Raw genomic sequence first — 72,089 nt, 5'->3', positions numbered from 1 at the left:
TTATACAAGAGTGCCTTTAGGAAGCCCAGTAGAAATCCGTTGCAGTATCTTCAAGGCTCCATGGTGAAGGTGGCCCAATCTCCAGTGCCACAGCTTGCCATCATCCCGGCTCACCACTCCTTCTACCTTGCATGCCATTGCTGCGCAGCCATCTACATGCAACTGATAAAGGTTCTTGACTCAAACCCCTATCTTCCAGGTTTCTCCAGTTGTCTTACTGCGTAGGAAAGCCTTTCCCTCGCTGAAAACAACATCATATCCCCTGTCTTCTAACATTGCCACAGAGATAAGATTCTTCTTCAATCCTGGAACATGCATCACTTCCTTCAATACAAAGGGTTTACCAGACTCCCTCTCAAAGGAAATGGTACCGATACTGGTCACACTGTATCTACCATCATGGCCCATCTCGATGTGCACTCCAAGATCTTTCTCATCAAGATCTGAAAACAAATCTCAATCTCCTGTCATGTGAAAAGACGCACCACTATCCAAGAACCATACCGATCCCATCACACTTGATACCAAGCATGCGATCAGTGAGAAATCAAGCTCAAATTGCGAGGCTAAGGCCTCTCCTACTGCAGATCTAGCAACTTGCTTATTTTTCTTCTTCTGCGGACAATTTGTGGCATAGTGTCTCTGCTGGTGACAGTGAAAACACTTCACCTTGGACATGTCCTACTTCTTGCCTTTCGCATCGGAATTAGAAGCTTTCTTGTTCTTCCCCTTCTTTGCTTTGGTAGCCAAAGTGCGATTTTCTTCATCAGGTGCCTTTGATGAAGATCCGTCCCTGGTATTCCGCCTTATCTCCTCTTACACAAGATCCGACCAAAGTTGCTCCCATCCTGGCAATTTCTCCCGACCATTGACAGAGTCCTAATAGGAATGCCAACTCTTCGGAAGACCAAGTAGAGCCAAGCTCACCAAGTCCTCATCATTGATAGTCACCCCCACACTTCGCAGCTCATCCCGGCATTGGGTAAACTTCGTGAGATACTTGGGTATATTGTCGCCTTTTTCACACTTTATGTTTCTGAGTTTATCCTTGAGCGCCAACTTCCTCTGGTCGCTCTTGCTTTGGAATAATTTTATCAACACCTTCCACATCAAATATGGAGAAGCCTTTCCATGCAGGCTGGACACAATGTGATCCTTCACACCCTCCAACAGAATCCTTCGACACTTTGCTGTCTTCTTTTTCCAATCCCCGACTTCAGCAGCATCAGTAGGTTTTGGTACCTCCGCATCTACGAACTCCTTCAACCCATTATCATCTAACACCGCCTCCATCCTGTCTTTCCATGCAATATAGTTCAAGCTGCCCTCAAGGGCATACTCCAATCACAATCTGTTGAAAGACATCTCAATTTTGAAACCAAGAAAACACTGCTGCAAATTAGAATTCCATCAGCTCAAAACTCAACCGCTTATGATCTAAAATTCGTGAGAACAAAGTATTTCTCGTACAGTGATTGACTATACGGGCATTCACCAGATATATCACCTTCCAAAAGAAGGATGAATCCAGAGGCTACCTGGCCCGATCACAGACTCTGCCTGAAGAAATAAAATGTAAACACTTCCTGAATAATAGATTTGATGATCAATACAACTCTGATACCATGTAGAAATTTTGAATAATATGACACTTATTCACAGATATTATCTCGATTATACACTATTTTCGGAATACATGCATAATACATAACCTCCTCTACGTTGATCATCAATTTACGGAATCAGAAACATTCACATGCACACATAAAAACATCAATCAGACATATCAAAACAGTATATATCCGGGGAAAGCATAAAGCTGAAAACCCCCTGTTATCTGTATATTATATTGATTGAGAACATGTAACAATACATAATACAATACTCCTCGCAAGTAATCAGTACTAGCTCCACCTGTTACACACAAAACTAGCTCAAATCCGAACAAGTCACAGGTTCAAATATCCTCCGCTGCTTTGCCTGCCTCTATTGCACAATCCCAAGTGAAAATCATGTGAGCATAGGCTATTTCACTGGGCATATACTGCGCAATCCTCATGGGCATACTCAATCCATGATTTGTGCAAATCTCATGCACAACTAATAGTAGCAACTCAACCCTTTCACTTACCTCTAACACATGTCTCCACTGAACTATGCATGCACTGAGTTAACTGATGTATTCTTCAGTTGCTTTATGAGTTAATAATTAGTGAATTAATATGGAGAAGCCTTTCCATGCAGGCTGGACACAATGTGATCCTTCACACCCTCCAACAGAATCCTTCGACACTTTGCTGTCTTCTTTTTCCAATCCCCGACTTCAGCAGCATCAGTAGGTTTTGGGACCTCCGCATCTACGAACTCCTTCAACCCATTATCATCTAACACCGCCTCCATCCTGTCTTTCCATGCAATATAGTTCGAGCTGCCCTCAAGGGCATACTCCAATCACAATCTGTTGAAAGACATCTCAATTTTGAAACCAAGAAAACACTGCTGCAAATTAGAATTCCATCAGCTCAAAACTCAACCGCTTATGATCTAAAATTCGTGAGAACAAAGTATTTCTCGTACAGTGATTGACTGTACGGGCATTCACCAGATATATCACCTTCCAAAAGAAGGATGAATCCAGAGGCTACCTGGCCCGATCACAGACTCTGCCTGAAGAAATAAAATGTAAACACTTCCTGAATAATAGATTTGATGATCAATACAACTCTGATACCATGTAGAAATTTTGAATAATATGACACTTATTCACAGATATTATCTTGATTATACACTATTTTCGGAATACATGCATAATACATAACCTCCTCTACGTTGATCATCAATTTACGGAATCAGAAACATTCACATGCACACATAAAAACATCAATCAGACATATCAAAACAGTATATATCCGGGGAAAGCATAAAGCTGAAAACCCCCTGTTATCTGTTTATTATATTGATTGAGAACATGTAACAATACATAATACAATACTCCTCGCAAGTAATCAGTACTAGCTCCACCTGTTACACACAAAACTAGCTCAAATCCGAACAAGTCACAGGTTCAAATATCCTCCGCTGCTTTGCCTGCCTCTATTGCACAATCCCAAGTGAAAATCATGTGAGCATAGGCTATTTCACTGGGCATATACTGCGCAATCCTCATGGGCATACTCAATCCATGATTTGTGCAAATCTCATGCACAACTAATAGTAGCAACTCAACCCTTTCACTTACCTCTAACACATGTCTCCACTGAACTGTGCATGCACTGAGTTAACTGATGTATTCTTCAGTTGATTTATGAGTTAATAATTAGTGAATTAATTAATAACTAATCCATACCACTCATCACTTAGTCTATTTGTCAGTTAGACTAAATACAACTAGTTCAACTAAGTCAAACTGAACACAACTCCATCAACTCCACTGTCAACGCCACTAAACTCAATCACTTGAGTTCCAACTGAAGTCCTGCATGCAATAGCTCAAGTAACACATAAGGAAACTTGTATTTCCTTCTGTCAGCTGCATGTGCCACATCTGTAGCTCAAATTGAAGTGATCCAAGAGAATAAGATAATGTTTATAGTCCAAATATTATTAAGGGCTAATAATATTTGACTTTTCTATTTTTGACTGGCAGTCTAAAAATAGACTGTGATCACTTTGCTGTGATCCAAAAATATAAGTCCATCTATTTTTACCAACATGACCAATCATCCATAAACAACATCCTGCAACTCATAGACCATGATTCATATGTCTAAAAATAAACATAGTCTAAAAATAGACTTTGTGCCAACATTTGCCTGCGGGCCCACTTAGTGAAGGTGACTCCTTTTCACTAAGCTCCATCATCTTGTTGCATTCTCAACACAGATGAGATCTACAGCCTATTCTTCCAACCGTGGGAACCTTTCCTTTGTTGGATCTTGAGGGATATTAATAGATTCATTAGTAATGGTTGGGGTTTTTTACTTTCTATTAAAGCGATTTGGATCCCTTACAATATCCCAAGGGCCAAAAGATACCCAAGGCACCTACTTTGATACCAATATGATTTTTAAACTGCCATGGATATTCCATTAGACATTTCATCACAACATATATACTAAAATATATTTGAAAAATCCAAAATCCACACTGTGAGGGTTAATATTTCCTTAGATTTTAGGGTTCGTTAATTATAGTGTTATGATTATGCATGCAATAGGTAAAACATGGAAAATATATAATTGCGAAATAAAAAACATAAACCATAATGAAAACAATATATGATATGGGAAACCCTCATGGGAGAAAACCCAATTGGAAGGTGAGGTTTCTTTTCTATTTATTTCCCTAAATGAAAATGGATGCAAGTACAACAGAGTGAGATCTGTGGCCCATGGGCTACTACAATACACAAACCCTCTCTATATTATCTCTTTGTATCCACTTTCAACTACTCAATTCATCTATGGAACAAAATGAACTCAAAAAGAATGAGACCATTTCCCTCCATAGTGACCTAGCTATAACACAACCAGATAGCCTACTTTTGGGTAAATTTAACTCCAACCCTCATCTATAACTAAAATATTAACTCTTCTAGTGTATCCTTCTTGATTCTCACTTGGCTAGTACCTTTTCCATGAATAACGAGGGTTGACATGGCATCCTCTTGAATTATGGTGGTCAAAACAGGAAGGTTAACTTACATGTAGCATATATTTTGCATATGGACTCTGTTTGAGGTGATTTTTATGCCATTGGAGAGGTATGTGTATGTATAATAATGGTAAGGGGTGGTATACTTATGCAACAAAGTTTGACCCCCTAAAAAATTCCATTTAATGCCTCAAATTGCTTATGGAATTTTTTAGGCCCCAATTTGTGAAACTAGGACTTGCTAGTAAAAATGGTCATGTGAATTGATTCCTCTACTTTGTCCACTCTAAAAGTGTCAATATATATGAAAAATAATATGGTGATCCAATCCAGAGCATACCTCCCCATTTTCAAATTGTTTTGGTCCCAAAAATATTCTACTGAATGAGGTGAGAAAATTTTCATCCACCTTCTCTTAGGTGTACCATTTAGCCTTTCTTGTAAGCTTTCCTTTCAACCCAATCTACCAAAGGTCATGCTCCCCATGTCTTAGAGTTCTGGGCTCTTCTACACGATTATATCCTCTGTCAACTCTACCTGAGCATCTGGCTCCAAGTCCTCTGTAAAAGAGAGGACATGTTCTCCTTCCTAATACAACATGTAAGGCTCATAGAGTTTCAATTTTTCTACATCATCATTGAGTAATAAACATGTATGGGAGTTGAATGAGTCTATAGGTGTTATGTATCACCTTCTCCAATGTTTTAGAGGAACCATATCACATAGCATCCATTTCCTTACCAAGATTGTGTATCCTCTCCCTGTTCATGTGCAACCATACTTTGTCTCACATCTTGAATAATTTATTTATTTTGTGCTAATCATGCTTGGTCTTGTATTTTTCCAGTGAATTTTGTAGTGTCTCTTGTACCTATAGGTGGATTTTTTTGATCTTACCAACAATTTTTTCTACCCTTTAAGCATCCCCTGAAAGATCCTTCCTCACTCCTTGTTTCCCATATACAATATCCAAAGGTGAAGGTGGAAAATATCCAAAACAATTTTCGAATGTAGACTTAACAGTACAAGTGTGGATTTCTTTACCATAAGAGTGTCATATATATACCAAATTTTCATCCCAATTCTTGAAATGCTTCTAATTATAACCCCTTAAAATTTGTACCAAAGTCCTATTGACTACTTCTATTTATTCATCTGTCTATGGATGGAAGGTTGTATAACTCTTCAACTTTGTGTCCATATTCCACCACAATTTAGTCCAAAATTAATTTAGAAACAATGTGTCCTTGTCTAAAATGATGCTTCTTGGCATCCCAAGGTGCACCTAAACTTATGCAAAGAACAAGTTTGTTGCTTTTTGTCTGCTAATGGTATATTATAGGGCATTACAATGCATATCTTGTTGAACCTATGAACTACTACAAATAGAGTCGTGTTCCTTATTGGTTGTTGGCAAACCTCTCTCAAATTCCATGGAAATGATTTCCCAAGGATGAGTGGGTACATACGAGGGATGATATAGGCACTATTTCCTATTACTAGGCTTACTGGTACAACAATGCATGTATCCTATTATGAACCTAGCTACATCTTCTTGCATCCTTGACTAATATGCATAACTTTGGAAGTTAGCCATTGTCTTCCCTATAGCGAAATTCCCTACAACCTTGGAAGTGTGAGCCTCTCTGATCATTTGTAATCACTCACCTTTAGGAGCACATAATTGATCTAACTTGTAGTGTAAACCAATGTGGAGATGGTACTCAACTATGTTGTCACCATCATGCACATGATTTTGGCTCTAAGACTACTAAACCACCTCCTTGAAGTCCTCATCCTCTATGTATACCTCTCTGTATGCCTGTTACAGGTCCATTTGGGCACATCACTCCCATCATTCTGATTAGTACTATCAGGGCTCTTCAAATCCTAATTCAGTTGCTACATGCCCTAGACAAGTCAACACTTTGAATGCCTCCTTGTGTTATATTCTTTCCACGACTAGCCCATGTAGTTAACGGGGGGGTTAGAAGGGGGACAAAGCCCCCCCTTCATTGCGCCGATTGCATAGCAGGGGGGAGTCACAGGGGGTTTGAGGGGTGCAGATAACCCCACTCTATGGGGTCTAGGGTAGTGCCTCAAAAAATTTTGGTTTTGGACCCTATGTTAGGTTGGGCAGACCTACCTATGGTTTTGTGCATGATTTTCACACATGGTTTTGGACACGATGGTTTTTCAGTCCATGGTTTTGGACGTGATGGTTTTCGGTCCATGGTATTGGATGCTTCGACATGTATAAATATGTATTATAACATTGAAAGGAAAATAATGAAAAATCACGCTGGTAGCCCCGGTTTCGGCATCCAAGGGAAAATCTCTGTGTATATGTGTTATGCTCTCGCATTGTTTATTTTCTGTGTTTTAGAATTCGTATGCAGGTAATTTCTGTACGGGGTTAAAATCTACATTTGGTATCAGATTTGTTTTGGCTTCAAGGGGATGCATTTGTTGCTAAGGGGTTTCACTCAGGCCTATGGTAAACCTTGTTCAGTGGGAGATTTGCAAGATCGATTCTGGTGGAGAAAGAAGATGACGAGCAGTGGAAAGATAGAGATCGAGAAATTTAATGGTCAGAGTTTTGAGTTGTGGAAACTCAATATGGAGGATCTGTTGGTGGATAAAGATCATTGGATCGTGGTAGATCTAGGTACTAAACCAACAGGAGTGTCTGATGAAGAATGGAAGAAGTTAGATCGGAAGGCAAAGAGCACAATACAATTGTGTGTCTCAGATTCAGTATTGCTGAATGTATCAAGGGAAGCTACAATGAAGGTTTTGTGGGACAAGTTAGGGACTTTGTACCAATCTAAGTCTCTGGTGAATAAACTGTTCCTGCAGAAAAATCTGTATAACCTAAGGATGAAAGATGGAGACTCGGTGACAGAGCATCTGAACGCATTTAATACTGTGGTAAGTCAATTAGCATCTATTGATGTTAAAATTTCAGATGAAGATAAGTGCATCAATTTGTTATGTTCTCTACCAAATTCGTGGGATAGTCTGGTTATTACAATAGGTAGCAATACAACTGCCTTGTAGTTTGATGATATAGTCTCATCGTTGTTGATGGAGGAGATGAGACAAAAAAATATGGAGAGCCAGAATGGTGATTCCTTGTTTGTACAAGGACGGTCCCAGAACAGAGACAAAAATAAATCATCGAGTGGGAGATCTAAATCTAGAGGGAGATCTAAATCTCCACGAAAACTTGTAAAGGTGGTGTGCTGGAAATGCGGGAAGGAAGGGCACTACAAAAGGGACTGTAAATATAAAGCTCCTGATAAAGGAAAGGGATCTGATGATGCTCCTTCTGCAGAGGCAAAAACCACCTTAGATGAAGGTGGGGATGTGTACTTGGCTTCTTCAAGTACACATGTAGATCATGAGGCATCGTTGATTGACTCAGGTGCATCCTTTCACTTCACTGCCCATAGAGAGTGGTTCTGCGAGTATGAGAAATACGATGGTGGTGATGTCTTCTTTGAGGATGATAAGAATGCTAGAATCTTTGGTCATGGAAAAGTAAAGTTGAAGTTGCAAGGTGGAAGGGTTAGAACACTTCCGGATGTTCTGCATATTCTTGCATTGGCCAGAAATCTAATTTCTGTAAGCAAGTTGGATGATCCAGGTGTAAAAACAGTGTTTGAGAAGGATACCTTCAAGATGGCTCAGGGAGCATTGGTATTGATGCAGGGAGTTTGGATTGGAACTCTATACAAGTTGCAAGGTAGCACAATTGTTGATGGGTGCAACAGTTCTGTCGTTCTTGAAAGTGGAGCAGAAAATCTAGTGGTCTCTAGAGAGAAGACCTTGTTGTGGCATCAAAGGCTTGGACATATTGGAGAGAAGGGCCTTCGAATACTTCATGGTAAAGGTATGGTAGAAGGTATGAGTAATAGCTCTCTGGATTTTGATTTATTTGAAAATTGTGTATAGGGGAAGTAGAATCGGGTGAGTTTCCCCTCTGGTGGTAGGAGGGCGAAACAAATATTAGAGCTTGTGCATAGTGATGTGTTTCAACCTGTGAAGGTTCCATCACTGGGTAAGTTTGTGTACTATGTATCATTTATAGATGACTTCTCAAGGAATTCATGGATATATTTCCTTAAGAAAAAATCTAAAGTCTTTGACAGGTTTAAAGAATTTAAGCCTCTGGTGGAAAACTAGACAAAGAAGAAGATAAAGGTGTTGAGGACAGATAATGGTGGAAAGCTTTGCAGTAAGGAATTTGAAGAATTTTGTAAGAAGTGTGGTATGGCACGACAGAAGACTACTCCATATACACCTCATTAAAATGGAGTTGTAGAAAGAATGAACAAGACGTTGATGGAAAGGGCAAGAAGCATGCTCAGTGGTGTCAGGTTAGGACATGAATTCTGGGTAGAGGCGGTGGAGACAACATGTTACCTGGTTAATAGATCACCTTCATCAGTGTTGGAGGATAAGACTCCACAAGAGGTATGGACTAGTAAGAAACCCTCTCTTTCACATTTGAAGGTATTTGGATGTGATGCATATGTACATGTTCCAAAGGAGAAAAGAACCAAGTTGGATAGTAAATCTGAAAAGTGCATCTTTATTGGGTATAAGGATGGTTTAAAGGGTTATAAGCTTTGGAACCCAATAACAAGGAAGGTTGAGTACAATCAAGATGTGGTGTTCAAAGAGGTGAAAGATGTTATTAAACATGAATTCCAACCAAAGGAACCTGAGAAGATAGTGTTTGAGCTAAAGGAGGAAGAATCGGACTCTGCAACAGAGGAGGAATCAAAAGATGAAGAGCCACAAACTCCAGGTGTGAGAAGATCAGTCCAAGAAAGAAGGCAACAAGAAAGGTATAGTCCATCTGCTTTCTGTTCAAATTTTGCTTTATCTCTTACTGATGATGATCCCAGAGCTGTGAAGGAAGCAGTAGATTTAGAGGATGGAAAACTCTGGAAAGAGGCCATGCTTGATGAAATGGCATATTTGCACAAAAATGAGGCTTAGGATCTGGTGGAGTTGCCGGTTGGAAGGAAACCCATTGGCAACAAATGGGTGTTCAAGAATAAGACAAAAGAAGAAGGAAAGGTGGATAAATACAAAGCTCGGTTGGCACCAAAAGGTTATTCCCAGGTGCCGGGAATTGATTTTGGTGATATTTTTTCTCTTGTTGTCAAGGTAACTTCTATTAGATTACTTTTATCTGTTTCTGCTGCTTTTGATTTTGAGGTAGAACAGATGGATGTGAAGACAACATTTCTTCACGGGGATCTAGAAGAGGAAATCTACATGAAGCAACCTGACGGCTTTGCGGTGAAGGGTAAGAAAGAAATGGTATGCAAGTTAAAGAAGTCTCTGTATGGATTAAAACAGTCACCAAGAATGTGGTATCAGAAATTTGATACATTTATACGGGGACTTGGCTTCACTAGAAGCAAAGTAGATCACTGTGTGTATTTTAAATTAATTGGTGACCGTGTTATTTATTTGGTCTTGTATGTGGATGATATGTTGCTAGTTGGAAATGACAAAGAATTATCCAGGATTTGAAGACCCAATTGTCCTCCAAATTCAACATGAAAGATCTTGGTGCTGCAAACTATATTTTGGGCATGGAAATTAAAAGAGATCGGGCAAAGAGGAAGCTCTGGTTAAACCAGAGGAGGTATGTCAAGACAATATTGCAATGGTTTAATATACAGGATAGTAAACCGGTGAAGGTTCCTATTCCTGTAGGTGTAAATTTATCTGTTGAACAGTGTCCTAAGACACAAGAAGAGGAAGAGAACATGTACCGAGTTCCATATGCAAGTGCAGTCGGTAACCCGATGTATGTGATGGTCTGTAAAAGACCAGACATTGCACATGCAGTGGGAGTATTGAGCAGGTTTATGTCAAAACCAGGGTAGGAGCACTGGATAACAGTGAAGTGGGTTTTCAGGAATTTGCGTGGCACTAATGATTATGGTTTGTGCTACCAAGGAAGACCACGATTGGACAGAATGTTGGATATTCATGGCTTTGTTGATGCAGACTGGGTTGGAGATCTGGCTCAGAGAAGATCTATAAGTGGGTATGTGTTTAACCTATTTGGAGGTGCAATTAGTTGGATGAGAAAGAAACAATATGTAGTGGCACTATCAACTACAGAGGCAGAATGCATGGCAGCCACTCATGCAAGCAAGGAAGCAATTTGGTTGCAAATATTGTGTTCAAATATAGGGTTAGTAAAGGGAGCTATAAGGATAGACTGTGACAGCCAAAGTGCAATTTTCTTGGCAAAGAACCCTGCATATCATTCAAAGACAAAGCATATTGATGTTCAATATGACTTTGTGAGGGATATGATAGAAGACAAAAAGGTGTTGCTGGTAAAGGTGGACACTTTGAAGAATCCTACAGATGCATTGACAAAATTTGTGAGCTCTGAGAAGTTCTCTTGGTGTAGAGAAACAATGGGCATTGCAGGGCTACATAAATGACTAAGCTCTCTTGTGGCCCCTTATGGAATGAAAACAACAAGTGGGATAATGTTGGGTTGTGTTATATTCTTTCCACCATTAGCCCATGTAGTTAACTAAGGGGTTAGAAGGGGGGTGGAGCCCCCCCTTCGTTGCGCCAATTGCGTAGCGGGGGGGAGTCACAGGGGGTTTGAGGGGTGAATATAACCCCACTCTATGGGGTCTGGGGTAGTGCCCTTGAAAATTTTGGTTTTCGACCCTATGTTAGGTTGGCGGACCTACCTATGGTTTTGTGCATGATTTTTGCACATGGTTTTGGACGCAATGGTTTTTCGGTCCATGGTTTTGGACGCGATGGTTTTTAGTCCATGGTATTGGATGCTTCGACATGTATAAATATGTATTGTAACATTGAAAGGAAAATAATGAAAAATCAAGCTGGTAGTCCTGGTTTTGGAATCTAGGGGAAAATATATGTGTATATGTGTTTTATGCGTTATGCTCTCGCATTGTTTATTTTCTGTATTTTAGAATTCGTATGCCGGTAATTTCTGTACGGGGTTAAAATCTACAAGCCATTGTCTTCCCTATAGTGAAATTCCATACAACCTTGGAAGTGTGAGCCTCTCTGCTCATTTGTAATCACTCACCTTTAGGAGCACATAACTAATCTAACTTGTAGTGTAAACCATTGTGGAGATGGTACTAAACTGTGTTGTCACCATCGTGCACGTGATTTTGGCTCTAAGACTACTAAAGCACCTCCTTGAAGTCCTCATCCTCTATGTATGCCTGTTACAAATCCATTTGGGCACATCACTCCCATCATTCAGATCAGTACTATTAGGGCTTATCAAATCCTAATTCAGTTGCTACATCCCCTAGAGAAGTCAACACTTTGAATGCCTCCTTCCCTGAGAGTTTCTTAGCCTGAAGCCCTCTAGAAATGGCTCCTTGAGGGACCAACACAACCTAGGTCAGGGGTAAGTGCACTTCAGTGCAAGTAGGCCCATGTTAGGGTGCTTTCCTGAGCACTTAGGCCCACTTTGATCTGCGCTGGGCGAGATTGAGCAAAATCATCTTAGGATTCTGAGAATATTCTTATCTTCTGGAGCCATCTAGAAGATTCCCACACTTATCATCTCCTATGAGCTCGAAATTGGACAGGGAATGAGTTAAGTAACCTCCTATCCTCTCATCCCTTCCTCCATGGAAACTAAATCTAGGTTTGGAAGGCCATTCAATACCCTCATTTATGACCAAACCACCATCATTTTCCTATAAATTGAGCACTCATCTAAGTGATCAGGGGCTAGAATTTGAGAATTTGTAAGGAGATACTGTTGGTGTGAGGTTTGAGATTGTAAGAAAGTATTGTTATGCTGCCAGAGTGTTGTGCTTTTGATGTGATGTTGGTTGGAACCCAAGCTAGAAGAGTGACAATGGATCAGACTTCATGGTTGTAATTCTTCCTTCTACTTAATAAAGTTGTTTACACCTTTTCCCATATTCTTGTCTTCATGTATGATGATTATATGTGTAAATTCTTTCGATTCCATTTGCTTATAGTAGATAGATCTCTTGCTTTGATTGGTTTTTATCCTCTGTTTATGATTGCAGGTACTTGTTGAGCATATTAAGTTCAAGAAGGAGCGATGAGAGCCAAACAAAGGAGACAAAGGGAAGCGAAAGATAACAAGTAAGTCCCTTGTCTTATTTATCTTCTATAGAAAAAGGTTAAGCACTTTAAATCTGTTGTTCTAGTTGTAGCTACCCACTTAAGGAAATTGTGTTTATCCGTAGATGCAAAATTCCACATAAGAATGCCTCATGTTTGAAAGGTTCCATGTGCATAAGATTTCCAAAATTTGTTATCATTGATGTGGGTGGCCTTGAAAACATCTCAACTAACTTGTTTGTGTTTCCTTTCTTGTACTTGATCATTAAATGAAAATGTTGTAAAATCCCCATCCACTTATAATGCCTATCCTGTTGTAGCTTATTTTGGTTCTTAAGATACTATAGTGATTGTTGATTTGTGTGGATTATTGTTTCCTTTCCCATCAGGTATTGTTTCTACTTCTTCACAATTTGCACCAAGTCTTAAAGCTCCTTAACATATTTTTTACATGGTCTTCCTCCTTGCATCTTGACCACTCCCATAACATACTATTAGGTCCCTATACTACTAGTGTAACCCCTTATTGTTATTAGTGCAACCCCCTTATTGTATTATTGTGCCCATATAGTCCCCATGTTGTTATTATTATGCCCCATATAAGCCCACTATTGTTATTGTTGTGCCCTGACAATATTATTGTTATGTAGGCTCTGATTGTATTGGGACCCCTTAGACTCCTATATATAGAAATTAGGTATTGTCATTTGTATCATCAAAGAATTGTTCATTTGTGTAATGTAAAGGAGGTTTCCCACTTGAAGAGACTGATTTTGAAGTCGTTGATCTATCTTTTCTATCTTTTTGTGAGCTGGTTTCATAACATTTGGTATCAGAGCTTTGGATTTTAGGTTTTTACTGCTCCAAATAGGTCATTGTGGAAATTTCGCTATAACTTTTTCTCGACACAATCTCAGAAGCTCACAGAAAAACCCATTTGAGGCGAAATATTTCTGAACCTTGGGTCCAAATTTAAGATCTTGTCTCTTTATATTTTCTGAGATATGATCTGAGGAAGTTAGGGTTTTGCAAGCTCCAAAATTCCATCTCAAATAGGTCATCATGGAATTTTCGCTATAATTTTTTTCTACAAAGTTTTAGACTCTGAATTTAAAAACCATTTGAGCTGAAATCGTGATGAAGCGAGCCCGAATTTCAGATCTTGTTTCCTTATATTTTCGGAGATACGGTCCAAGACATTTAGGGTTTCGACAAGCTCCCGAATTACATTCCAAACAAGTGACCTTGGGAAAATCATCATAACATTCTCTCTGAGCATCAGATTGAAATTTCGTAAGAGGATACAAAAAGAGGAAAAATTGTAATTTTCTTTGTGTCATTTTTCAATTCCGAAGGTCGAAACAGTGACAAGTTCGTTCTACTGAAAAAGTATATAATCAGGTCATCTTTGGAGATTAAGCATAACTCTTTCTTGGAGAATCCAATTTCGATCAGACTGGTGGCGTTGGAAAGAGGACGCTAAGGGTTACTCCAGGTCGCAATTTCAGACCTTGGAGATATGAAATTTCAAAGATATAATAGATTAAATATTGAGTTGCTAAAAGCAAGAAAAAGAATGACTCGAATCAAGAAAATAGAAACACCTAGTAAGGGAAATTAGATGGATGATTTGAAGAATGTGATCGAAGCTAAGATAAATAGTTTTATGGGAAAATAATATCGATGGTATGAAAGAAAATTTGAAGAAAGGCTTAAGAAAGACATGGAAGGTTTGAAGGAAGGTGGGACAAAGATGCTACAAGAAAGGCCTCCTAATGACGAAAAGGTAGTAGAGGAAATTCATGATGAGAAAAAAATAAATGTTAATCATGATTTCATAGAATCTAACATTGGATTGAATACCCATCATGCTCCAAAGATCGATATGAGGAATTTCGATGGCAAGGATCCCATAACATGGATACTACAAATGGAGAAATATTTTGATCTACATGATGTGCAATTGTTACAAAAGGTACGTATTGCATCTTTATATTTAGAACCAAATAAATTTTTATGGTATAAGGGATTTGTTCTTGTAAACCACTTGTCACCTTGTCAATTTTCATGGAGGAAATGATAGCATATTATGATGATATAAAGAGAAACACCTTCTTTAGCCAATTGATAAATCTCAAACAAAAGGGTTCAATGGAAGAGCACATTGAGGACTTCCAAAAATTGAATATAAGGATAACTAATATTCTAGAGAAGTAGAGGGTTGATGTCTTCATAGGGACTTTAAAGGATAACATTCAGCATGAGGTTCGTCTTTCGGAACCTGATTCATTAGAGAAGGCATTTAGGTTGGAAAGAAAAATTGAAAGCAAAATTATGGCAACAAGAAATCCTATCAATCACAATTATAAAGATGGAAGTGTTGTTTCTCCTAGCCTTCCACAACTTACAAGGTTGACACCACAAGAATTCGAATAAAAAGGAGAAAATGACCTTTGTTACCATTGTGATAGCAAATACACTAAAGGTCATAAACGTGTTGAGAAGAAATTATTTTACATTGGTTGTGAAGAGGAGGAAGAAAAGGATCAAGAAACATCAAAAGAAGATGATATACACCAGGAACCAACCCCAGAGAAAGAAGAAATGAATATGACCATATCTTGTAATCCATTGGCAGGAATTACCACTCCTCAAACTCTCAAGATAGAAGGACATATCAAGAAGAAAAAGGATAACATGACTTTCGTGCAAAATCAAATGAAACAACAGGAAGATCAACATCGCAACGAAAGAAGTTTTGACATAGGAACCTCGGTATTTTTATGACTACAACCATACAAACAAACGTCCCTCAAGCAAGCTAAGAAGGATAGTAAATTATCACTAAAGTATCATGGTTCGTACAAAGCATTACAAAAGATTAGTACTATGGAATACAAATTGGATCTTCCTGCATCTTCTCAAGTGCACCTAGTTTTCCATTTTTCATGCTTAAACAAGGTTATAGGTGAGAAGGTCCCAGTTCAAACAATATTGCTAGAACTTGACGAGGAAGGAAAAATCATATTGGAACTGGAAGCAGTCACAAAAACATGAAATCGACAGCTACGAAATCGATCAATTTTAGAGTATCTCATCAAGTGGAAGAACTTACTCGTTGAATATTCCACATGGGAGGATGAAAATTTTATACAGAAGCATCCAAAACTACTCAAGCATTGATGACAACACTTCTTGAAGGAGAGGGGCATGTTAGGTCCCTATACTACTAGTGTAACCCCTTATTGTTATTAGTGCAACCCCCTTATTGTATTATTGTGCCCAAATAGTCCCCATGTTGTTATGATTATGCCCCATAGAAACCCACTATTCTTATTGTTGTGCCCCTACAACATTATTTTTATGTAGGTTCTGATTGTAATGGAACCCGTTAGACTCCTATATATAGAAATGAAGTCTTGTCATTTGTATCATCCAAGAATTATTCATTTGTGTAACGTAAAGGAGGTTGCCCCCTTGAAGAAGTTGATTTTGAGGTCGTTGATCTATCTTTACTTCTATTTTGTGAGCTGGTTACATAACACATACACACTCACATCTATCTCCATTTCAAAGGGCTACTACAAGTTCACAATGCTAGAATTGATGCTTGATTACTCTTCTTCTTTAATTCTTTAAGGACCCTATTCTGAGTCTCTTCCCACTGGAAACTCTTACCACTCACTCTTATGGAATGGAGTGGTGTTACTACTTCTAAAAATGAGGCTATAGATTTCCTCAAGTATTTTTCTACCACAATGTAACTCCTCCTCTTAGAAACATTAGTAGGCATCGACCCTTTCATGATGGCCTTGATATTGGTAGGATCTTAAGTGTTATTAAAATGTTCGTCGACCTTAGTTGGGGTTTTATGAATTTCGGCTTAAATAATCTAGATACCTTGCAAATTCCATAAAATACTTAAAGGTACCCGCTTTGATACCAATATGACTCGTAAACTATCATGGATATTCCACTGGACAATTCGTCACAGTAGATCTACTAAAAAAATAATGAAAATCTAAAATATATACTATAAGTATTAATTTTTCCTAAATTTATGGATTTCCTAATTACCATGTCACGCTTATGCATGAAATATATGAAATATGGAAAATATAGAACATATACAAATACGTTAACTCACAACCATAATAACAGAAAATATGATATGGGAAACCCTTACGAGAGAAAACTCAACTGGAAGGTGAGGTTGATTTGCTATCTATTTCTCTGAATGGTGGATGCAAGTACAAAGGAGTGAGACCTATGGAGGATGGATTGCTACAATGCATAAACCCTCTCTGGTGTCTCTCTCTGTTTCCACTCTTAGCTACTCTACTCATCTATGGAACAAAATGCACTCAAATATAATGGAACCCCTTTTCCTACTAGTGGCTCGGTTATATCACAACTTAGTAGCCAATTAGGGGTTAAATTTGACTCATTCAACCTTCAATATGATTTACGACTTGACCCTTCTAGAGTCTTCTTCATAGTTCCCTTAATCATCCTCTCAAATTACGGTGGTCAATTTTGATAAGTCAACTTTTAGGAGGCATAACTTTCTCATACGAGCTTCAGTTGAGGTTATTATTGTGCCTTTACGAAGGTATCAATTGTATATTATGGAATGTAGGTCCATATTAAGGTCGATACCACAAAAGTGGCCATTTAAGGTGTTGAAATGTCTCTTGGAGTTTTTCACCTAAAATTTTCCAAACCAAGACTACCAATAAAAATGACCTCCAAAATTTACACTCTAGATGCATTGATAGGGATGAGAACAATATAATGATCCAATTCAAATCAAAAAATGAGAAAACTAAGCTCAAGATGGGGATTATTTGGAAAATGGGGTTACAAAACATTATGCTATACCTTGATCCTTATTTGTTAATGGTCATGGAGACATGTTACTGATGAGCCCCAAAAATGTACAATTATTTGGGCTCATTCAACCTCCTAATTTGGCTTAGTCCACCATTCTCATTTGTTTATTGCATGTTTTTGATTATTTTTATGTTAATAGAGTGAATTTGGTTATTCATTATGCCAACAAGTCTAATGGGTGCTTTGTGTAGCCTTGTTGGTCAACTTGGAGACAAAATTGAAGGTCTTAATGAGCACTTGGCAGCCAAATTCGTGGGAGAACAAGCTAGAGGATTTGTAGGAAGGTGTCCCCCTCATTTATGGACCCTTACCTCGAATTCTCCACCATCAGCTCAGAGTTCAAAGGCCACCAAATCAATGAGCACAAGGGCAGCCAAGCAAGTCAAGTTGGACTGCTGTTAACTCCAAGTCTTGGGCAGCCAAGTCCCTAACTTTTAGGAGGACTGTTCAGGGTCCTCAAATTGTATAAATAAGAAGGCTTGGGGCCTCATTTGGGTTAGCTAGTGGTTGGTCATTTTTGTTAGCTAGTTGGTAGTCATTTTTGGTAGCTAGTAGTTAGTCATTTCGTAGCAGCTAGTTAGTCAATGTGGTTTTAGCTCTTTGTAAGCCAGTTTTGGCATGACATTAGACTTTTGATTATGAATAAAAGCAAGCAGTTTTGGATCAGATTTGGAGTTTTTAAAGGAGCCTAAAGCTCTCGGGGTTGGGCCCAACCTGAGAGCTCAGGCCTCCTTCCTTTGTATCAATATTGTTCCTTTAGCATTTCGTTTCCATTTTCCTTTACATGCATTTGAGTATAGCTGCTGATTTAGATTTCCTGTAGAAGTCAAACGGATTGGTTTTATTAGTTAGAACTGTTGTAGTTGTTTGGAAGTAGGCTGAGGCATTACTTAGATCCACTCATGCACTTTCATATTTAGCATTGCTTCTTCATTCCACTGCCATGCATGAGTTTCCTTCACAATTTATATTGCTGTTCATTGATTTTATGTCACAGGTAGCTCAGGTTGAAGCATTCTCGTTTTGGTGACACTCACAAGCATTGTTTCATCTACACTACTTTCTCTTGTTCCATCACTTCGTCCTCCACCTTGATCACACCTGCAAACACATCTTTGATCCCTGCTCCACTCGGTCATCTCCCAAAGTCTTTCACTCCTCACGTACTTCCATTCTCTAGCCCTTTCGTTGACATAGCCCTTTACCTTCCATCCTCCTCCTTACACCTGCTTCCCATCCTGTTCTTCCACTTCTAAAGCCATCACCAGCCTTATTCCTACCTTACACATCTCCCCCTACCATTCCATTACTCCTCCATCACTCCAAACACTCACGGTAGGTCATCCTGTAGCCATTTTTAGACATCCTGTAGAAAACAGAGTATCCTGTAGGATCCTCCACAGCCATCCTGTAGGAGGCCACTCTCTCGGTTGCTGAGCATCTGAATGCGAGGAACCTCTGTGGATGGATGCTAAGGATCCCTAGGGACCTATCTTAGCCTCACCAACCTATCCCACGCTTCCCTTCCTTCTCCATCCCATCTGCACCACCAAACCCTAGTTAGCACAAGATCACAATCATTCCATTCACTTAAAGGAAAAATACAAAAACATAACTTTCATGATGCAAGTAGTTTAGATCCATGCATCTTCACTTATTAGAGGTAATGACAACATTGGTAGAAGTTGCATTTACATTCTTTGCATTATAGAGGTTAGACTAGTTAAATTAGGGTTTCCTAGGTTTACATGCTTTGATTTGCTTTCAGTTCATTTTTGTCAAGTAAAGTAGCTTTCCTTTGAGATTACCTTTCGTCCATCAATTAGCAAGCTTCTTCTGAGAGCCTATAGAAGTTGGCTTGAGCCCTAGCGGACTTGTGCCAGCTGACCAAGTGACAGCTGCGACAAGAGCTAGTACTTGTGCATATAGCACCGCCGCTTCCAAGTTTGTACGAACTACCGGGTTGATAAAATTAAGAGACAGGAAGCCCCAGGAGTTGTAGCATTATTGCTACAATACTGGAGCTCACCATCTTTTTGGCGCCGTTGCCGGGGAAGCGGCAGAGTATTGGTGATTGTTGCTATTCTTCTATTTTCTACTACAACCTTCTTCTAAGTAGTTTATTTCATTTCCATTATGCAATTTCATTTATGCAAAAGTAGATTAGCATTTCTTGCTTTCATAGATTAGCATTTCCTGCTTTCATAGATTAGCATTTCCTGCTTTCATAGATTAGTATTTCCTGCTTTCCTAGAATAGCCTTTCAATTCCGCATTTCAATTCTGCAAGCGTAGATTAGCATTTCATTCTTGCAATTTCATTTGAGCAAAATAGATTAGTCCTTTCAATTTCGCAAGATAGTTAGTTGCAGTTCAATCTATTTCATGCTTTGTAGGAGTAGAGATAAGTTAGAAAAATGATTGCACAACACCCCCACTGCTTCACACAGCCAACGTTCTTCTTCGATGGCTGTGATGAAAGAACCCCTGGGTGGACATCAAGACATATCTGAAGAACCTCTAGGGGAGAAGAAGAAGAAAACATTCCTCTGGAGCAAATGGCTACAAGCAGAAATGTTGGGAGCAGTCCCTTATCCAAAGATGAATTTGCAAATCAGATCGAAGATTTCAAGAGTGACATGAGGCAGTTTCTTGCCATGCAACTGGATACCTTGTGGATCCAAAAGAAGCAAGAAGAAGCCAAGAGGGCTTTGGTCATTTTTTGTCCTAGGTGCCTTAAAAAGCATCCTAGGAACGAATGTCCAATGCACTCCCTAGAAGTGTGTTTCATCTGTGAAGAATACCATGCTACAGATCAGTGCCCTTCCTTGCCCAGAATCAAAGCTACATATCAAAGAGCCAAGGGAGCCACTGAATCACTCTATTATATGAACCAAAGGAGGCCACATGGACCCAGATCTTACCAGCAGGAGCTGCAAGGGATACCCGAGACCTATTTTGACCCTTATCAAGCCACTTTCATGCCTTCTTGGGATCCCCCTGCTCATCCTTCCTGGTTTACACCTCCTCCTTGGTCATATCCTCCTTGTTCCTTCACAGATCCATATTATGCCCAACCAGTTGCTCATTCATTTCACTCTTATGCTCAGCCACAGCCTCAGTGGAATGCACCTTATCAGGAGTGGAGGCCCCAGTACAACTCTCATCCCACTCATTTTCCTCCACCACCTGCTCATCCACAACCATCGCCTCCTCCTCCACCAAGGCAACCCCAAATGCCTAACCAACCACAATGTCATCCATCTCCATCTCAGTTTCACACCTCCACTCAGCTACCCGTACCTCCATTTCCAAAACCATGCAATGGAGCAGCTCAACCCAATTGCAAATATGAGACACAACATGTGCAAATGATTCCTCGTGAGCTCAATGATGTTCACCAAAGCTCAGGAAAAGTAATGCAAAAAAGAGATCATCTTGAAAGCATTGAAGGACCAAAAGCAAAGGAAGATTCAAAAGAGGAGATCAAAGAACCATGGGCTGCACTTGATGAAGAAAAGAGATCAGAATCAGAGATCGAGAAAGCTTCCTCATGGTCACCATCAAATCCTCCATGTATTCAAGAGAAAGATCAACAAAAAGAGGAAGATCAGAAGGTCATGATAGAAGGTGACATGAAGAATGATCCAAATCAGCAAGATGACCAAGGATATCAAAGCTATATTGAGATATGGTTTCAGAAGGTCATTAAGTTGCAGCAGCACTCTCCTCCTCAGCTATGTTTTGTACTTTCAAAGTCAGATCATGTTGTCTCTGAAAGTTGGATAGTTGTCAAAGCATGCATTCCGAGCCTTTACATCATCTTGTCTCTAATCTCGATGTGCACATGGCTCCATTGGAAGTATTCTTATACTTGAAAATGATTTTGTTTTTCAAGTAGGGTAGGGTAGAAAAAAAAAAAAAAAAGGAAAAAAAAAAGAGAAAAGAAAAAGAAAAAAAATGAAAAAAAGAAAAAGAAAAATCTAAGGTGAAAACCCCCTCGGAGGCGCCTTAGATTGGCTCATTGATTGAAAACCTCCATGAGGCGGTCAATGGGTTGGAAAGAAAAGAAAATAAAAGAGAAAAAGATCTTTGGGTGAAAACCTCCCTTGGAGGCGCCCAAGGCAGGCAATTAGGGTGAAAACCTCCATGAGGCGCCCTAGTTGTTTTTCAAAAAAAAAAGAGAAAAAAGAAAAAGAAAAATGAAGCTAATCTCCCTTGAATGATTTCAGGTTGCAGCAATGACATTGCAGGTTGCAAGAAGGACGTTTCATGACAGGAGGAGCACTCAAATCAAAGGCAAAGGAGTTTTTGTGCCTTCTACAGGAAGTTTCGTATCTTCTACAGGAAGCTTACAAAAAAGCCAAATTGATCTCCAAAGAGCACCTGAAGGCCTGGAATATGTCCATGAGGCCTACACTCATCTATGTTTCCACTCCTCACCCCTTTTCCATCATTCTTTTCATGTCATTATGCTTCTTTCCTCAAAACTGTGTTTTCTACAGGATGCTCTATATTTCTACAGGAAACATCCTGTAGAACCTTTGGACGAGCCAAATTCCATCTCAAAAATGAATCTAATGGTGGGAGTCTATTGGTTAGGCCTACAAGCACTTGTGTGTCCATCCCTTGCCTTCATCCATCATTTTTTCCACCTCCTTGTGCCTCTCATTGTGCTTCTACAGGATCTTCCTGTAGAAATTGTGGGAAACTAGGCATGCATTTCAAAAAGTGGTTTGGTGAGCATGCTAGCTTCCTCAAAGGTTCAAGAGTCCTCCTGCAGTCTTCCAACTCATCCTCCATCATCTCCATACCTGCATCACAGCAAAAATTCATTTTGTCATACCATGCAAACACATGCAAAATGCCTTGAAGCCAAAAACACATAGAGCAGAATTTGTTTTTGCCATAACTTGAGAACCATGCATCCATTTGACAAACCATTTTATGGGGGATTGTACAAGGTCGATGAAAACATGCCTGAGCAGTTTCATGCAATTCCGGTGCACGGTTTCCAAGGAATCAGCCTCCATCACCATCAGCCATTTTTGCATTTTCTCCATAACCGTGCATCCGTTTCAAAACCTGTTTCATGGGGAGATGAAAATGGATGATAGTAGCCTACCCAAGCAGTTTCAGCCAATTCCGATGCACGGTTTCCGAGAAATCGAGCTCTGAAATATTCAGCCATTTTCCAATTTTCTCGAAATCCGTGCATCCATTGATCACGAATTTGCTATGGGAGATGCATCATGATGGTAGGAACATGCCCACCAAGTTTCAGCTCAATCCGGTTTTCCGTTTGGGAGAAATGGCAAAAAGAAGTTCTGGTTTGGTGAAGATGCAGCAACAGCAGCTTGAATGTGCAAATCTGAACGTGGAAATGAACTTTTGTTGCATGCATCCGTCCAGAGGGCACCTGCACAAGAGAAAACAACCATAAATCATCAATCAAGCTACCATACATGCAACAAATGAAGATCAACACATGCATGCAGCAAGACGCTTCACAAAGCAACCACGCACGACTTGCAGGTACGTGACTTAACCTTGTTCCTCTGTTGCATGAATGTAATTCGAAGCATTGCATGAACGAATGAGATGGTTGTGGTTAAGAGAATCGGTGGCCAGCCAACTGGACACCCTCATCTAGTTCAACAGCGCTCGGTGGGTGGCTGAGCACACGTGTCTCAAGAAGAAGATTGAAATCAGGTAGTGGCGACCGTTTAAACTGCAGCATGATTGATGGATGTAATTTCAAGCAGAGAACAATCAGTGACCACTGCAGTTCATGAACAGTTGCATGGTCCAGCACGTCTTTTCCACCTCACTCCACCAACAATCACGCAGAAATTAATGAGCGCATGAAATTTCAAAAATGTCTGCCGCATTCAATTCAGGTTATTCAAAGAGACTAAACATTGAAACAGAAAATTCTGATAGTTCATCAGAGGGTTTTATGAACCATGGATATGGCAGAAGCAGTGCCTCTCACGTAGAGGAAGGTCAAAAAAAAATGGAAGGAAAGGGCCTGGTTTCAAGCTGCTTGAGAAATGATCATCGTAAGTTATCAAGGACGACTTCCTTGAGCAGTGATTCATCGGAGTCAGATGATGCTATTCCTACTATTGAGCTACATAGTGATTTGAAACTTCTATTGCAATGCACGTTGCCTTTGTTATGGATCCAAAACAGTGGGGTCGTTGTTGCTGCTGTTGGAGTCCATTGGCTTATGGCTCCAGTTAAGGATGTGAGAAGAATTGTGAAGCTGCTTTTGTTCCTTCTCAGGTCCTCTTACGACTCATAGTATGTGGTACTATCAAATCTGGCATTTGTTGCAGCAATTCCCTCCTTATTCGAGCCATTCTTTGAAGATTTATTCGTGCAATCTTTTGATACATGCCATATGCAAGCAATCAAGCTGGAGATCTTGTCTCTCATTGCAACAAAATCATTTATTCATACAATATTGCTAGAGTTTCAGGACTATATTAGGGATCTAGATAGAAAGTTTGCCGCAGATGCAGTCTCTGCAATTGAACGATGTGCTAAAAGACTTCCATTTGTGGCTTTGACTTGTTTGAAAGGTCTCCTGGCGTTGGTTAGACAGAGCTCTATAGCATTGCGGGGAAGCAACTGTGCTGGTAATGAAGAAACTGACAATTCTGAAGGAACTGCTGACCCCAGAAAAAGGAATTTTCCTGGAATTAAGGCAGATCTGGTTTTCCGAGCTGACTGTATGATCACTGGGGATGAGAATTGAGCTCTGTACCTTTTCTATGGAAACCTAAGTCTTCCTTTTATACAAGAACAGCCGAGTATTTGGGCAGCAAAAGTCTTGAAGCCAAGGAATTGTTGTTCATTAATATCACACAGCCCAGGAATTCTTCCTTGAGTCCAAGGGGAAACCATCAACAACATTTCCTTTTCTAACCAAAGCATAAGGAAAGGAAGCACTCTCACCATGCCAAGGGAATTCATAACTCATCATTATCCATGGTTATCATTTTAGGTTGCTGTGTGCATGTAGACATGGAGTTGATTCACCTCCATAAAAGAAGTTAAGCATTTCCTATTTTCTTCTACAGTCATTAAGTAAATGTGCCACAAAAATAAATGAAGAATTTTGGCCAAAGATATCAGTCCTTCTAACAGTGAGGAAGAAGAGTAGGAAGGAGGAGAAGAGGAAGGCTGCCACAACCCAGCTGAAAGGAGAATCGCCCACAACCAAGCAGGATACAGTGGTGCTGTCTGTTTCTACAGGAAGACAGAGATTGTTCTACAGGAAGACAGAGGACTGTTTCTACAGGAAGCCAGTGAACAGTTTCTACAGGAAAGTTTGAGAAGAGGGAAGCCAAAGGAGAAATTGGCCGAGATGCTAGCCAAGAAAGTCACCAAGGCCATCAAAGACAAAGGGAGAGATTTGGTTTCTCAGAGGATGAGCAACACTTTCAGTAGGGGGGTGATGATGAGCCCCAAAAATGTACAATTATTTGGGCTCATTCAACCTCCTAATTTGGCTTAGTCCACCATTCTCATTTGTTTATTGCATGTTTTTGATTATTTTTATGTTAATAGAGTGAATTTGGTTAGTCATTATGCCAACAAGTCTAATGGGTGCTTTGTGTAGCCTTGTTGGTCAACTTGGAGACAAAATTGAAGGTCTTAATGAGCACTTGACAGCCAAATTCGTGGGAGAACAAGCTAGAGGATTTGTAGGAAGGTGTCCCCCTCATTTATGGACCCTTACCTCGAATTCTCCACCATCAGCTCAGAGTTCAAAGGCCACCAAATCAATGAGCACAAGGGCAGCCAAGCAAGTCAAGTTGGACTGCTGTTAACTCCAAGTCTTGGGCAACCAAGTCCCTAACTTTTAGGAGGACTGTTGGGTCCTCAAATTGTATAAATAAGAAGGCTTGGGGCCTCATTTGGGTTAGCTAGTGGTTGGTCATTTTTGTTAGCTAGTTGGTAGTCATTTTTGGTAGCTAGTAGTTAGTCATTTCGTAGCAGCTAGTTAGTCAATGTGGTTTTAGCTCTTTGTAAGCCAGTTTTGGCATGACATTAGACTTTTGATTATGAATAAAAGCAAGCAGTTTTGGATCAGATTTGGAGTTTTTAAAGGAGCCTAAAGCTCTCGGGGTTGGGCCCAACCTGAGAGCTCAGGCCTCCTTCCTTTGTATCAATATTGTTCCTTTAGCATTTCGTTTCCATTTTCCTTTACATGCATTTGAGTATAGCTGCTGATTTAGATTTCCTGTAGAAGTCAAACAGATTGGTTTTATTAGTTAGAACTGTTGTAGTTGTTTGGAAGTAGGCTGAGGCATTACTTAGATCCATTCATGCACTTTCATATTTAGCATTGCTTCTTCATTCCACTGCCATGCATGAGTTTCCTTCACAATTTATATTGCTGTTCATTGATTTTATGTCACAGGTAGCTCAGGTTGAAGCATTCTCGTTTTGGTGACACTCACAAGCATTTGTTTCATCTACACTACTTTCTCTTGTTCCATCACTTCGTCCTCCACCTTGATCACACCTGCAAACACATCTTTGATCCCTGCTCCACTCTGTCATCTCCCAAAGTCTTTCACTCCTCACGTACTTCCATTCTCTAGCCCTTTCGTTGACATAGCCCTTTACCTTCCATCCTCCTCCCTACACCTGCTTCCCATCCTATTCTTCCACTTCTAAAGCCATCACCAGCCTTATTCCTACCTTACACATCTCCCCCTACCATTCCATTACTCCTCCATCACTCCAAACACTCACGGTAGGTCATCCTGTAGCCATTTTTAGACATCCTGTAGAAAACAGAGTATCCTGTAGGATCCTCCACAGCCATCCTGTAGGAGGCCACTCTCTCGGTTGCTGAGCATCTGAATGCGAGGAACCTCTGTGGATGGATGCTAAGGATCCCTAGGGACCTCTCTTAGCCTCCCCAACCTATCCCACGCTTCCCTTCCTTCTCCATCCCATCTGCACCACCAAACCCTAGTTAGCACAAGATCACAATCATTCCATTCACTTAAAGGAAAAATACAAAAACATAACTTTCATGATGCAAGTAGTTTAGATCCATGCATCTTCACTTATTAGAGGTAATGACAGCATTGGTAGAAGTTGCATTTACATTCTTTGCATTATAGAGGTTAGACTAGTTAAATTAGGGTTTCCTAGGTTTACATGCTTTGATTTGCTTTCAGTTCATTTTTGTCAAGTAAAGTAGCTTTCCTTTGAGATTAGCTTTCGTCCATCAATTAGCAAGCTTCTTCTGAGAGCCAATAGAAGTTGGCTTGAGCCCTAGCGGACTTGTGCCAGCTGACCAAGTGACAGCTGCGATAAGAGTTAGTACTTGTGCATATAGCACCGCCGCTTCCAAGTTTGTACGAACTACCGGGTTGATAAAATTAAGAGACAGGAAGCCCCAAGAGTTGTAGCATTATTGCTACAATACTGGAGCTCACCAGTTACATCATCATTAATCACCATATGTCATGGCACCACCATCATTTGATTTCAAGTCAAGGTTTGAGATATGAAAGGACTTGTCCCCCCCTCCATATATGGTTGAGTTAATTCATGATCAACATCTCTAACCATTTTGTGTAGTTTATCAAGGGAAAGGTGGGATAATTGAGGCTTGAGTGAATGGATCAAGCGATATAGCTTGGTGGAGGACTACTTAAAGTTGGAGATTTTACATGGTAAGGACATCACTCTAGCTTTAGTTTGTGTTATGGAGTTCCTATATAACAAATAAAATCTTAGTGGATGTTTAGCATATTGTCATCTCTTTATTCTCACATTGTAAAATTTGATTGGCGTTTAGTTTATTGATTTTTATGGATCATTGATTACTACTTTGTGACTATTATTCTAGAGTTAATGGTTACGAGGTTCATGGGTTGTGGATATTTGGTGTTAGTCTCCTTGCAACTAAAGGGTGATTTTTGGCATAGTGGGTTAGACTCTTTCATATTATGGAAATTGGATTTCTCTCCCTTTCGCAAGCCAGTTTTCTTTAAGTGACAATGTTTGTCCATAAAAAAAACTCGGGCATTTGTTGGGGACTAGCATCATGGTATTAGTTCATGGGATTTTGATTCTTCATCATTGGACCATTGAGGAGCTTAATAATTTTGTCGGATCCTGAGAAGGCTAGAGGAATTCGTTCAATTTGAAAAAACCTCACTCTTTTATGTAACCATTAAATTCCACGAGAATGAGCATAATGGAACTCTTTGAATTAAATGATCATGAATACTCTGGTTCAACATAAGCAACAAATTAATGTTTTTGAGGAAGAATTCTCCACATTAAGAAATATGGCCCACAAACTCGGTAAAGGATCCAAATTTGCTACCTTCAACCACGAGATGTTAACGAATTTAGACCAAGAAGATCTTAGGAAGGAAGATTTTCTCTATCAAAATGATGGAAAACATGGATTTGGGGAATTCATACTCTCATTTCTCCATTATTGGACATGAAGAAGCCAATAGCGATCATGTTTTTCATAATCTTTATGCATTGTTAAATTTATAAGAATTTTAGGTGTCTTCTTACCTATGAAATTTTGGAATGTTATAATTGCATTTGCATGTAAATCTTTATTCTTAGAATAATTTTCCTCCCTAGTATACTGGATAAATCATGCCAACAATCTCTATTCACTCTTTGTTGTTCAACTTTGTTGCATCCTTTTATGATACAAAATTCTTTAGTTTCGATTAAAGAAAAACATTTTATTCTAGTTAACAAAGTCATGCTAGTTATATTAGATGTAGAAAAAACACATGTAAAATTACAAAACTTGGTGATCTTTTTAGTTTAGCCACACATTCAAGCAATCAAAACATGGAAAAATCAACCTAGTTCTACTACATTGTGATTGCCACTAACAAAGTGATAACATAATTAAAAAACTAGTGCCAATTCAACTTGGTACAATTATGTAAACAATCATAAATCAAACTTTTACTAGTTCTCAAACATACCATGCAAGAGTGTCAACATAGTTACCGATCAAACAAGAACTATTACCTCAAAATGGATACTCTAGCTAAGAAACTTAAAAAAACATGAAAATGAAAAGTGTTGATGTTGGAATAACCTTTTTTTTTTCTCCTTTGAGGGTAAATTTTCAACAATTTTTTTTAAAATGGAAGTAAAAGCCATTTTTTGTGTGTGCAAAAAACACCATGAAAACGAAAAGTGTTGATGTTGGAATAACATTTTTATTTTTATTTTGGGGTAAATTGTCAACATCTTTTAACAATGAAGTTAAAGATAAAATATCATGAATCTGAAAAACCTTAAAATTCCAACGATAGAAATGACTTTAAAGATAAAATATCAGAAGTCTTAGAATTCCAAGGATGACATTAAAGATAAAATATTACCTTTATAAAAACCTTTAAATTTCCAACAATTTTCAGCCATGGTGTTAATATATATATATATATATATATATATATATATATATATATATATATCCAAAGAAAAAATCAACAACTTTCTATTAATGAAAACGGAGAGTGAAGTAGATGCATTGAAGCATTTTGGAGGTTGTCTCGAACGACCCGTGTGCATGACAAACACATAGTAGCAAAGTTACCTAGTAAAATCAAAGGAAAAAAAAAAAGAAAAAATTAAAATTAAAATTACACATTGCCAGCAAAACTAGACTTGTCTTTTTTGCCTTTTTTCTTTTGAACTTTTTGCCAGGCCCCCAGAGGAGGAGAGGTAGTGACAATTGCTAGCTGATTATTGCTTGTAAGATTTGAGGTTTCTTTGTCTGAATCAGAGCTTTTGGAAAAATGTGGTCGCTTATTTCCACCAGTGCATTGGTTGTTGTTATTTTCCTCTACTTGGCTTTCAAGTATCAGATTAACTACTAAGTTATTTGGATTCTCTGGTTGTTTCTTCTGATCTTCCTCCTTTTCATCTCCCATCTCATGTGAGCCTTGTTGTTTTTCTGTCTCCTGTTGTTGCTGGGTTTCATCCTGTTCTTCTTCATCATCATCTGATGAAGAGGGTTCTGGAAATTGCCATCATTTTTTGCTTTTGCATTCTCTTCTTTGTTTTTTTCTTTGCTTGTTTGCATGTATTTTGTAGATGCCTTGTTTGGTGGCAGACCCTGCATCTAAAGGCTGTATTTTCAAAATCTAGCCACTGTATCCACTTAAAATCTTTATGTGTCAGATTTATACAATCAGGGAGGCCTTTACTCAAATCCATCTCCACACAGATGCATGCAAAGGTGAAGATCCCTTTGTCCATTCTTTCTTTATCTGTCTTTAGGTACCTTCCGAGGGAGTTCCCTATGCCTTCTAGAACCTGATGGTGCCAAAAAGGGAGTGGAAGGTTATGTAGCCTCACCCATACCGACATTTTTGTGACCACCATTGTATTTGCGTCAAAACCAGAGAACCATGGGGTAACAAAGAGACCAACCCTTCCCCAGAACCATGGCCCATCATTTATGACGTAGTTGTAGTCTTTTTGGGTATCAAACTGAACCACAAAAAAACCTTTTGCGCACAGGTAAATATCACATTCTCTGGTCCAGTTTTGGTAGATCCATTCATTAAGCTCTTCAGATTTTGGCCAGAATCCATTAAAACGACAAATGATGGCGTTTGTGTGTAAAATAGTGAAGAGATCACTTACTTCTAGTAAATCAATGGTCTAGTAAATCAATGGACATATCTGGTGTTTTTTTCCATCTTTTCTACAATGCATGGTCCTGGAATTGTTAGATTTGGAACTTATTTGTCCTGTGTTGCAGATTTCCCTCTTAATGCATCTTTGAATGAGGCTTGACCCTTGTTGATCGAATTTGTGCTTATTGCTATGCTTGCTCATGTGGCTCGACCTTGTAATCTTAGATTCAGGATAATGGTGTAGTCACGTTTAATCCCATAATATTTCAACTGGATCTCTTCCTGCAATACTTTCCCAGAGAAAATCAAACTTTGTGATAAAATAGGAATACCTGTAGCTTCTTGGGCTTTTTGCTTCAGATCAATCACCAGATCCATTCCCCCAACCCATATCATTATCGATTTCCCAGATATGGTTTTGATGAAGATCTGATATGAGTCCCTTGGATGATCTGAGGTTAATTCTTTGCTTTCCTCCCTTGGTGGCTGATCCCGTATACCTATTCTACATAAATCCCACCTCTTCTCCTCTTCTGTTTTTTCTTTCAATCTGTGCCTGACCCTGGTGAAAAGGGCAGATTGGCTTGCATGCAACACTAGTCCTTTGTTGGGGAAATGGTGAGGCCCATCCACCCTCGGCACATCCTTATGGATTTTATTTTGGGAGAGGTGTACTAAAACGAGAGTGCTGATTTTGCAAAACCCCTCGGGAAAAAGATGGAGCCTCCTCCCCTTCAACTCCACTCTGTGAATGGGTTTCTAAGAAGATCCTTACAATATTCACATGATTTCCTTATCCATCTCATCATCAGCCTCATCAGTCTAATCCACGATCTCGAACTCGCTTTCGACTGCCCAATATATCTTCACAAGCCGCTCTTCAGCCTTCTGTGACAGATCCCCATACACCACATGCATATCATACAACTTGCCATAAGCAGAGACAAAGGCCACCAAAGTGGAAGCCCCATACACAACAACTGATTCTGACTTGCATGTAGGAGTAAAAGCCCTGGGAACGCCGAAGATAACAACTTTGTTTTTGACGGCCAAAGAATGGACTGAAATGCTCTAGATCTCGTTCTCTTCATCGATATTCTTGTCTAGGGTCTTGGTGAACTGACTTAAAGCTGAAGAAACCTTCAAACGTTGCTTCAATACCCTTTGCTGCCTCTGGATGCGTACGACCTTCGGCCATTTCACGAGTCTGTGTACATCCTTCTTTTGTGGCAGGGCTCCCCTCTAAGAGCCATTGTTGGAATCGATCCTCGCTATTTTAAATAATTATTACCATTAATTTATTTTTATTTTATCATATTAATAACTATTATTAAATATACTATATTTTTTATCTACTGTGTTGAAGTCACAACTCTCTGCATTAAAACATTTATTTTTTTAGAAATTTGTGTCAGCATTTTATTTTAAATAAATTTAAGATTCTGAAATTTACAAATTGTTTTTTAAAAACTATATTTCATTATTGAGAAACTAATAAACATATTAAAGATTATAAAAAAAAAATTGAAAAAAAAAACATAAAATAAAAATGAAGAAATAAAAAAACAAGTTTAAAATTTCTTTATTCAAGTCTCTGTGATCGATAATGAATTAAGCAAAGTCTTTCAGTAGAAATCACATAAAAGAAATTTTTGGTCAATGCCTTTTGAACCAACAAGTGTGGTTCATCATCAAGACTAGATGATGAACCACACTTGTTGGTTCGAAACGCGTCCGCTAAAAATTTCTCTTAAATGATTTCTACCGAAAAACTTTGCTTAAGTTCAAAATTATTTCAAGAAACATGAAAAACATAAAAAATAATAATTAAAAATATTGAAAACAATAATTAAAATCATTACAAATAATAATTAAACACATTGAGAAAAAATAAAAATAAAAAAGAAAATCATTTATATATATATTAATTTATTAAAAAAATAAAAACATAAAAAAAATTAACAACTAAAAATAAATAAAATAAATAAATAAATTTAAATAATAATAATAAAGTGAAATTAGCTTGCACCACAGCTGGTCACCACATGAAAACCAATTCTAAAAATAATAATGAATAATAATCAATCCAGTGGACCCAAAATCTACAGTTGAAGAAAAATAGGGACTAAACCTTGAAGTTATAAATGATTCATCTCATGATGTTGCACTATTATATGTTGTCTAATATGATAGTATATGCTTACTATTGCACCCGTTTGACCTTGCCCCATGTGAACTTACTATTTATGATTATTAAATACTTGTACTTACCTTTGCCATTTAAAAGTAGAAAGAAGCCTCTCACATGTGGAGGAGAAAAATGATAAATAAGAATTGATCACAGTGGATCAAGGGACAACCCTTAACAATAACGATAATTCCACTCTAAATGTTACACTGAAATATAATATTCAGTATTAGTAAAAAATCATGTGGGTTTATTTTTTTTTCACTTTATTGGTGTCTTTCATAAAATTGAAAGTTTTTTTTTTCGCTCCATAGTTATATGAAAATGTTTATTAGAAAATTGTATCAGCCACCATTGTTGATAAAATTAAACTTATTAATGTGTGGTTTGAATTCAAGGGATTACTATTAAAATGTGTTGTTTCAACTCAAGGTGTCACATTGTTCCTTGTCTTTCCAACTAACCTAACATATTGGTACGTTAATTGTATATACCTTTTGTATATTGATATATTAATTGTATATACCTTTTGTTCAACGCCCCCTCCAATGTAAATTGAGAAACGTCATCTATGTTATAATATGTCTTCCAAATTTGTTTAACCTTCTTTCCTTAAGGTGCTGGCCTCCACAAAGTTCTCATAACACTTTATTGTTGAATTAATTGTCATTCAACTACGTGTAAATATAAGAGAGAATAAATACCAAAAAGACGACATGGTTGTTGAGAAAATGTTACCACATACGTCACTGGTTGCGTTATGTTATATGTCCTTGACGTGAGACCCCTTTAACCATAAGGTTTGGAATTTACATTCAAAATTTAAGTACGATTATTATAATAATAAAACATAAAATTAGACATATAGATATTTAAATTGTATTTATAATAACAAAACACAAAATTAATTGTAAATATAAATTAATTAATGGTGTGGGGATATTATGAAATATGGTCGATTTTAAATAATTTTATTTATAAGGATAGAAAAAGGTAATAATATAAATATGTATTAAAAGTAATTATTTTATTTTATTTTTGGAAAGAGTGTATTAGTAATATACACGTAAGAGATGTCGTAATGTCTTGTTTTTGTAAACATTACATAAGAAAAAAAATGTATTAGCTTTTTTAACCAATAATCCGTATAATTTATACTAAAAAATGTCGTGGCCAAATTACATAGCTTTGTAATAAAAATATAGAAAAATGGCCATGGATAGATGTCCAAAACTCAAATATATCTATCTAGGTTTCCCCTAAGTCTACTTTCCTTATTGCATCCTCTCATGTTTAAAAAAAGGGTAAAATATCTTATGTATTGATTAAGCAAAAATATTATATGACAAAATGTTTTATTTTTCTTTTTGCAAAATAATATTGTTTTCCATACACATGGCATGTGTCAACTTGCATATTTTCCTATGGCCTTACTTCAACCATGTCTAAGTGTTCTCTTTCACAATTTTAGCTATAAGATTAATTTCTCTTTAGCCATATTCCATTTTAGAGCATATTATGACATTGTTGTTCTATGATGGGGCTAAGAAAATCCCACAGAGTGAAGGGCATGAAGATAAGTTAGAGATATTTGGAAGAAGAGAAGTAACAACTTCCAAGAGGTAGTCAAGTTGTGTCACTATTCTACCAACCAATAAATGCAACTTTACTCCAACCATGTCTAAGTACTTTTCTTTCACAATTTTAGCTATAAAATTAATTTCGCCTTAGCGATATTCCATTTTAGAACATCACAATTTTAATTATAAAATTAATTTCACCTTAGGCATATTCCATATTCCATTTCAGAACATATTATGACACTATTATTCTATGAAAGTCCCTAAGATAAACTAAAAATACTAGGAAAAATAAAAATAACATCTTTCAAAAAACAACCAAGTTATGTCATTATTCTACCGTGCAACAATTTTAACAAATAATACATCCACCTCCTTCTCCCATTCTCTAATTAACATAATATATTTTGTTATTCATAATATGCAATTGTCCTTAATATTATTTTCCCATTGTATCTATTATCCAAATGCATCTTTCCACTTATTCCATATGATGAACTAGCTCATTATGCTATAATACGCTTCACTAATGCCCGTTTCACAATAATTTGAACATCATTTCATAGCATTGAGCTCCCACAACACAAAACAACCATTCCTATAGTGAGAATGTGTCATCATAGCCTACTTATCATTTAAAATACAAGAGTTTTTATTAATTCTTACTTGTACTTGTGACATAACATTAGTCTCACCTTTTTATATGGATAACAATATACAATTGGTTTACAATATAAGAAGCGTGATAAGGTACAAAAGGGAGCAGCCTGTGAGGCCTCAAAAAAACCAACAGACATAATTTTACAGATATGCAGGAGATCACCAGACACATGAGACATATAACAAAATGACTGAGAGGAGCCAAGCACAGATTCAAGGCAAAATACACATAATAGCAAAAACTAGAAGAGACCTGTTGCAAGCTAAAAATGAGCCTGATAAAGCCCAGGCGACAGATAAGCCGAGAGCAGAAAAAACACAACGTCCATAAAACATTCCAAATACTTATTTGGGCATCTTTCTTGGGATCGAATCATAGAATGCAGAAATATTATGCAGGATAGACTTGTAAGGGATCTTTGAGTCTTTGAAGATCTTGAAATTCCTCCATTTCCACGCACTCCATAACATAATGACCAGGAGGATACACGTAGACTCCTCTTGCCTGCCCCACCACTCGAACGCTGCATGGATAGAATTAAAAACAGTGTGAGGAAAACCAAAAGAGATGGCTAAGTCATACCAAATTTGTTGGGAGGCCTTGCAATGAAATAACATACGAAGATTTGTCTCCTCATCAGCTTCACACATCGAGCACCTACTTGGGCCATGCCAACTCCTCTTCCTCAAGTTATCCCATGTCAAGTTTTTATTGTTATAGACTAACCATGAGAAGAGAATCATTTTAAGAGGGCAGCCCACTTTCCAGAAAGCCATCGGGAATTTTGATCTTGAAGACGAGGCCTTTGCAGATACAAGATCAGAGTAAATATCTTTAACTTGTGCTGTCATATGAGAATTTGATAGAGACCATGTTAAGTGATCTTTTAGCCCTGCACGTTTAATCCCGCTTACTGCTAAGGCGACTTTGACATTATTCCAAGATGAACACAAATCAGCTGGCAGCCCAATATCAGAGGCATCCTTCCATAAGGGCGAAAGGCCTCTCCAATCAGAAATGAGCTTGTTCCATGTAAAATAACCCATTCTGTAAAAGATAAAGATGAGATTGTCTAAAATAGATATACTTCCCTGAGAGCAAGCAATAGGATCCAAACCTATAAAACAATATACAATTGGTTGATATTAATAGTCAAATGAAATTTTAATTTAAAAAATACCTAATCTCCAAAATATAATATTTAGGTTCCCTACCAAAAATTACTTTATAAATTAAAAATAAAAAATAAAATATTAATATAAAATACATTTTAACCATAAAAAATATTATTATAAATATAATTTGTAGTATCTTAAAACCATCTAGAAGTAAAATACAAAACGTAGGACCTAAAAGAATCAACGTTATTAACTATATATTCAAAATATACAATGAGAAAAAAACATATAAACTATATATTCAAAATATACAATGAGAAAAAAACATATAAAATTATTAGATTAGATTTATATTTTATTAAATATTAAAAAGTAAAAATAAATTCTATAGGAGCTAAAAAATTCAACGTTATTAACTATATATTCCAAATATACAATAAGAAAAAACATATAAAATTATTAGATTAGATTTATATTTAGGCCGATAGGCCTTCCCTTTGAAAGAGAATTTCGTCGTCCCTTTCAATCTCAGGTTGACACCTGGGATCCATATTCGGCGGGCTCTGTTTTTTCTCCGTGCCGAGAACTTCCGGGTTTTCGTTTATTCGGCGGGTTTCTGTTTATTCGCGCCGAGAACTTCCTGCTTTCTCTGAGGTTCGTTGCGCGGGGCTCATATTACTCCCTTACATTTAGTGCTGCGCGAACCTGCGGACAGTCTGAGAGGTTGAATGTTTCCGTTCCTCCATTCTCGGGAAACATATCCATCCAGACAGTTTACAGTATCAACGGCTGGGATGCCTATGCTTGGGCATTCAGGGCTCCTTCTGATTTAGTCGATGTCATTCTTCACAACCCTGGCGTCGAAGAAGATCCGGCTTGTGGACCTGTCTTGGACGCAGTGGCCATCAAGGAGATGGTTCCCCCGAAGTTCACAGGATGTAATCTAGCTTGGCTTCTTGATTTCTTGCATTGCTGGTTTCTTGATTTAGTGCTTTCTTGGTTTCTTGATTTTTATTTTGGAGATGGTTCCAACTTCCCCCTAAGTTCACAGGATGTAATCTAGCCTCGCTTCTTGATTTCTTGCTTTGCTGGTTTCTTGATTTAGTGCTTTCTTGGTTTTTATTTTGGAGATGGTTCCCCCGAAGTTCACACACGCTCGACTTCTTGATTTCTTCTATTAATTCGCTCCATGACCGGGTTTCCTGGTATCTTATTAGGCTTAATTCATGAATTGGAATTCTTCTTGCAGGTTGCGCTCTCCAGATAGCAGAAGGCGTACTCTTCAATACCCAGTTCCAGATAATCGGAACCCTTGCCGTAGGTAAGATTAATGCACCCATTTTTTGCTTTACGGTTCATTATCATTGATACACATGATTATTTTAGGGTTTTCACCTCACGCCGTGCACTTCTCAGGTATGCTTCCACTAGGGTTCGGGAGTCTGGCAGCTTCTCAACACTGATATCCTTGGCTTCACAGGTGCTCTTTACTGACTTACTTGCAGCCTTACGGCGGGTTAAAGAATTATAGGAAGAGGGTTTACATTCTTATGTTATACCGAACTGAATAGTTTGCTTATCGAGAGGTCTCCTGGCCAGTATTAACCCTGTGGGGTTCATAATTTATAACTGTGCATTTTGCAACTTTGAGTTTTGGACAGCTCGTGTAAAAATTTGGGGTTTCCATTTAAAGAAAATGTTTTGACTTCTTCTGTGTATAGTGTATAACTGTAATTGCTAGACAGAACTCTTCTGCGGGGTGATATAATTTTTTTAAAGGAGCATGGATGCAGATTGATATTTAATGTTTGTTTTCCGATTGTGGCTGTCGTGTTTAGTTAAATGGTTTGGTAATTTTATAAAATTGGGAATAAGCAAATGCTACAGGTTCTTTATCGGTTTCCTGTTGACTTCAAATAATTTTTCCTTTCCTTTGAAAAGGTTTCTCTGTCGCACTGGTTATAACATACCAGAGCCAAATATTACGATTTCTCTCTCTCTCTCTACAGAGATATAAATTAGAGTTGTGTTTCTTTTTCAGTTTATTGTTCCCTGTTCTTTAAATGTGAACAGAAGAATAAATTCATGCACCCCTAACTTCAATTGGTTTATTCACCATGAGAATCTTTTGTGGGGTTCTGGACGGGGTCGGTATCAGATTAGCAGCCTAGTCCTAACCCCCTCGACTGTTGAATAATTAGTTTAACCCATATTAATCAGAACGATTCCATCACTCTCTTTGTTCTACCGCTTAATTTACTTTTCTTTATAAAAGCAGGGAACGGTTATATACTCTTTTCTTAATTTTCCGGGTCTTTCCTTTCGGATTTAGTATATAGGTTGATTCACAACCCAAAATCCTCTTTGTCCTCCAAAGTTCGATACTCTGCCTTCTAAGGGAAATAATAGTTTTATCTGTAACACACCTAAAAGTCATCAAATTCATTCAGAGTTCTTCCTTTTTAAAATAAAATGTTGGGTCTACTGTTCCCACTACATGTTTATTTATATATCTACTGCACATCATTAATAGGACTTATACAGTTTCGATTACAACAGAATGTATATATTGGAACCATATTTCAATACTGTTAACAGTAAATTGTAAATAATTTCAATCATGCATTTAACTACAGATTTCAAGTCATTTTTGTGTACTTATCTGCCTTATGTTAAATCCATGAATTCAACAGGGTAACTTTCTCCACCCAACCTTGAGAAGGGCAATGTCGTCCTCTTCTCCCCCCAAATGAGGTTATCCACTGGCTCAAGTCCAGCTCAAGTTATCCCTCTTTTGACAACGTCCTGTCAATTTCAGAGACCCCCAAATGAGGTTATCCACTGGCTCAAGTGCAGCTCAAGTTATCCCTCTTTTGACAGTGTCCTGTCAATTTCACAGACCTTTAGGTTATCCACTGGCTCAAGTCCAGCTCAAGTTATCCCTCTTTTGACAGCGTCCTGTCAATTTCATAGACCTTTCTCATCCTTTTTCCATAACAAAGACTGAACCCCTTTCTTTCCACTCAATTTCACATACCTTTGTTATCCTTTTTCCATAACAAAGACTGAACCCCTTTCTTTCCACCGAGACTTCCTTTTATCTCCGAGAAAGAAAGGTACAACTGTCTCTAACTGTTTCTAACTGCGTGGAGGTTTCCCTCTTGAATTATGGAACTCCGTAAACATATTAAAAAATATCATTAGGCTTATTTACCAGTCTCAAGTAGGTAAAGTAATTCAAATGTATGTTATTCAATATTTAATTATTATAAAAAATATCATTAGGCTTCCAGGAGCCTTATTTATCAGTCTCAAGTAGGTAAAGTAATTCAAATGTCATCCTCGAGTGTTACTCCCGATCCCATGTAATGCGAGATTGAGTTTTTGTTGGTTCAGGGGTTACTGCAACTTGTGCCCATTTTTGTTATGCGTTTGGTTAGATTCATACCAGCAGGTGCTCATTAGAATCCTCAAGTAGTCAACTTTACTGAAAATGCTAGAAGCATCCTTGAGATTTTCTGCAATTAATATGCTGGTTTGTGCGTGAAGGATAAAATAATGGGGGAGCTGCATGACCAGGGAAAGACGATAAGCGATATTGAAGAGAGTTTGAAGACCATTCCTCTGTACCCAGAAACTATAAGTGCAATCAAATTTGCCTTCTCCATGGGGTGGGTTATGATATCATGGCTCTTTCTCCTCCTTTTTAGTTTATTAGATTTCACTGAAGAAGTCTGCATTGATTGTAATCAAGTATTCTTTGGTTGTTGTGGTGTTGCAGGTGTGAACTTCGAATTGTGAGCGATGCTAATATGTTCTTCATAAAGACCATTCTTCAAGCCCATGACCTGCTCCAATACTTCACTGAGATTAAGACAAATCGAGCATTTGTTGATGAGAAGGGGAGATTGAGGATTCAGCCTTTACATCCCTTTACTGAAGGCCCTCCTCATGGCTGCGGCCTCTGCCCTCCTAATATGTGCAAGGTATTCATTATTCTCAACTGTTACACATTAGCAAACACCCATCTAAACTGGGGTCTCATATGCTTATTGCTATAGAATATCACATGTTCTGATATGTATATTTGGACCTATAACTTATAATTTACAGGTCCGATATGCAAATATGGAGTTATGATATTTATTCTATAGGACATTTGTCTGAATCTGAGATAATCAGGGTTTAAATGTATTTCTGCTTCTGTTGTCTGTACCCAATGGACAATGCATCCAATGAATACACCCAAAGAGTTGATGGATCCTTCCATCCCTTTTCTGACTCTGGAATTCATCTCACTTTTCTTCTCTGAGTGCAAATAGTTATTAGAGAAATATTGCATGCTGATAGTTTTCTGCGTTGCAGGGAGCAATAATAGATGAGATTATGCGAAAGTCCTTGGAAGGGGAATCAGGAGAACCAGCTGATAAAAAACAATTTATTTATCTTGGGGATGGAAGTGGAGATTTCTGCCCTTCCTTGAAGTTGAGAGATGGAGATCATGTTTTGCCCAGAAAAGAGTAAGTGATACCATTAAACCAAAACTTTGTTTCCCAGGATTCTTTCTGTGATATTAATGTTAGCCAGTTCTCATAAAACATTGATTAATCTTTTGGCAGATACCCGCTGTGGAAGCTTATTCAAAAGAACCGTGATCTTGTCAAGGCTGAAGTGCATGAATGGTCTAATGCAAAAGATGTTGAAGATTTGTTTGTCAAGTTACTCGAGCCTTAATTATTCTAATCTCTGTCACACACAACATATATGCTAACCCCCTTTTCCTGCTCTGCATGATTACATTGATGATATGTATTAATGGCTCATATTGGTGTCTGGATGCATTGTCCATATATTTTTATAAAATTCTATTCAGAAGTTTCGCTGAAAGCTCACTTCAAAGTGTGCCCCTCCAAGAGATGTACATAGATTTATTTGACTTTGAATGTCATCTCTGTGATAACAGTACATCATATACGACAAAATCGAAATTCTGCTTAAAGCAATTGTTACATGAGCAGCTATATTGAATATTCAAAATTTGAAAGCTTTTTTGCTTTAATTTTGGAAGTTCTATGGAGAACATGGATGTTTAATAAGTATGTGCTAAATTCTTGACTCAAAGGTTGATAGCAAAAAGCTAGGAAGGCTGTAAGTTAGGGAGTCGAAGAGTAAGATAAAAATAAAAAATGAATTTGTATAAAATTATAGTTAATGAAAGATGAAATATTTAAAATATTTTTATTGAAATTTGATAAATTGAGATAAATAGTTTAAATTTATTTTTGGATATCAAAATTCTGAATTTATTAGGATGGCTTTAGAGGAGTAAAATGAAATTGTATAAAATTATAGTCAAGTGAAAAATGAAATATTTAAGAAAGATGAAATATTTGAGATATTTTTATTGAAATTTGATAAATTGAAATAAATAGTTTAAATTTATTTTTGGATATCAAAATTTTGATTTTATTATTATGGTTTTAGAGGATTAAATTTTTGGGGTGAATTTTTTTTTTTTGAAGAATTGGTAATATTACAACTTCAAATCTATAATTGTTCAATTTTTCTCATACAAATTCGGATAATTGTTCAATTTTCCTCATACAAATTCTTGGGAGGAAGATTCCCGGCTTTTTCGCTATAAATTCCAACATACATCCCATAGATACAGTGCTTCAAGGCTCTGCAGAAAAGTTGATGTGTGTTCTTTGTATTCATCAACAAGCAGGACTTTGCTTCATGGTAATCACCACAATTTTTACTCGTATTTTTTTTTGGGTTAGTTTGATCTACGGGGATTTGAACCATGGTTTACATAATATTTTGTTAGAAGGGCACGGGGATTTTAATTCACTTTACTGTAGGGTTGCAAACACTAGGTGTGTGCATTTTGTGGTGACAAGGAGAATTTAAAATGCTCTTTATGCGGGAAGGAAAATCAAAGCATTGAGTAGTTACACAACAAGGAGAAGCTTATCATTTGTGGAACTGCTTCCAGGATGTTTGAATATGAGAATACTCGTTAGAAGTTAGTGAAGTAAGTACTCCGAGGCATTGTTTAGTGATGATGATTGATCCTTAATCTCAATTTCACTATTAGATTTCCCCACTAAAATGTTTATAGATTGTGTGAAGAAAGATCACATGCTATGAGAAAAATGTTAAATTTTGTAGGAATTTTGAGTTGGCATATGAAGAGAAATTTCTTCAGCTTCAACACCAATGTAAAACGTTAAGGGCAACAATTGTTTATAAATTGAGTGCTCCTTAACTTCATTTGAATTTTTTCTTGATCTCTGTTCACCTCATTTGAATTATGTTTGTTCAACTATGATAGTGTTATTATATAAGCATAATTGTTATCAGTTTGCATTTCTGTTAAAGTTAATTTCTTCATTTCATTAAACTAAAATAGTCATCTTATATTACAAAATCTATTTATATAGAATTATTCAAATAACTTTATATGATAATTATTTACAATAAATTAAATGTTCTCATATTGATAATAATAAAAAAATAATTTACATTATATGTAGACATTCCCGCATTGTGATTATATTATGACCTTAAACTTAAAACAAAATTTATTCGAATATATTTAACATAATTATTTTTAAAATAAATTAAAAAGAGTTTAATTTTAGAGTTGTGGTTTATTTTAATAATTAAAATAGAGGGAGTGGGATATTTTATTTTCAAGGAGAAAGAACCTTACACTCAAGCTTTTTGCCACTATCTTTCAGTGAACTTGTAAGTCTCCTTGTTCACAAGGACTCTAGAGAAGAGCAGAGGTTGAGTAGCTCCTCAAAATAATCAATGGTGGTTACAATGTATCCTACCTCTTACTTGACTATTATTTCATATATGAATGTTGGAAGTTGTTAACCCAATGAAATCGACTTCCTCCTATCAAGTATAATTATTAGTTTTTATGAACTTTGTTGTTTCCATTTATAGGGTAGGAGGGAGGAAAGGCTAGGTCATTCTGGTACTAATTCCTCACAAGGGAATAACAACTTTCAACAACAACAACCTTATGTATATAAATTAAAATATGTCAATACATATGGCATATGGCATACATATCTACAAATACCTCCTTTATACAATTTTTTCCAATTTAAAAAAACTATCGGCCTCTCTTTGCACCTTTTGGGGCAATTGCTAGTTATTAAATATTAAAAAGTAAAAATAAAGAGTTTGTAGAAAAAAGAAACGGCAAGAATTCGTTTATATATATAATTTAAATGGTTTTTTCTTAATTAAAAGTTTATTTATTTTATTTTGAACATAACATAAATTGCTTTTGTTTAATTAAAAATTTATTTACTTCGAATATAACAAAATACTTAAATCACCCTAGAAACATAAATATATGATATAAGTAAAAGTTTATTTCTTTACATATTATTTTAAATGGGAGAGTTTTTAATGATGAGTTAATCTATATTTACTTATAGCAATTAATGATTAACTTTATTATTTATTAGACATATAAATTAATAAGCTTTAATTATATATATATATATATAAGAAGAATGCCATATTTGATAGCTAAGATATTGTATAATATGTGTAATTATAAATTGTACATGTAATAACATTAATTTTATATAGGGAATATATCGTCTAGGGCTCTGTTATAGGGTTTTTTCTACATAGTTGTTTATGGCTAGTTTTGTGGGAGTAGGCTTAGCCCCTTCTTTGAGTCAGATTGTCTCAGGAGTTCATAGGAATGCTAGTTTGACTGATAATCCCTCACAAACTCCTCATCATTTGCATCCTTTTTAAGATCAACTAGAGGAAATGGAGATATACTCACTTAGAGAAATCATTGCTTGTAGCATTTTCGAAAAATAAAATTCTAGGGTGTTTCCTGCCAAAAGTAATGTAAGATCCAAAGTATGAGGTCAGATCCAATAAGATTGCAGAATATGTCCAATATATGCAGGACCATGCTTCGAACTACAAGTTGATCAGATTATGACCTTTTGAAAAGTCCCTGATTGGTTGGATCCAAAATAATTAAACCTCAAGGGACAAATAGATATGGAGCTAGGAGAAAAAAGGATATTCACAATATTTTTTTTCTAGCTTGGTGGATAGAGTGTTTTTTAAAGAGGGTCTTACTTTATTAATAATTTCGGTCTCTTCATGCGGTTAAGGAAAGAGCGATACAATCCTAAGAAGGAATACTTCCTTGCTGCCCATGTATGGGTTCAACTCTTTTCTCTCCGAACGAAATATTGGGAGGAATAAATCCTTGAAGGCATTGGAAATACCATTGGTAGTTTTATCAAGGTTTCTAAGGAAACTGAGAGAGGGAGATATACATCCTATGCGAGGATATATTTCTATATAAATATTTCGCAACCACTCCAGCTTCAATAGACATTTATTATTAGAATAATTTTTGGAAACAAAAACTAGATTATGAAAATGTCTCATTTAGATGCAAGAGTTGTTGTGAATATGGACATCTTTTTAGAGACTATCCTATGATTGCAAAGGATTTACTAACAAATCAATCAAATTATAAATATCAAGAGGGTTTTGAAAAATTCTCCTAAAGGAAAAGGAATTTGAGACTCACGGAGCCACAAATTTTGGTCAAAACCTTAGATCTAGAAATAATTTTGCATCTCTCTCCTCTCTAGACAAGACCCCAATGCAAGAACATAATTAATCAATCCCTCAAACAACTTCTAGAAGTACTCCCAAATATGCGATACCCCCAACAAAGCCGAAGAAAAAGAATCCAGAAGGTAATCGACAAAATTCTTTGCCAAATGAGTCAACTAGCTTAGTAATGGAAGAGCACGAGACTGAAGACCTCCCAAACAACATGGATTTGGATGATCCATGCCCGTTGATTACTTTTGCATAGGCCTATCTTTTTTTGTTTCTATGATGTAATATTAAACTACATAGTGTTTTCATATGTTTTAAACAATAAAAAATTTATAATTTTTTTTCCTTTAACTACACTATTCTCATAACTATATATTTTTTCAAAACAATATAATAAGTTGAGAAAATCTAATATATTTTTAAAAATCAACTATGGTTATTGAAAATGTTCATGAAAATTGATTTTTATACTTCATGTTGTGTGAGGGACTATTAAGACATTATTATTGTTGTTAGATAGGTTTGGATTCTCCACTGCCACAATGCATAATTACAATTAACAAAATATCTTAATTTACTAATCAGTAAAACCTAAATTGTCAAGATTCTAAACCTTAACACTAACTTGAATTCAATATTTTTACTTTAATTTAGTTATATTTAAACTAAGCGACATGGACTAACTATGTAGCACTTGTTTCTATTTTATTAAGATAGCTTTGGTGTTAATGTTGAAGCTTCCACAAAGAGAACTTGAACCCTTTTTGGGTCAAGGAGGGAGATGAATATTATTTAGTCCATGAATGATATGTAGATTTAAGGGAGTACGGCCAAAGTTGAAAGCTCTACATGCTTGGGTTTCAAACCCTAGGGCATTTTCTTAAGGGATATAGAGGTGACTAACCCACATGCAAAGTGATGTTTTTCAAGAAGTTCATCTATTTAATTGAGACACGAGTGGTGGTAAGCAAGGTTCCATGGTTTGTGAGCAAAGTTGTCCTTTTATGAGGCTTAAAAATCCATGTTCGACTCTATATATTGAATTGTTTTCATTAGTCTTGATTTGGACAACACTGCCTCATCTTCCTCTTGGATATCAAAACATTAGATTTGACATAGTTAAATTGATAATATTTTTGTGAGTTAAAGCTTGACTCGGTGAAATAGTCAAAGTTGCTTAGTTAAACAATGGTGGTTTTGGGCACATGGTTTTGATTGCCCATGGTCTCTATATATTGAATTGTTTTCATTAGTCTTGATTTGGACAACACTGCCTCATCTTCCTCTTGGATATCAAAACATTAGATTTGACATAGTTAAATTGAGAATATTTTTGTGAGGTAAAGCTTGAATCGGTGAACTAGTCAAAGTTGCTCAGTTAAACAATGGTGGTTTTGGGCACATGGTTTTGATTTCCCATGGTTTTGTGCTCATGGATTGGATGTAGTGAAGCATTTAAAAAGCTTGAATAATTCATTGTAATATTCTAGGGAGGTGAGTGGTGAAGGCTCACTTGGCTAGTTTGGCCTAATTTTGGCTAAGGACACTAATAGGATTTTGTTAGATGGGTTTTCCCCATATTGAGGTTTTTTAAGATAAAACATTGTGTTTATGATTTATGATTTGTTGTTGTTTGTTTTAATCTTCTCCCATTAAAATTATATTTATTTTCAGTAATTTTAACATGATATCATAAAAGAGACTAACACCTGCGGTATTTGGTTTAACGACAATCATGAATTGTATCTGAGGAAAGGGATCGTGGCCGGAAGAAGGATATGGTGGTTGCAAATGCCAATATTGAGGTCAAAGTTGTGTTGGGATCTGAATATGCCATATCATTCACTATATAAAGTCTCCATTCATAAGTGGTATTCCCACATTTATGATACTTTTCATAACAATTATACCACCAACTTTTGCTAAATGTACCTCTTTTACCTTATGGTTAATTATGATGGATTTCTTATATTTTTAATGGTTAAACATGTCTTTCATATGGTTTTATCAATGATGGTTTACTAATGACGGTTTATATGGCCAAGAAACATGTTCAACAGTTCGGTACTCAATTCTGCACCTGCACGAATGGAGAAAAAAGTAAAAAATATAAAATATGCTTTTCTTTCTCAAAGCATGACATATTAGGTGTCACATGGGCTTAATATGCTGGTGAAATATTTGGAATATACCTAGCTCACACGTGTGGGATTCTAGCACATGATTTAAGCTAGAGCCAAAAATAGGTAACATATTTGAAACTGCCATGTTATGCCTCGATTTCCGTGCATATGGTGGTGAATCTAAAGAATATGGAAAATGATTTTTTTCAAAACACAACATTTTACTTGGATCTCAAATCGTTTCTGAAAATTCGATACAGTTTAAAAGTATCAACTAGTTCTTCGAAGCAGATTTGTACAAAATTTAAGAAAAACCCACATTGGCAAAAGTACCTAAGCAATCATATTTGGGCGCAATTTTTGAGGCCATGGAATTGAATCAGGAAATTCCAAGAGAAGTTTTTGTTGATAATATGACAAATTATTTCCCATAGAAAAAAATCCTCAAAGTACATCTTGGTCGAGAATATATCACTGTTTCTTTAACACCAATTTGTATAAAATTACACAAAAATCATAATTTTGAGATTTTCCTCTAAAGTTGTAAATTCGTTTTCTAAGTTTAGGGGATTGCATCTTATCCTTCCTCAATAAATTTTATGTATAAAAAAGCCTCAAAGGGTAGAGAGAGGGAGGAGAGAACACAAGGAGGAATTTGTCATTATTATACCTACCACAGGCAATGTATAACACATTCAGTTTTTCATTGACTAGCTATTAGTTGTGTTTGACGAAAATAAATTTGCATGTCCTCCATAGTTTAACATTAATAGTTGAATTTTATTAATTTTTCATAATATTTAAATTTATCTATTTAAAATGTGATTGGTTCAGTTCTTATAACTCTTATTTTGTCATCATTACTTGTGTACATATGTAATTAATAAAAAAAACAATGACTACTGCACATCTCACCCTCCACTTTGTAATAAAAGCACTGGTGTCACATCATTCTATATCTATTTGTAATAAAAGTATTGGTGTCACATCATTCTATATCTATCAAGAATGCTAATGAATTCATTTATTCTAAGAACTTGAGCGTTGCTATTAATTTAATAGAAGTTTTATTAGGTAGCTTTAATCTTTTCCCACACACTTACATCTCACCCTCCACTTTGTAATAAAAACACTGGTGTCACATCATTCTATATCTATTTGTAATAAAAGTATTGGTGTCATGTCATTCTATATCTATCAAGAATTCCAATGAATTCATTTATTCTAAGAACTCGAGCGTTGCTATTAATTTAATAAAAGTTTTATTAGGTAGCTTTAATCTTTTCACACACACTCCTCCAATCCAACCCACACCAACCCCTAAGAAGCGTTGTAAAATTATGGGAACAATTTATTTTTTGGAAAGATAAATCAATAAGATTAAATGAATTGTTATATACACCATCTCACAAATATAACAAGATCTACGCAATTAAATGAAATTTTAAATCTTATTATTATACAAAAATATTTTGAATTTAAATAATATAGACCTATCACTATCACTATAATAATATCTAGACAATTAACATCTAAACAATTAACACTAATTTTGAATTTTATTTAAATATATATATATATATATTTTTCTGAATGCGACTAATTCTATTATCATACAAAACAGAGATACATATAGAGTACAGTGGGCAAGGCTAAGAAGTTTTGCCAATCAGCCCTTTCCTTGCCCTGATTCCAGTTCCAAAATTGAGCAGATTCAAAATTGGAATTTGATGCTTGACCACTGAAGACACATTGACATGACACATAGAATATGAACAGACACCAGGGCCATAGACTGACCCGGACAAAGACAGACAGACACCTGAACAATTACATCCGACACATGAATAATTACATCCGACACATTGACAAAGATGTAGATGCTGCTTGGCAGAGTCATACACAGAAAACCCAAGAAAAAAGCTGAGGTTACCGGGAGCGAGTTCATTCGTCATCGGTAGTCTGGGGCGCCTCTTCGACTCGGCACCTGAAACGGAGAGAATCTTCGGAGTCTGAGAGCTGGATGACTGCGTCAGGGCTCCCTTCCTGTGCTGGCCTGCTTGGACCAGCAAGCGCTGAAGGGCCGACAGCATAGACGCAATTGGTAGCTGGGCTCGCGAGGTCAGATCCGAGCTCACGTCCAGGGGCCAAACAACTGGTTCCTACCCCAACCGGAAGGCACGTAATGGGGGATTCCTCTCTGCTAGAGCGCTGCCCATCCGGTAAACGCTCTGCCTCCGTGTTTTGAGAAACGCCAGGCTCAATCGTAATGGAGACAACCAGAGTAGAATTAGCTTGAGGGCAGGGGAGCCGATACCTGAGTGTGGGGAGCTCCATCTGACCCTCCTCTGAACGTGGGCTTCTGCTATCATAACCACCATCCTCCTCATTGCTGCCTTGGTACCTCTGAGGCATTGACGTTACTTCAATGGAGGAGGAGGGCGAATTGTGGTCTTGCCGCTGCGTGAAGGCCCTGCCTCTGGTTCCTCCTCGTCTGCTGCCCATACGCGGCCTCTCCCTCGGCATTTCTGAATTTTCCAGTTGCAGCCTTACACAAGCACCCGGAGCTCCTCCCGCTATGAAGACAAACTCAATCTCAGCACAGTTGCAGGGTGTGCTCGTTCCTTGCCCTGAAACCGGCGGAGCGCACTTCAAATCCTCACTCTCGTTCCCCTCTGAGCGGAGCAGGGCCTCAACACATTGCTCTCCCATGTTCCTCTGCAAACCGAGCACTCTCCCATTTAATCGCTCCACTGCATCGATCGCCATGCCCCTCGCGCGAGCTGAGAAGACAGGCATTAATGCCTTCGGCTGTCGAATTTCATGCGGGTTAATATCCCGCCTCGCATGGTACCCCTTGACAACGCGGGCCTGCCACCTGCCCACGTGATGGCTAACGCCATCAACACGTAGCCGCTGCACCCGCATCCGGGAGAATTTTATTTAAATATTAAAAAGCAATGTGAATCTAATTAATATAGACATCTATTTATTATAGTAAATACATAATTATTTTATTTATTTATTTCTAGTTATTTTCAATATGTTATTAATTATTGTTAAGGTATGATTCTACCCATTTATTTATTTTTAGATTATTATTAGTTTAGATTTCACTCATGCAAGTTATAATATTTAACATTGAGAACTAATATTTATTTTTCAACATTATTGAGAAATTTATTTTTCAAACATTTAATTCAACCAGAATTGGAAGGATTTATCGTAGTTTTTGCGCAATATAATGTCATGTAGATAACTGCCTCATACTCACATAAATAATATATTTACAATTAGTTATAGGGACAATATATAAATAAAAATATACTTTTTTTTTGCTAAAGCAAGGGTCGGTCCTTCTATTATCTTATCACTAAAAAATATATTACATAAAATACATCGCACCAAAGAGGAAGAGGGCTAAAGCCTTAGCAAATACTTCTAGCTTTGGGAGAAGAGTCAACTGCTTGAGAACTGGGCCTAGTGCCCAAGAAAAAACAAAACTCACTGCCTCCACCGCCCGCACTAAGAACTGAGGTCAAGCGGTCAAGGGGCAGAACGGAACTAAAACATAAAAACCCAAAAAAACTTTGAGCGGACCCGAAGAGGTGAATAGAGACCACATAATAAAGATTTCAGGTCCACTAGGGATCACCCTGACCCACTAACCTGCTCGTCGAACCTAAGCCCTTGATCTACTATTGCATGATTCAATGGCTGAGGGAAATATCGGGCGGAGAAGAAGTTGGAGGAATACCTGCCCGATGGAGGCGATATTATCTCTCCTTCGAAAGCCACATGTTGAACGATGAGTGGCATCAGAGACATTTCCAATAAACCACTTCGGGCTTTGAGGATGCCCAATGTTGGGTCCCTATAATACTAGTGATTACCCCATTACTATTATAGTTGCATCCCTTATTAATATTGTTGTGCCCCTATTATCCCCATATTGTTATTACTGTGCCCCATAGAATCCCTCTATTGTTATTTTTGTGGCTTTATATTATTATTGTTAGGTTGGCTGGGTTATATTGTGACTCCTTAAACTCCTATATATAGAAAGGAGGTTTTTTCAATTGAATCATCCAAGAATTGTTCATTTATGTAATGTAAAGGAGGTTGCCCCCTCGAAGAGGCTGAATTCTAAGGTGTTGATCTATCTTTTCTATCTTTTCTTGAGCTGGTTTCATAACATTTGGTATCAAAGCTTTGGATTCTAGGGTTTCGCTACTCCAAATAGGTCATCGTAGCATTTTCGCTAGAACTTTTTTTTTGCAATGTTTCAAAAGCTAAAAAAAAAATCATTTGAGAAGAAATCATGCAGAACCTCGGGTCTGAATTTCAGATCTTTTCGTGCTATATTTGCAGAGATATGATTTGAGGAAGTTGGTCTTTTTGCAGACTCCTGAATTACATTCCAAACAGGTGACCTGGGGAAAATCGTCATAACTTTCTCTCTGAGAATCAGATTTAAATTTCATAAGAAGGTACAGAAAGAGGACGAAATGTAGTTTCTTGTGTATATTTTTAGAGCCAAAGGTTGAAACAATGACTTGTGGCACGTCGTACAAGTTCGCTCTACTGAACTAGTCTATAATCAGGTCACTGTGGGAGATTTCGCATAACTCTTCCTTGGAGAATCCAATTTGGATCAGACTGGTGGCATTGGAAAGAGGATATAGAGGGCTACTGCAGATTGCAATTTCAGAGCTAGATGATCCGAAAGTACAGAGGTACATCAGAGGCAATATCGAGCTCCTACAAAGTGAAAAAAGGTGTGTAGATTCTTTTAAATTTTTGCTTAAGATTGGTTTATTTTGAAGGAATTCAAAGGGCATAGTAGAGAATTATTATCGGTAACTGATGCCCCGAGGAAAGAAAATGTAAACACCTAGTAAGCAACCTGAAAGCTCTAGCATGAATCATGAAGAAGAGGAAGAAATGCTACATGATATATCAAAATTACAAGAAGAAGTGCAACAAATGTCACTCTCACAAAAGCTAAGATAAATGGCATGGAAGCTAAGAGGGACGATTTGAAGATAGATTTGAAGACAGATTTGAAGAGAGACTGGCATATTTGAATACAAACATGGCAGATTTGAAGACAAATTTGACAAATTTTCTACAAGAAATACTTAATAATGGTGAAAAGGTAGTAAAGGAAACTCATGATGTGAACAAAAGAAATGTTAATCATGATTTCATAGACTCTAATGTGGGATCGAAGACCCACCATATTCCAAAAATCGATATGAGGAAGTTTGATGGCAAGGATCCTGCAACATGGATATTACAGATGGAGCAATTTTTCGATCTCAATAATGTGCAAAACACAAAAAAGGTACGTATTACAACTTTATATTTGGAACCAAATCGGTTTGTATGGTATCAATGGCTTTGCTCTCGTAACAAATTATCACTTGGGAAATTTTTACGGAAGAATTGATAGCACATTATGAGGATACAAAAAGCAACACTTTTTTTAGCCAATTGATAAGTCTCAAACAAAAGGGTTCAATAATGGAGCACATTGAGGAGTTCCAAAAATTGAACATAACGGTAAAAAATATTCCAGAGGAGCATAGGATTGATGTGTTCATAGGGACTTTAAAGGATAATATCCAGCATAATGTTCGCCTTTGGGAACCTGATTCATTAGAGAAGGCATTCAGGTTAGCAAGAAAAATGGAAAGCAAAATTATGGCAACCAGGAAGCATACCACTCACAACTATAAAGATGGAAGTGTTGTTGCCCCTAGTCTTCCACAACCTATAAGGTTTTCACCACAAAAATTGGAAGAAAAAAGAGCAGAAGGGCTTTGTTACAGTTGTGATAGAAAATACACTAAAGGTCATAAGTGTGCCGAGAAGAAATTATTCTACATAGATTGCGAAGAGGAAGAAGAAAAGGAGCAAGAAAGGTCAAAAGAAGAGGATATACTCCAGGAACAAAGCCTAGATAAAGAAGAAATGAATCCGACCATATCTTGTAATGCATTGGCGAGAATTACCACTCCTCAAACCATCAATATAGAAGGATAAATCAAGAAGAAAAAGGTAATAGTGTTGATTGATTCAAGAAGTACCCACAATTTTATTCATTGTAAGGTAGCAAAAGAATTGAATTTCTTCTTATATCCAGCACCAGAGTGTCAAGTGATGGTTGCAAATGGAGGAACAATAAATTGCTCTGGAAAGTGCCATAATATCAAGCTATCGATGGGAGAATATGTATTGACTAGCCCAATGCGTTCCATTCCAATGGGAGGTGCTGATGTTGTACTAGGAGTCCAATGGCTACAATAGCTTTTAATTTTCAAGAACTTCTGATGAAATTTTCTGTGGAAGGAAAGGAAGTTGAATTAAGGGGTATTGCAGGGAAACCAGGAAAGATAATCAGCTCTAATGGTATGACAAAGCTTCTAAAAAAGGAACAAAGGGGTGTAATTGCACAATTATGTTCGCTAGATGTTTCCACATTGGAATCATCTATTTCTCCAGATCTCCAAAAAGTCTTGGACAATCATTCCAAGGTATTTGAGACTCCCAAAGGTCTCCCACCTATTTGTGATCATGATCATGCTATTCATCTGATTCCAGGAAGTGTTCCTCCAAACATCAGGCCGTACAGATATCCCTATGCCCAAAAGAGTGAAATTGAACGTATGGTTGCAGAAATGCTAGAGGCTGGTATAACTCAACCGAGTCATTCTTTCTCTGCTCCAGTAGTATTAGTGCACAAGAAGGATGGATCATGGCGCATGTGTCTGGATTATAGGGAACTCAACAAGCTCACTATTAAAGATAAGTTTCCCATTCCTGTCATTGATGAATTACTGGATGAATTGCATGGATCAATTTACTTCACCAAGTTGGATCTTCGTTCATGATATCATCAAATCAAAATGAAGACTGAAGACATTCCGAAAATAGCATTTAGAACTCATGAGGGTCATTATGAATTTTTGGTCATGCCTTTTGGCCTTACCAATGCACCTTCAACATTTCAAGGTTTGATGAATTGCATTTTCAAACCATTCCTTAGAAAATTTGTGTTAGTATTTTTTGATGATATACTAATCTACAGCAAGTCTTGGAAGGATCATGTTGAACATGTTGACAGGGTGCTACAACTATTGGAGGAGAAACAATTATATGCAAAAAGATCCAAATTTTCTTTGGAGTACAAGAGGTGGAATATCTGGGTCATATTGTATCTCATGAAGGAGTTAAGGTAGACCCTAGCAAAATTAAAGCCATTAAGGAATGGAAAATCCCCACATCCATAAAGCATTTGCGAGGATTTCTCGGGTTGACAGGGTATTATCGCAAGTTTGTTAAGAATTATGGGAGAATAGCAGCACCTCTAACAACATTATTGAAGAAAGATGCATTTTCATGGACTCCAGAAGCAACAAAGGCCTTCGAACATCTTAAAGAGGCAATGTTTCAAGCACCGGTCTTAGCTACACCAAACTTCACAAAAACCTTTATTGTGGAATGTGATGCTTCAGGAAATGGAATTGGTGCTGTTTTAATGCAAGATGAAAGACCCATTGCTTTTGAAAGTCGTCCAATCAAGGGAGAGTTTTTACAAAAAGCTATTTATGAGAAGGAAATGTTGGCAATACTTCATGCACTCAAGAAATGGCGACCCTACCTAATGGGAAGACACTTCAAGGTAAAAACGGATCATGATAGCCTTAAATACATTTTAGAACAAAGATTATCCTCTGAAGAGCAACAAAAGTGGGTCACAAAGATGTTGGGTTATGACTTTGAAATCATCTACAAAAAAGGGAAGCAAAATGTAGTGGTAGATGCACTCTCAAGAAAGGATGAGGATGTGGAAGCATTGTTGTGTGCCATTTCTATTATCCAACCAGATTGGATAAACGAAGCAAGGGAGGAATGGAAGAATGACGAAGAAGTGTGGGCACTTATTCGAAAGTTACAACAAGATTCTAGTACGTTTGATACATTTAGCTGGCAAAATGATTCTTTATGGTACAAAGATCGCTTATACCTCTGTAAGAATTCTCAACTAAAACAAAAGATTCTTATGGAATTGCACACTTCTCCCTTAGGAGGGCACTCAGGATTTTTAAAAACTTACCACAGGGTTAAGAAGGAATTTTTTTGGGATGGCCTTAAATCGGATATTCAAATTTTTTTGGCGGAATGTTTGGTTTACCAACAAAATAAAGTTGAAACAATTAAGACATTGGGTCTATTACAACCTTTATCCATTCCAAGCCAACGTTGGGAGGAGGTTTCAATGGATTTTATCACAGGTTTACCCAAGTCTGAGGGAAAGGGTGTCATCATGGTGGTAGTTGACAGAATTACCAAGTATGCACACTTTTGTGCATTATCACATCCATTTAAAGCTAGTACAATTTCTACTGCATTTATGGAAACAATTCAAAAGCTACATGGAAACCTAAAGATTATTGTAAGTGACAGAGATCCCATTTTCACTGGAAATTTTTGGACAAAATTATTTTCTTGTCTTGGTACTCAGTTAGCTCATAGCTTACCTTATCATCCTCAATCTGATGGGCAAACTGAGATAGTAAACAAATGTTTGGAAAGATATCTTCGTTGCTTTGTATCTGATAAACAGACACAATGGGTCAAATGGTTGCCTCTGGCTGAATGGTGGTATAACACTTCCTTCCATACAACAAAAAAAATGACCCCATTTATGGCACTTTATGGATATCAACCACCATCCATCACATCATATTTAAGAGAAAATTCTAAGGTTCAAGCAGTGGAACATCACATCGAACATCAACAACAAGTCCTCCAACTCTTAAAGGATAACCTCGTGTTGGCACAAAATAGAATGAAACAACAGGCATATCAACATCACAACAAAAGAAGTTTTGATGTAGGTGATTGGGTATTCCTACGGCTACAACCATATAAGCAAATTTCCCTCAAGTAAGCTAAGAAGGATAATAAATTATCACCAAAGTATTGGTCCGTACAAGGTGTTGCAAAAGATTAGTACTATGGCAGACAAATTGGAGCTTCCTGCAGCTTCTCGATTGCACCCAATTTTCCATGTTTCATGTTTAAAGAAGGTTATAGGTGACAAGCTCCCAGTTCAAACAATATTGCCAGAACTTGATGAGGAAGGAAAAATTATATTGGAACCGGAAGCAGTCACAGAAACAAGAACTCGACAACTACAAAATCGATCAATTTCGGAGTATCTTATCAAGTGGAAGAACTTATCTGCTGAAGATTCCACATGGGAGGATGAGAATTTTATACAGAATCATCCAGAACTACTCAAACATTGAGGACAACACTTTTTTGAAGGAGAGGGGCATGTTGGGCCCCTATAATACTAGTGATTACCCCATTACTATTGTAGTTGCATCCCTTATTAATATTGTTGTGCCCCTATTATCCCCATATTGTTATTACTGTGCCCCACAAAATCCCTCTATTGTTATTTTTGTGGCTTTATATTATTATTGTTAGGTCAGCTGGGTTATATTGTGACTCCTTAGACTCCTATATATAGAAAGGAGGTTTTTTCATTTGAATCATCCAAGAATTGTTCATTTATGTAATGTAAAGGAGGTTGCCCCCTCGAAGAGGCTGAATTCTAAGGCATTGATCTATCTTTTCTATCTTTTCTTGAGCTGGTTTCATAACACCCGAAAACCCAGAAACCACTTTGACGCCCGATAACTCGGAAACCACGGATACGCTGCACTACTGCCATCCATTCGACTGCGCCACCTATTTGAACAGATGCCTTGCAGATTAGAGTAGATTATCACAATTCTTCTGACTGCCCGCTCGCCTACAGAACCAATGAGAAGGTGACCTGTGGTATTCCACTGCGAGACCCGAATATGCCAAATCTCAGGTTGACTTTCAATTGAACCCCTATCGTCCATTTGATTAAAGGTCATCTAGTGGATTCCCCTTCATGTGCTGATAATGCTCCTTGTCTGTGAGGGCCAGAGTGTGGCAGCCCTCACGCATTTGTCCTGTGGGTACCGACTCCCACAAGCAACACTTGTTGTCTTTTGTGCATCTCACCCCTTCATTAGCAAGCCAGTCTGCTACTCTGTTGGAATCTCTACGCACATGAACAAAACTAAGAGTTCTTAGAATTCTTAGGTGTGATTGAATCCAATAATAGACCTGCAAAAGTCTCCAGTGTCTCGAGACTTTGTCTGGTGCAGTGCTCGTGCCTAGCCGCTTGACCGAATTAATTATTAATTCTAAGTCAGCCTTGATGATTGTATTATGTAAATTGAACTCTATCATAATTTCTAAGCATTGCTCAATGGCCACGAGTTCAGCCATATTGTTAGTGGCCCTCCCCAGATGAATGTGAAAGATGATTTTTATGCTGCTCTCTTCATCTCTTATGACTCCTCCATAACCAACGTCCCCAGGGTTACCTTTTGAGGCTTTGTCTATATTGAATTTTAAAAAGCCATGGGGAGGGGGTTGCCAGAAAGCCTTTCCTACTGATATTTTTTTTGTTGTCTTATTTGTTCCTTGAGGGACATGAGACTGGAGTCCCAACAGTTCTAGAATGTGAATGTCCCGATGACCCGAGGGTTTCTCAGGAGGTTGCTTCCGAAGGGCATTGATAGTTTCTTTGAGCTGTTTTAGGATTTGAGCTATGATACTTTGAGCTGAGCTAGATTTATCTTTGAAGATCCCATTGTTACGTTCTTTCCAAAAATCTCAGATCAAGAATCCTGGGATTAGAGCCCAGGCTGTGTTGACTGTCTCGTTGTCCAAGAAGTCCTTCCTCCAGTTCTTTAAAGTATCAGTGATGTCATTTTCGTTCTTGTCTATCTACTTGAAGATATAGGCTGCCCAATTCCATAAGGTGGAGGTGAAAGAGCAGAGGTTGAGAAGATGATCCACAGTTTCTTCCTGCAGGCCACATAGTTAGCATCTTGATTGCCCAACAAAACCTTTCTTTCTGAGATTTTCCCAAGTTAGAATCTTTTTGTGCTGAACCAGCCACTTGAACAGTTTGATCTTCATCCAGTGTAGGTTGTTGCATAGGTCTTTCCATGTCTTATCAGGGCTTGGGTAGTTTAGTCTCGTGGCTATTCTTTTAGCTTCTTTGAGGTTGAAGATGCCCCTGTTGTTTCTACCCCATCTTGGTATATCATTCGAGGTAGAGGTCAAAATTTGTCTCTTTTCTAGAATAGCTTCCAAAACTTTAGCTGGGGTCTTCAACGTTGGTCTCTTCACTACAGTCCGGTACCTTCCAAATTCTCCATTTACTAGTGTCCCTTGATTGATCCCAGTAGTCACTTACTTTTTTCAGTCCTTTGTTAATGGTGTCATTTTTTATGATGTCCAATCCTTCTCTACAAAGGTTATGTTCCTGCTGCCAGTTGTCCTCCCAGAACCATGCAAGCTTCCCATTTCTGATCTCCCAGAAACTGTGTTTCTGAACTAAGGCTCTGTTCTCCCACGCCTTGTTCCAAATATGGGAACCTCTAATGTGTCCTGTCATTCTAATGTGGTCTGTTTCTTGCCAATCCATTGCATATTTTTGTTTCCAGAGTTTAGCCCAGGGGTTTCTTATTTCCTTAAGCCATCTCCACCAAAGTTTTGCCCCCAAAACTTTGCTTAGGATGTCCGGGTCATGGAGACCCAAACCGCCATGGGTTTTGGGTTTACAGAGTTTGTCCCAAGCTACCAGAGCCCATTTCTTTTTCTCTTCCCCTTTACCCCAAAGAAAATCCCTTTGAATATTCCTGATTTGTTGTAAGACTCCTGTTGGTGCCGGAAGGGCTGATAACATGTAGATTGGAATGGTTTGTAGCACTGCCTTTGTGAGAACTAACCTCCCTGCTAAATTCAAGGATCTGATTGTCCATTTGCTGACTTTGTCCTTCAATTTATTAATTACAGACTCCCAGACTTCCTTGCTCAGAGGTTTGTCAGTGAGGGGTATTCCCAAATATTTCGAGGGAAGATGATCTCTTTGAAAGCCTAGAATTCTGGAGAGATTTCTTTGTATTGAAATATCAGTGTTGAAAAAGAAAACTTTAGATTTTGTGAGGCTTACCTCAGTACCCGCAGCCATTGCGAACTCAAACAAGATTTGTTTGAAAGCTTTGGCTTCCTTGACTGTGGGTGTGCCCTACAGCATAGTGTCGTCCACAAATTTTTGATGGGTCAATGTGTCCCCATTTAGAGTGAGTCTAAGTCCCTGGATTCTTCCTTCCTCCTTGGCTGAAATGATCGCTCTGCCCAATCCTTCCATCATGAGAATGAAGAGGAAGGGGGAGAGAGGATCTCCTTGTCTGAGGCCTCTCGATGGCCTGAAGGTTCTGGATGGAGAGCCATTAAGAAGAATTGAACAGCTATAACAAGAGCCATGACCCATCTTATCCAGTTGTGGTTAAATCCATATGCTTTAAGAACTTCCCTGATATAAGACCATCTTAGCTTATCATAAGCTTTCGCTATGTCCAGCTGTATTATCATACCTACTTGCTTATTGGTCTTGAGGGAATGCACCACTTCATGAGCTTGAATGATATTATTGAGAATTTGTCTACCTTCCACATATCGAGTCTGCTCCTCTAACACAAGTGTTAGAAGAAGGGGTTTGAGTCTGTTAGCAATTACTTTGGAAATGATCTTGTACACCACATTGCATAAAGCTATGGGCCTGAATCTATCTAGAGTCATGGCTTTTTCCTGTTTGGGGATTGAGGCTATGAATGATTCATTAAGTGATCTCAAAACTGATTTTGATTTTCTCAAGTCCTCCACCACCTCCAAAATGTCATGTTTGACTGTTTCCTAACATGTTTTGAAGAAGTCAACATTGAAACCATCTAGGCCTGGAACTTTCCAATTGTTCATTTCTTTGATTGCTTCATTGAACTCTTCCTTTGTTACTAGCCTGTTGAGATTATAATTGTCTTCTCTGATTACCAGTTTTGGAATATGCTGAGTAAAATTTTTAATGAATTGAGATCTGTCTTCCATGGTCTCCTCTGCTATATTTTGAAAATGTTGAACCAGTACAACTTCCATTTCCTTGTGAGTATTTTGCTATGTTCCTTGAGGATCTATAAGTTTTGTGATCCTATTATGTGCCCTATGTTCCATGGTAGACTTGTGAAAGAACTTGGTATTTCTCTCCCCTTCCTTAATCCATTGCACTCTGGATTTCTGTCTCCAGAAGATTTCCTCCTGCTAACATCTGTTGTCCCATTCTCGTTGAAGTGAGTCCGCTTGCATTTTTCTTTCCTCTGTGAAGCCTTCTATGATGAGAATTTGATTAATTTCCTATAATTTTTTTTTTCACTTCTCCTTTGGCTTTGAATATGTTGCCAAACTCATTTTTATTCCATTCTTTGAGCTTTCTCTTGATGTGTTTGAGTCTCTGATGTAGGAGGAACATTTTTGTGCCTTGGGTGGGTATTTCTTCAGCCCACAAATTTCCAATGTTAGTGATGAAATCAGGGTGAGTAAGCCAGACATTTTCGAACCTGAAAGGTCTGTTCCTTGGGGTTCCAATAAAGGAAGATTCCAGTTGGATGGGCCAGTGGTCCGAGCCTTCGAAAGGGAGTATGAAAGTTTTCATGATATGGTCGGTGAGAAGGAGATCCTCTGAGATTATGAATTTGTCTAATCTCGAGGCTACTTGGGAAGTTCCTCCTCTCTTATTGTTCCACGTGAAGATGCCATTTATTGTGTCCATATCCACCAGTCTCATATTGTTAAGGAAGTTTTGGAAGGCTATTGAGTCTCTACCAAGTGTTCTGGTTCCCCCTTTTTTCTCTGTGAGAGATTTGATCATATTGAAGTCCCCTCCAAGAATCCAGGGCAGTGCTGGATGTCTCTCTCAGCTCCTCCAGAGAGGTGAGGAGCCTGAGTTTGTCTTCTAGTAGTTGAGGACCATAGACATTTGTGATCAAGTAACAATCCTTGTCCTCCAAAGGTTGGATAACCATTGAAAGGTGGTTTCTAGATGCCTCAGCATCCAGGATTCCAAATTTTTGAGGATTCCATAGAGTGAGAATTCCTCCAGCTGAATTATTTGCTTTGACTTCTAGGTACTCATACTTAATAAGCCATTTGCTGTGCATTTCTCTGATTTTGTCTACTGAGCATTTTGTTTCCTGTATAAACACCATATCTGGTTTTTCTTCTTTTATTATGTTACTGAGATTTATTTGTTTCCTTTTACTCCCTAGTCCTCTAATGTTCCAGGTTGTAAGCTTCATAATGATGGGTTTGTAAAAGAGTAACTGGTGAGATCTTTCATCTTACCTGAATTAATCATGAGTTTTCCACACTCTGTCAGTAGTTCATTCTGTCTCTTTCTTCCTCTTTTCTTGCCTGGGTTCTTGGTGGAGTGTCTTGTTATTATCTCCATTGATTTTACCCCTCTGTTCTCTTGGCTATCGTGGTTCCTTTTGACTCCTATGACTGTTGTATGAGACCTTCGGAGGAATAGATGTTGTACACTGTCAAACTCCTCTTGTGGTAGAGAGTCAATTCCTTTGTTGATTCCTGCTCTAGAAACTTTTCTAGTTCAAGGTTCTCCCTCTCGAGGATCTCTTGTAGGTCTTGGTCCTTCGTACCTCCTTTGCTTGGGGTCATCTCATGGTCCCTTCTAGGTTCCATGATGCTCGGTGGGTCCTCCTTTTGTCCATTATATTCCTGTATGATTTCCATGCTGTCCTCTTTTTCCTTCTCTATATGATAGTCCTCTGGTTCCTTGTGCATTCCATTTTCTCCTCCTTCTTCTTCTAAAATTTCGAAACTGTTATGACTTGGTATCTTGATTTCGCTAGGTTTCTTTTGGGACTCCCCCCCCCCTTTTCCTCTGCCTCCCACTTTGGTAAAACCTTCAGGGTATTTTCCTTTGTTGTGTTTCAGGTATTCATCCCTTTTGTTAAGTGGGCAGACTTTGAAGAGGTTCCCATGTTCATGACATTTACGACATCTAAATGGGATGTGTTCATAGTCGACTGCCTGGATCCATTCCTTGTCATAAACTTCTAGGATGACTTCATCCGGGAGTGCTCCCGATAAGTCCATCTCTACACATATGCGGACAAAGGAGGTATATTTCCCTCGCAGGGTCGCCTCTAATATCTTTATGAAATGCCCTAATTTGTTACTTGTAGCTTTTAAAGATTCAGGCAGCCAGTAATATAAAGGTAAGGAGTATAATCTAATCCATACTGGGACCGATGTGAACGTTTCTCGCTCTGGGACAAAGTTCATCACCCAAGGTCGCATGTAAAGTCCTGCAGCAACATAGAAATAGAGTTCTCCTTCGAAAACTCTGTCTTTGTCCTATAGGTTAGTGAAAACCACTGTGAAGAAACCCTTGGAGCCAAGATGAAGATTTATTTCTCCCTTCGGTTTCTAGTTGTTTCTTATCCATGTATACAGTGCTTTCTCTGTGGGCCATATGCCCATGAACTTGCAAATGACCGCATAAGTCGCCATATGGTCTCTGTGCACCTATAGTGCAGGATCATTTAAGACCACCCGGGGTTTAATGTTAGCCTTGGGCTTGCAGGGTCCTGTCGCAAACATTTTCTCAGTTCTCTAACTGTTGTCGCCAGGATTCATTTCCTGCCTAGCTTCCTTGTGGGTCCCTTCCTTTTCATGGGAATTGCTGCTTCCCGGCTTGTGAGTGCTAGTTGTCTTTGTCTCTGCCTCTGGTGGTTTCCGGAAATTGTTCAGACTCGCCTCTTTGCTTCTGTTTGAAACCACATTACTGTAGGAGGGAGTGGAGCTCCCTCCTCCAAGCTCCTCCATCGTTACCCGCTCGCTCCTGTCGCCCCCTGTTCAAAACCCTAGTACCTCAGAGCTCAAGCTATCAACAAGCCACATCAAAAAAAAAAAATACTTACCAAGAGTTATTTCCCACCATTATTTATGCATTTTCCAACCCTTTAACAAGTAGGAGTAACAATGTAAATACACAAACTTCCTAATGGTTACTACCTACCAGAATTTATGCAAGGGAATTGATTTTTCCATTTCATATTCAATTTGGAATTAATTTTTCCATTTCATATTCAATTTGCAAATTTTTTGAAAGCATAATTTCCACATGAATGACACAAACCACACGCTTGTTGTATAGAGTTGAGAGGAATAGTTCAATTGAAAACACAAACCAAAGTTAAACAAATATTACAAATACAAACCAAAAATAAAATTTACAACATTTAAGAGATTAAACACTTAATACTTTCAAGTGAGTAAACAAAATTTCAATAATTAAAAATCATAATTGTAATTTAATTCTTACATGAAATAATTACTAGTCATAAGGTTTTTTTTTTTTATATTATTTTTGGCTATAAAAGTAAAGAAATGTAAAAATATAGCATTTAAGATTACATTAATCATATTAACGTCTTAATTTAAATAGAGGTATATAATATATTATAGAAAAAACATATTGTTTAATATAAAGACACTAATATTTTTAACGTGATTTTTAATAATAATAATTTTTTTTAATAAAGATTTTGATATATGGTTGATTATTATTATTTAGCTTTAATAAATTAAATATTCGTAATAAAAAAGCTTTTTGTTTAGCAAATTTAACTCTCTTGCTCTTAATTATGCATTAAGTAAATCCATATAGTCTTTCTAGAAGCTTAAGAGAAAAATTATCTCATGAAACCATTATGTTATGAACCATTTTGAAGGTAATTATTAACTTTACAATAATTATTTAGTATAAAGATATATTTTAACTTAACTTAATTGAAAAATATCTAATCAAATTTTGGGCAAAATTAATTAGAAAACAACTAACTAATTTTTGAAAACTAATTAGAAAATAAAATCATAAAAAAATTCAAAAATTCAAATATTCAAACTACTCATATAATTTATACATTATATTTCAAGAAATAAAGAGTAAAGAGTTTTCTACTTTTTAAAAATAATTTATTTTTCATAAAGGTTAAAAAATGAATGTTTAAATTACTCATATAATTTGCACATATATTTGAAGAAATAAAGACCAACCTAGATCCATTTAAATCTGAATCTATCTAGGGTCGAGAGAGATCAAGCTCCTATTATTTTTATTTTTAAATTTTACGTAATTCGTTAAATATAACATTGAGCATGTATTATATATATAATGATTAAATATTTTATATCTTAATTTTTTAAATATTTATAAAAATACTTTTTCAAATTTAATAATTTAAATTATTATTTTTATATCAATCATTTTAGTCTGCATGGGGTAGCTCAATTAGCAATGGTTGTGGAAATGAAGTTTCATCGAACCAGAAGTCTTGGGTTCAAATTTTGTGCTATCCCCTTGATCGGGGTGAGAAGTTGGACATGATGAAGATGTAGTCCTACCAAGGTTACATTTTTTTTTAATCATTTTAATCATTTCAAATTAAATTTAAATAAGCCCACTTCGGGTAGCTCAATTGACAATGGTCGTGGAAATGAAGTCTCACCGAACCAAAAATCAACGGCTATATTTGACCAGACAACGACTGTATTGAACTGGTAAGCTAGAATGGCTAATAGCTATATTTGACTGGGAAAAGTCTAACCGGACAGGACCAAGGGATATGGACAAGAGAACATAATGGTTAAAAAGTTAGTAATTCAGTTAAATGCCTATTACCATATTTAAATATAAATTAATTAATGAGAAATAATTAGTTATTGAAATGACCTATATTTAAGTAATATAAATAAATCTTTAGTTAGTTAGTTTAAAACCAAATATAAACTAGATAATGTATTTATTCAATATGAACTAAAAATATTAAAATTATATATATAAGTTATATAATTAAACTTACATAATTAACTAATTAGTAAACTAATGGATCACAGAAGCTTAAATTCAACAATTGAATCCCTATATATATATATATATATATATATATATATATTCAAAAATCCATCACCCATCTATCAAATTGAAACATTACTATATTTAGACTAAGTAGCAGGTACTAGCTACTATGTAGCACTTGTTTTGAGTTGATATTTTGTAATAAATCTCTGTTTGTAAGAAGAAGAGAAATTGTTGCAATGAAGACAAATTATTGAAGTTTGAGCATCTTGTTGATTTGAATTAGTTTTTTGGCACGTTACTAAGTCGGGAAGGGCCCTTCTATTCAAGAAACACGCTCATTCTTATTCATAGAGTAGAATACTATTTAGTTTTTATTGATTGTAGATTTTACTTGATGTTTCTTTTCATTTGATTTGTATTTCACATTGTATGAAATTTATTGCTCTATTTTCATATCTGTTAAGTAGAATACATTATGATCAAGTTTGAATTGATTTTCTAAGGCTTAAGAGTCATGCAACTTAAAATTTGGTTTCTTAATACATTTTGGTACCCAGAATTCTAATTTACAGAATTTCGGTACTTAATTCAGTACTTAATTCGATACTAGTGTTCATAATTTTAATTTATAGAATTTTGGTACTTCATTCGGTGCCAAAACTAGAACTGTAATTTTGGTATTTAATTTGGTACAAGAAACCAAATTCTACATTTGAATAATGAATAATTTGTGGTTTATAGTTTAGGATTCTTTAATTGATTAAGAGCTTTGAAGTCACTTGGTAAAAGAGTCCTACAACAAATAAGAACCTACAATATATCATTATGACTCTAAGTTTGCTTAGCATTTATTTTTGATATTTTATTAATGCATTTCTTGTAGTTTATTGCCTTGTTTTCTTTATTTGCCTCGCACACTTTTGCTTATAGTTGTCGACATTTACTTTTCTACAACATGTTTAATGAATTTTTGTATGCAACACTATAGGATTAGAACCACTGAAGTATCAAGACCTAATAAGCTACATAAATAAAACCACATGAACATTGTTTGTCGGTAATTATGAAAATTTGTGGTTTGGAACTCGATAAGCATTAGAGTCCCACAATCCAGTTACAAGTTATAATCCTTAGTGATTAATTCTTTCTAGTATTAGTTGTTAACATAGGTTAGAATAAGCTATAATCCTACATTTCCTGTGCTTGCATCTCCAAGTCTTACGATCCTGGATTCGATAATTAAATGTTGGAATTAGAATACATATAATTTTTCCAACATTTTTGGCGCCGTTGCTGGGGAGATGCCAAAGGGGTTAGAGCAGAGTTGCTTTCACAAGTTTTTTGCATGATCTTAGCTACAGGGACAACTAGAGCGCGAAGAAAGTACGGTAAGACATGAGTGAAGAGTCACACATCCACTATGGTGAGGTTGCTCCAAAGTCTGGTTGTCTCTAATTGATTTTCTAGTTTTTTTTTTTCATATGCGTAGAATTAAAGGTAGGATCCAAAGCTTCATTTTCCTTATTTTTATTTGCAAGTGTGTTTTCCTTTAGATTGATTCATGGAAAGAAGAGAAGCTTAACTTGTGTGAAGAGAAGCTTAACTTGTTTTCCTTATTTTTATTTTTAAGTGTGTTTCCTTTATATTTCTTTAGGATATTTAAAGAAAGTTTCTTGTGCTTTAAGAACTCCATACTTTAATATATGTGTAGGATAGGGATCAGAAACCGACAAAGCAATACACAAGGATGATCACGATTTTGGGAGAACTCTCTGAAATCCTAGTAGCAGCTGGAATCTTTGCTTCTCAGAAAGAACAAATCTTGACAATAGTCAAGAACTTATCTGCCTCTCCAAAAGTGATAGAAGAACAATATATCCATGAACCACATCCGTAGGAAGATCTTCACCCTTGCAATCTTGTTGAAGAAACTAAAGAATCATGAACCACATCCGATGGAGAGAAAACATTAGAACCTGAGATTGAAGATTTTTTGACATGTCTATTTGTGGATCCTCTAAGCACACAAGAGGATAGTCATCTCATAATAGAAGATCTGCATGCCATATTAAAGGAAGATACACTAAATGAGCCAAATAAAGAGGTAAACCAAGAGTATTTTGATTTTTTTGAAAATTGGTTTCAAGCAACTATAAGACCATATCACTCCTTCATTTTTCCTTACTTCTTGACATCATCATTAAAACACATGATTCTTCATACTCATGTATGCATTGAAGATTATATTTTAAACTTGAGTATGAATACATTTTTATACATGTTACACACATGGTTACATTGGAAATACTCCTATACTTGAGGAGAGGAATTTATTTTTCTCAAGTAAAGTAGGATAATAAATAAATAAATAAATGCTTCATATAATAGTTAGTTTAGTTGTAAAATATAGTGCAACATCTTTCTCATTTGTTTTGTATAAGTGGGAATGTCAGTAGTTAAAAAAAAACTAGTTGAAAATGGGAGATCTATGTTCCTATTACATATTTTTGTTGGGGTCTCTTTCAGCTGCATATTGTTTTAATGAAGATTGCCACTCAGTTTTATTTATAACTACAACATGGTTCAACTATTACTTTGCTTTCCCACTTATTATTTTTAGTTAGATTTGTTTCTAGTTGTTATTTTCAATGAAGTATGTTATGACCATTATGTTTGGAATCTTATGTGAAGTTCGAAATGATTGCATTGCAACATTGTCTAGTATTGCATACCAACTATCTGGTACCTTATTTCAACTAATCAATACCCATAATTTTGGTCGCAATTTTCTATTTTGAAAGACAAAATTGGATTCAAGGATCTTGTTCATTTGGGATGTATAAATACTAGAATAATATTGGTACTCAAAAGCGGAAAATACGTTTTCATCAACGGAATGGAACACTTAGGGGAGTATTTGATGATATCTTACCTTCTTCCTTAAGTTGTTAAAAATTATGCATTCATGTTTTATCATTACTTATATTTTTTATGACCACTATTTCAAAAAGACAACTGAATAAGCAATCCTTTTCAAAAAAGTTTAATTGAATGATAATTCCAAACTCTTCATAGATGATATACCTTTTTTGCTATGGAATTTCTTTTTTCTTATTCATATAGATTTTTGATTATCAATACAAAACAATTTCTCAAAATATAGTTACCAAAACATATTATGGGGATTAAAACAAAATTAAAAGGTCCATACAGTGATATCAACGAGAAAATAAACTTGAATACTATAACCAAAACACCAAATCTTGATATCCGAGTATCTTTATTAAGTCTTGCATAAGAGTTGATGAAGTCTCTGTTCATAGTGGAACACTTCTTTAAAATCGAAAGAATACATGAAAACTATGATTAGTAGGAATTTAGGTGTCTTTTGGTTATTCTTTGGCAACTTCATCCATCTCACATTAAAATGGCTCATTCATGCTATGTCCTTTGTGTACCTATAAGTACCGTATGCGTCTAAGACATTATGCAGGTAATCTAAGTTACTCTTAAAGGTGTTATCCTATGCATTTAAGGGGCTTTCTGAAGTTGCTCCCCCATCAACCAATTGTAAAAGAAATATCCATAATATAAAACTAAAATGGTAGGAAACGTGGGACTAGAGCCTTCACTGTAAAATAGGTTTAAGAGGTTAATTCGTCAAGGCTATGGATACCTGCTGGAAGCGGGTAGTGAGCTGTGATATCGCTAGGAAAGCCCATCAGAACTATGGAGACTCACAGGAAATGGGGCATTCTGCTTAAAGAAGTGTCAACAAAACCGGGGTTTTTGTCTACACATATGATGGTTACTCTATAATGTAACAATCAAAAGGAAGCATGGGTGGATGAAGTCAAAGGAAAAATAAAATCCATAAATTTATTGCTAAATAATTGCGTTAAGGAAACCTTGAGACCTTTATCATTGTTTTTTCATACTATATCTAAGATTTAATTACTTTAGAAGTGAGATATATGATCACAAAGAATTAATAAAATTCAATTGCAAAGCTCTGTAATACTTGGACGACTATAAGGCTTTGGGATTTGGTTGGTAATGACTAATTTTTTATTGGTTCATCATTTGTTATGGTGATAAAGATTATCCTACCTACAAAGAAGGACAACCCCTTCAATTTATAAAAGGTTTCTTTTTCTTGAGCATAAAACTGTTAATGATTCATGAAATCATATGTAATGAGTGATTTGGAATTTCTTTTATGCTTGGTGTTAGTTTAGTATCATTTTAATAAATTTGAGATGACTTATTTTTGTTTAGTATTCATCTCATTAGTTCCATTGTTTTATTTTTCAGGTCCCTTTTTGTACTAGAGCCATCTCAACAACCCTCCTCACTTCTTCAGTACCTCACCTTGTTTGCATGAGGACATGCAAAACCTCAGGCATGGGGGAATGGTTGTTGGGACCTTTTAAACATCTTCATTTCATTCTCTTTAGCTTCCTTCAACAGATCAAATTGGCACTCATCAACTCCAACTCTTCTAGATCATTCCAAACTTTCAACCTTACTTTGCCCCATTGCAACCTGCATCACATATTAAAATTCAAAAGGTATATTTGAGGTAAAACATGTTTAAATGCTCTTTAACTCAATAAAATTTAAGGAATATTGATGATTAACCACTTCCTATTGCATAAATATTCACATTTCTTAAACTACCATTAAACCCATATTTCCAAATCCATTAATGCATATTCTAGTAAGACCATAAGAATGAAAAACAAAGTATTGGTGGTACATTAATACAAAGAAATATCTATAACGTCTACTTCTTGTACATCATAAAACATTCATAAATCATCATCATAGTTCTCCCAATAAGACGATGAAGTCATTGTTGTTTATCTATGAAAAGAAGTGCAAAGTGAATAATGGACTTACAAAGTTTCCAAGTCCACATTCATACAACTATTATCTTCATCATCAACTTATATCATCCACCATCCCTTCCTAGTCCATATTTTGTTTGTCCTCAATTTGTGCTACCTTGTTTTGAAACATATCAAGTCTATGATGGTATGACAGTTCACCTTTAATCACCTGCACCAAGAAACAATGTCATAAGCGAGGATTTTGTTTGCATGAGGGCATGTAAAATCTTAGGCATGGGGGAATGTTTGGCTCTAAATATGTCATATTATTCAGTATATAAAGTATCCATTCATAAGTCGTATTCCCTCATCTATGACACTTCCCAAACAATTATGCCACCAACTTTCGCTAAATGTACCTATTTTACCTTGTGGTTAATTATGATGGTTTCATATCATTTTAATGGTTAAACATGTCTTTAATATGGTTTTATCAATGACAGTTTACTAATGTGGTTATGTCGCTAAGAAGCATGCTTGAGTATAAAAATTTTCTATCTCTGCCATCTCAACAACAATTTGGCAGTTCAGTACTTAGTTCAGTACTAGTTCAACAGTTTGGAACTTAATTCTGCACCTGCACGAATAGAGAAAAAAGTCAAAATTATAAAATATGTTTTTTTTTTCTCAAGGCATGACATATTAGGTGTCACATCGGCTTAATATTCTGTTTCAAGATTTGGAATATACCTAGCTCACACGTGTGGGATCCTTGCACATGATTTAAGCTAGAGCCAAAAATAGGTAACAATTTTGAAAATGCCATGTTATGCCTTGATTTTCGTGCATATGGTGGTGAATCTAAAGAATTTAGAAGATTGGTTTTTTTTAAAACATAACAATTTAATTGGATCTCAAACTGTTTCTAAAGGTTCCATATGGTTTAAAAGTTACAGTTAGTTCTACGAAGCAAATTTGTACAAAATTTATGCAAAACCCAAATTGACAAAGTATCTAAATAATCATCTTTGGGCGCGATTTCTGAGGTCATGGAATTGAAACAAGAAATTAAAAGAGAGGTTTTTTATGACAAGTTATTCTCCATAGAAAAAAAATCCTCAAAATACATCATGGTAAAGAAGATATGGTTGGTTCTTTAAAACCAATTTGTATAAAATTACACAAAAACACGATTTTCAAGATTTTCCTCTAAAGTTGTAAATTCTTTTTCTGAGTTTAGGGGATTGGATATTACCCTTATTCAATGGATTTTATGTATAAATAAAGTCTCAAAGGGCAGAGAGAGGGAGGAGAGAACACAAGGAGGAATTTGTCATTATTTTGAGTTGATATTTTGTAATAAACCTCTGTTTGTAAGAAGAAGAGAAATCATTGCAATGAAGATGAATTATTGAAGTTTGAGCATCTTGTTGATTTGGATTAGTTTTTGTGCACATTTCCAAGTCGGGAAGGGCCACTTGACTTAGGTAACCCGTTGGTTTTTATTCATAGAGTAGGGTAATATTTAATTTTTATTGATTGTAGATTTTACTTGATGTTTCTTTTCAAATTTTCATTAGATTTGTATTTCACATAGTATGAGATTTATTGCTCTATTTTTAGATATGTTAAGTATAATACATTATGATCAAGTTTGAATTGATTTTCTTAGGCTTAAGAGTCAAGCAACTTAAAATTTGGTTTCTTAATACATTTTGGTACCTAGAATTTTAATTTACAGAATTTCAGTATTTATTTTGGTACCTGACTCGATACTTAATTCGGTAGCAATGTTCAAAATTTTAATTTACAGAATTTTGGTACATAATTCAGTACCAGAATCAGAACTATAATTTTGGTGCTTAATTCGGTACCAGAATCAGAACTATAATTTTGGTACTTAATTCGGTACCAGAAACCAAATTCTACATCTGAATAATGAATAATTTGTGGTTTATAGTTTAAGATTCTTTAATTGATTAAGAGCTTTGAAGTCACTTGGTAAAAGAGTCCTACAAAAAATAAGAACCTACAATATATCATTATGACTCTAAGCCTGCTTAGCATTTATTTTTGATATTTTATTAATGCATTTCTTGTAGTTTATTGCCTTGTTTTTTTTATTTGCCTCACACACTTTTGCTTATAGTTGTTGACATTTACTTTTATGCAATTTACTTTTCTACAACATGTTTAATGAATTTTTGTATGCAACACTATAGGATTAGAACCACTGAAGTCTCAAGACCTAATAAGCTACATAAATAAAACCACATGAACATTGTTTGTCGATGATTATGAAAATTTGTGGTTTGGAACCCAATAAGCGTCAGAGTCCCACAGTCCAGTGACAAGTTATAATCCTTAGTGGTTAATTCTTTCAAGTATTAGTTGTTAGCATAGGTTAGAATAGGCTCTAGTCCTGCATTTCCTGTGCTTGAATCTCTAAGTATTATGATCCCGGATTCGATAATTAAATGTTGGAATTAGAATACATATAATTTATGCCAACAAGTTGAAAGAGAAACCCTAAGAAATAGGCCAATGTAGATTTGAGCATGCATGCACAAAATGACGAGCATGCATGGATCCATTGTGAGTTTTTAGTTGAAGAGAGAGTATGCATGGAGATTGCAACGTAAGCATTCTGAGAGGAAATAGAGGTCCAACAGAGTGAGATGCAACCACAAAAACCATATATGCAGTGGAGAGCACCTGGTTAGAGGTCCAACGAGGTGAGATGCAACCAC

At 36.7% G+C, this 72,089-nt stretch overlaps 1 protein-coding gene and 1 long non-coding RNA gene across 2 annotated transcripts; both read left to right on the top strand.

Annotated features, from left to right (window-relative positions):
• Positions 1-37,145: 37,145 nt before the first annotated feature.
• LOC149223915 (uncharacterized) lies at positions 37,146-37,610 on the top strand. The gene is made up of 2 exons (XR_016249003.1): positions 37,146-37,223; positions 37,319-37,610. It is a non-coding gene; the product is annotated as an uncharacterized LOC149223915 (long non-coding RNA).
• Positions 37,611-38,891: 1,281 nt separating this feature from the next.
• LOC149223914 (inorganic pyrophosphatase 1-like) lies at positions 38,892-40,987 on the top strand. Its single transcript, XM_089383428.1, has 4 exons — positions 38,892-39,573; positions 39,684-39,888; positions 40,268-40,422; positions 40,522-40,987. Exons 1-4 carry the CDS (start codon positions 39,461-39,463, stop codon positions 40,634-40,636), a joined length of 588 nt encoding a protein of 195 aa, XP_089239554.1. The 5' UTR covers positions 38,892-39,460; the 3' UTR covers positions 40,637-40,987.
• The last annotated feature ends 31,102 nt before the right edge of the window (positions 40,988-72,089 follow it).

The sequence above is a fragment of the Pinus tabuliformis genome, chromosome Q, assembly GCF_031772625.1.
Source record: "Pinus tabuliformis cultivar Carrire ecotype Pingquan chromosome Q, CPIR1, whole genome shotgun sequence".
NCBI classification, from domain to species: Eukaryota; Viridiplantae; Streptophyta; class Pinopsida; order Pinales; family Pinaceae; genus Pinus; species Pinus tabuliformis.
The sequence above is the reverse complement of the archived record's forward strand: the minus strand, read 5'-3'. Positions and strand labels throughout refer to the sequence as shown.

Bases quoted from the DNA above. Each gene is read 5' to 3' on its own strand.
- LOC149223914 (XM_089383428.1), top strand. From the start codon at position 39,461: ATGGGGGAGCTGCATGACCAGGGAAAGACGATAAGCGATATTGAAGAG. The intron at 39,574-39,683 runs GTGGGTTATGAT...GTGGTGTTGCAG, and splicing joins AAATTTGCCTTCTCCATGGG to GTGTGAACTTCGAATTGTGA. The intron at 39,889-40,267 runs GTATTCATTATT...TCTGCGTTGCAG, and splicing joins GCCCTCCTAATATGTGCAAG to GGAGCAATAATAGATGAGAT.